This window comes from Melopsittacus undulatus, unplaced genomic scaffold (genome assembly GCF_012275295.1).
Source record: "Melopsittacus undulatus isolate bMelUnd1 unplaced genomic scaffold, bMelUnd1.mat.Z mat_scaffold_72_arrow_ctg1, whole genome shotgun sequence".
NCBI classification, from domain to species: Eukaryota; Metazoa; Chordata; class Aves; order Psittaciformes; family Psittaculidae; genus Melopsittacus; species Melopsittacus undulatus.
In genome coordinates this window covers 59,573-130,369 of record NW_022994546.1, presented here as the reverse complement: position 1 = coordinate 130,369, position 70,797 = coordinate 59,573, and the positions used below count along the sequence as shown (strand labels likewise).

General features: G+C 53.4%; 2 protein-coding genes across 2 annotated transcripts; one reads left to right on the top strand and one right to left on the bottom strand.

Moving 5' to 3' along the window:
- Positions 1-19,022: 19,022 nt before the first annotated feature.
- On the top strand, positions 19,023-19,946 carry LOC117438855 (olfactory receptor 14A16-like). The gene has a single exon (XM_034074242.1). The coding sequence runs from the start codon at positions 19,023-19,025 to the stop codon at positions 19,944-19,946; it is 924 nt and encodes a 307-aa protein (XP_033930133.1).
- A 27,351-nt stretch (positions 19,947-47,297) lies between these two features.
- Positions 47,298-48,221, bottom strand: LOC117438856 (olfactory receptor 14C36-like). Its single transcript, XM_034074243.1, has one exon. The coding sequence runs from the start codon at positions 48,219-48,221 to the stop codon at positions 47,298-47,300; it is 924 nt and encodes a 307-aa protein (XP_033930134.1).
- Between the last annotated feature and the right edge of the window lie 22,576 nt (positions 48,222-70,797).

Here is a 70,797-nt window from a genome sequence, read left to right as displayed (position 1 = left end):
AATTTAGGGGTTCAGGGGGATTTGGAGTTCAAGGAACATTTGGTGGCTCGGGGGGGGGGGTCCCCAAATCTTGCTGTAGGAGGCACATTATATAGGGGGAGCTCTCATGTGCCAAAAATGGGGGGTACCTGGTTCCCAGGGCACCCTGAGTCGCTCTTGAGTGAGCAACATTCCCCCAGGGTGGAGATGGGCTGAGGAAAAGAGTTTGGGGGCTCAGAGGGGGTTCAGGCATTGGGGGGATCCCCAAAGCTCCCCGGGGTGGTGCAGGGAATTGGGGAACACCCAATGTCCCAAAACTAGGGGTTACATTTGTGCCAGGGTACCCTGACTCTTCAGTGCCCCTGTTGGCCCATGGCAGTAAATGGGGGCACTTGGGGTTCAGAAGGGATCTGGAGGTTTTGAGGGATTTGCAGGTTCATGGGAATGTGCCCAAGCTCTGCAGGGGGCAGAGTAATTTGGGGGACCAATGGAGCCCTCAAACAGGGGCTACAGCCACCAGAGACCACCCCACAGATCATTGGGGAGGGGGGAACTGTAGCTATGGGGGAACCCTGCCATGTTCTGGGGCTGCAGCTGGGGGGTTCTCCCTAAATCTGACCTGTGAGGATGCTGGTGATGAGCTCATCCCTCTGCCCAGGGGAGGATGAAACTAAGGGGGTGTTCCTGGGATCTGGGGTGACCCTTGCACTTCCCAGGCTCTGAGAGGGAGGGAGAAGTTCTCCTGCCCTGACACCTTCTGAGCACCTCTGACCCCAGCAGCTCCTGCACACACAAGGCTCCTGCTTTGCCCCCAGCACCTCTGCAGGCAGAGCTGAGCTCCAAGCACATCAACAAGCCCAGGGCTGAGCTCCTCCTCAGCCATGCCCTGCTCCTACAGCTGCCATGGCACCAGCACATCTCCTGACAGCTTCTCCTCCCTTCACAGCAGCACCCACAATGTCTTTGCAGCCACACTCAAACAGGATGGCAAAGTCAAAGCACACGGCCCTGGATGTGCAGGGCAGCCACGGCAGATGCAGCTCCCGACCCTCAGAGGAGGGGTCTCCTGTGCACTGGTTCCTGCAGGGCTCTGGCTCCTTCAATAGCCCCCGCTCAGCTCAGCGTGGGGGCCCCATTTGTCACAATGGGCAAATCCACAGCAACCGCCAGGGCTTTGTGATGGCGGCAGCATCGTGCCCATGGCCACTGGGCACCCAGGGGTGCTGCGGGAGTCACTGCAAGGGGGGGGCACCAGGCTCTGCCCAGCCGGCTCGGGGAGGTCCCTCCCGGGCTGCTCTTCCTCAGTGCCTTTGGTGCAGAGGTGCAGCATGCGAGGGGTCACAGCTCAGCCTGGGCAATGGAACAGGCGTCACGGCACCTACGGCAAGTGCAGAGTGACCCACATTGGCACAGCAGAGAATCCTGGAATCCCAGACTGGGCTGGGCTGGAAGGGACCTTAAAGCTCATCCAGATCCAACCCCTGCCATGGGCAGGGACACCTTCCACTGGAGCAGCTTGATCCCATGGCCTGTGTCTCTGTGCACTCCCAGAGCATCCTGGGGATACCCCTAGAGAATCCCAGAGAATGCTGCAGCACCTCCAGAGCACCCCATGGACCCTGTCAGAGCTCATGCATCACAATGACCTTGGGGACATGGGGACCACAGGGGTGGCTGATTCTGGAACACTCCATGTTCAGGTGTGCGAGGTAACGGAACCCCACAGAACCCTCCATAGGAGGCACCAGGAGATGTCCATCAGACTCCCCATATGCCCCACCCCCTTGCATGGAACCCCCCCCATGGAACCTACCTCTCTATGACATCAGCCCAGCACCAAGGGACCTGCATCCAGCACCCGTATCCCTGGGGCTGTTGCACTTGGGGTGCAGAGGTGGTTGCAGCTCCTTGGTGTCACCCTTACTGGTGGTGGCACCTCCTTGGTGCCACAGAACCCCATGGAACCCTTCAGCGAAGGCACCAGGAGATGACAGCTGCCCCATGGAACACAAGCTACTGGTGCAGGAGGCAAGAGCAGCTCCTCTGGTGGTTCCCATCTTGGTGTCTCGCAGCCGGTGACGCCTGTGGACACAGGAGCGTGGAACGAGGTGGGTGGTGATGGAGATCCTGGGGTGCTTTAGGAGTTGCCCAGAACACCTCAATGACTTCCCCAGAGTGGCTGCTTTGCAGTGGGTGTGCAGTTGTGCTGCTGAGGCGGCAGCGGAGCTGCGGCTGCTGAGGGGAGATCCTGGGATCTGGGCTCATTGCTTGTGGGGAGAAGAAAGGGCTGTGGGGATGGGACAGGGGGGAAGGGCTTGAATGGGACAGAGAGGGGAGATGGAGAGGAGATCTTGGAAGTTGTTCCCTATGAGGGTGGTGGGACACTGGCACAGGGTGCCCAGAGGAGCTGTGGCTGCCCCATGGCTGGTGGTGTTTGAGGCCAGGTTGGCTGGGGCTTGGAGCAAGGTGCTCTCTCTGGGCACCCTGTGAGGGCTTGGGCATCCCTGTCCCCACGGGGCACACAAGAAGGGTTCTGTGCTGGACTCTGCTTTATTGATGTCCATAGAGTTTGTGTGTGTGTGTTCTGTGACAGCAGCGCTGCTGCCTGTGGAGCTGTGCCCCCCATGTCCCTCCTGTCCCCTCTCCACATGGACTCTCTGTGCCCAAGGCTACAACCCAGGGGCAGGTCCCTGAGGCTCCTCCTCTGCCGCTGGAGCTGAGCCAGAGCCCATGGCCTTTGCTCGGCCCCCCCATCCGTTGGGTGTTGGGGGCCCTCAGGAGCACTGGGATGGAGGGGTCGCTCCGTGGGGTTCAGTGTCCTTGAAAGAGGCAACCTGAACATTAAAGTTCTGTTTGTTCCATCAGGACCAGTTTGAATAGGTCACAGGAAGAGCCATGCTCAGCAAAACCCCATTCTGCTGTGAGAGGGTGGTGGGGGTGTACAGGCCCCAGTGACTGGTATGGTTTTAATTCCTCATTAGTTATTGGTTGCTTGGTTTCTGACATTGCTTAGGTGGAACTTCAACTTCTGCACCATGGAGTGCTTGCCACACTGCTGTTGCTGCAGTTCTTGGGGCAGCGTCTTCTGATTAAGACATCATCTATATAATGGTTCATTTTCACCTTCTGAGGACGTGAGACCTCCTGTGGGTTTGTGGTGTTCATGGGAGGCAGCTGAGTCCCCTTCCAGCCCCAGGCCTACAGTCCTAGGATGAGATGGCTCAACTGACCAGGCTGGATCCCTTCCTTCAGCAGGGGTAAAGGAGATCCCAGCCTGTCCTGGCCTGCCTGTCCTGTCTCATGATGGGACAAGAAACAGGCTGCCCACAGAAGTGGTTGTGTCACCATCCCTGGAGGTATATAAAAGACACGTTCTAAAGGACATGGTTAATGTGTTGACTTGCCAGTGTTGGGTTCATGGTGGACTCAATGTTCTTAAGGGTCTTTTCCAACCTAAATGGTTCCATGATTCTACAGACTCTTGTTTAGACCAAACTGTGTCTCCTCAGAGCAATGTCAGTGCAGGAAGGCAGTGTGTCTGCAGCTGAGGGAGGCAGCATCAGTGCTTGCTTCAGGCTGTTTGACTTTTGGGTTGTTTTTTCCTCCCCTGTCTCAGGACACTGATCCCCCTGGGATGGCATCTTTGCTGCCTCTCGTCACCCTGTCACTGGTGTTTGGGACCCTGGTTGGTGGGACCCACAGGGCATCTTATGAGAATTCTCTTCCCCATAACTACCAGATCAACCAGTCTTTCAAGTATTAATAGGTATTTTATTTACACATGTGCCTATATATATTTATATGTACACTGTGATGTGATGAGGTAGTGGACTTTCACTGGGAACTAGGGCTTTTCTTTAGGGTATCTTAGAGCTGTCTGTGAAGGAGAAGGGGTATTGCAGAACAGCAGAAATAAGGGCAGAATCCCAGCCCCTCCAGCATGTCTGTGAAACCCTCCCAATATCCCACACACCTTTAATCAGTGTCTCTTGCAGGACTGGTCCAGGCACATCTGCATCAATAGGCAAGAGCAGGACTGCAGCAGAAGTAGCATGAGTGGCTGGCAGGGTTTGACTAGGACTAGTAATTGGTAGTGTGGGTGCTAGTGCTTGGTTCAAGTGTTTGTTATGTGACCGTTTGAAGGGTGTGAGAACCCTGTGTAAAACCACATTTGGGGTTCCCCAGTGTGTCTGGCATACTCTGCTATCAGGGCAGTAGGATCTCCATGAAGGTTTCATACAGCTCTAGGATAATACTGTACAAGAATGGGGAAAAAAGAAACCAAATCAAAAAAAACCCAGCAAAAGAGAACAACAAAACCTAAACACCAAAATGTAAGACAATGAAGAAATAATCAAAGCTTTTATGTATTCTTTATAAAACAATCTGAACTCATTTGAGGATGTCTGTTAAGAAGGAGAAAAAGAATATAATAGCCCAATGGGCTCTATTGGGCAACAATGGGCAATAATGGGACTCTATGGGGCAATTATGGGGCAATAATGAGACAAAAATGAGGCTCTATGGGATAATAATGGGGCTCTATGGGGCAACAATGGGGTAATAATGTGTCTCTATGGGGCAATGATGGGGCACTGGCATCCCCCAAACTCCTCATGTCCTTGTCCTCCCTCTGCTGTGATGCTTTGGCCTAAATCATACTCAAAACCCTGACTCTGAACCCTATTCCTGATCTAAATCCCTGATCCTGACCCAAACTCTAAACCTGTCGTGGTTTAAACTAAATCTGCACAGTTCCCCCTTTGTTTCCCCTCCCCCCCTCACCTTCGCACTCCCGGAGGGATGGGAACGAGAGCCAGAGGAATACAACTGCCACGGATTGAGGTAAAATCAGTCCAGCAATCAAGGTACAACAGAAATAACTACCGGTACCAACAACAAATCAATGTTAGAGGAGACAAACAGGCACAGACAATACGATACCACCTGAGGCCAGCCCGGAAGAGAGAGAGCTCCCCCCTCCCCTCCCATCCAGCTTCCAGTCCCCTCCCCGAGCAGGACGTGCTGTGCTATGGAACCTCCCCGGCTAGCCCAGGCCAGGCCCTATCTCTGCCTCCTCCCTGGCAGAGCATGAGCTACTGCTGAACCCATGACATTATCCACCCCTTATTCCATACCATTCACGTCATGCTCAGATCCCACATTTTCAATATACCATCATATAGATATACATATATATATACATCTGCATACACCCAGACAGATAAAAAGATATCATTTCTTAATACATGGACCAATCCCTATAACGCAATTGAGTCCATTTGGTCCATGATGTTAGGTCTGTAATAGTCTTTTGTAGCAGGAGGGTCTGTGTGCAGTGCTGGATTGTTGCCTGCCGATGTTGATCATCCCTTTACTGCAGAACTCATCTGGTTCTATCAAAGTTCATTCTCTGTTGGGACGATGGTTAGAGGGAAGTCAGGGCCAGTCGCTGGTGACCTGAAGACATCTAGTTGATGGACTATAAAAATATTACACAGCAAGCAACAACGTATAATTAAGTTCATTGGCTTTTTTCCCCTAAAATCAAATCCCCTTGAGGTATACATTGGACTTCCCCATCTTCCTGCATTACCCACCAAGTATATCCGGGTCCTTGAGCAAAAGCAATCCCACGAGTGGGTTTGCCTTGGCCTGAAACAGGAGTAACCCAGACTGTCTTCCCTAGCAATTCCTCATGTGCACTACAGGAACCTTGTCCCCCTCTACAATATGTAAAAGTTCTGACTGGGCTGGGCCAGCCCTGTTGGCAGATCCTCTGGTGTTGACCAACCAGGTGGCCTTTGGTAAATGTGTATCCCAATGCTTGGAAGTTCCCCCACCCATTGCTCTCAGTGTAGTTTTTAACAGCCCATTGTACCGTTCAATTTTCCCAGAGGCTGGTGCATGGTAGGGATGTGATATACCCACTCAATGCCATGTTCTTTGGCCCAAGTGCCTATAAGGTTGTTCCGAAAATGAGTCCCATTGTCTGACTCAGTTCTCTCTGGGGTGCCATGTTGCCACAAAATCTGGTTCTCAAGGCCCAGGATAGTGTTCCAGGCAGTATCGTGGGGCACAGCATAAGTTTCCAGCCATCCTGTGGTTGTTTCCACCATGGTAAGCACATGACGCTTGCCTTGGCGAGTTGGGGGGAGTGTGATATAGTCAATTTGCCAGGCCTCCCCATGTTTATACTTCAGCCATCGTCCTCCATACCAAAGAGGTTTTAACCGTTTAGCTTGTTTAATTGCAGCACATGTCTCACACTCATGAATAACCTGGGCAATAGTGTCCATTGTGAAGTCCACCCCTCGATCACGAGCCCATTTGTACGTTACGTCTCTGCCCTGATGGCCTGAAGTGTCGTGGGCCCACCGGGCCAAAAATAATTCGCCTTTATGTTGCCAATCTAAGTCCATCTGAGCTACTTCAATCTTAGCAGCTTTATCCACTTGTTGGTTATTGTGGTGTTCCTCAGTGGCCCGACTCTTAGGTATGTGGGCATCTACATGGCGTACCCTCACCACCAGCTTCTGCACCCGGGCAGCGATATCTTGCCATAATGCAGCAGCCCAGATGGGTTTACCTCTGCATTGCCAGTTGCTCTGCTTCCATTGCTGCAACCACCCCCACAGGGCATTTGCCACCATCCATGAGTCAGTATAGAGATAGAGTACTGGCCACCTTTCTCGCTCAGCAATGTCCAGGGCCAGCTGGATGGCTTTCACCTTGGCAAACTGACTCCATTCACCCTCTCCTTCAGCAGTTTCAGCAACTTGTCGCTGAGGACTCCATACAGCTGCCTTCCATCTCCAATGCTTTCCCACAGTACTGCAGGACCCATCCGTGAACAAGGCATACTGCTTTTCACTTTCTGACAATTTATTATATGGTGGTGCCTCTTTGGCACGCATCACCTCCTTCTCTGGTGACATTCCAAAATCTTTGCCCTCTGGCCAGTCCATGATGACTTCCAGAATGCCTGGACGACTGGGATTTCCTATCCGAGCTCGTTGTGTAATTAGTGCAGCCCATTTACTCCAAGTAGCATCAGTTGCATGATGTGTGGAGGAGACCCTGCCTTTGAACATCCAGCCCAGCACTGGCAAGCGGGGTGACAAGAGGAGCTGTGCTTCAGTGCCAATCCCTTCCGAAGCAGCTCGAACCCCTTCATAAGCTGACAATATCTCTTTCTCCGTTGGGGTATAGCTGACCTCCGAGCCTTTGTATCCCCGACTCCAAAAACCAAGGGGTCAACCTCGAGTCTCCCCTGGTTGACGGGTGAAATCTTTTCGCATATTCCGCAGCTCAGTTGAGGTCCGAGATGGAGAAGTCACCTCTTCTTCTTCTTTGTCATGTGATGATGACCCCCGATCAGATACTAGACCAGGTGGTGAATACGTAGTTTCTTCATCCTGCCTCCTCCTTCTTGCCTCTCTTTTGGTTTTTCTCTTGTGTACTGGAGCAACCGATATTGGTACGAATTGGTCCTCTGGTTCAGCTGCAGTGATTATCACTGTAGTTTGAGCAGCAACTGTACTTGTTGCTGGGGTAGCTGCACTATCTGTTGCAGTTGAGGTTTGAATAGCTGCTGTACTTGTTGCTGGGGTAGCTGCACTGTCTGTCGCAGTTGAAGTTTGAATAGCTGCTGTACTTGTTGCTGGGGTAGCTGCACTGTCTGTCGCAGTCGAGGGTTGAATAGCCGCTGTACTCATTACTGGGGTAGCTGCACTGTCTGTCACAGCTGAAGTTTGGGTAGCAACTGTACTTGCTGCTGGGGATGGTGTAGCTGCTGTACTTGGAGTTGGAACAGCTGCGCTGACTTCTGTGTTGCCCTCAGATCCAGGGACATTTTTTTCCTTTTGAGAGTGCTGGATGTTGAACAAGGCCCTGTGGGCATCGGCCAAGCCCCAGCATGTTGCCGTAATTTGTCCATCTCTGGTATGGCCAGGACGACAACACACCTCATTTAGGTGTTTTACTAATTCTTCCGGATTTTGCACGTGTTCGGAAGCGAAATTCCAAAGTACTGGAGGGCCCACTGACCTAGATGCTTGCCCATACTATCCCACACACCCTGCCACTCATGGCTGTCCAGCCTCTGGGAAAATCTCTTGGTCCTCCTATGTCGTCGTTTAATCCCAATAAAGGACCAGACCTGAGTCTGCTTAACTCTTGAAATCAGATGAAATGATTGTGGGCAAAACAGACTCTGTATGCGTGCTACTATGGTGATCCCCATCACAATCAGCATACAAGTCTCAACAGTATGAAAAGGCCATTCAAAAACTTCAAAACTCTCAAATGATGCTGTAGACCGTCTGGAGGGGTCACTGGGAGGGTAGAAGAATGTCTCCTTCACAGGTTGACCCCCCAAGAAGGAGAAAAAAGATGTGAAATTGCTAAGCACTTCTATTATATACCTCCCAAAGTATAAAGTTGGTGACCACACCGGGAACATAAACCAGATCAGTTTCATGATGAATGCTTCTATTGTATTACAAGTCATTAACATAAAGAACAATGAGATAAGAAACTTAGCCCAAATCCCATGGTTGATAAACATGAACACAGCTAATATATACTGAAAGTAATTGGCAAAATCCTGAAACTGTGAGATCAAGAGAAACAACTGTGAGAGCCAATAAATCAGCATTGTGACGAGTGACTATAAATCCTGTCAGATCTGTTGTTATCTCAACCCCTCGTGCCCCACGTTGGGCGCCAAAAACAACTGTCATGGTTTAAAACCCCACCTCAGTCTCCCGCAGCACCACACACCCCTTTCCCCTCCCACCTCCCCACTCCCCCACTCCCGGAGGGATGGGGAGGAGAACTGGAGGAATATAACTCCCACGGGTTGAGATAAAAACCAATCCAGCAATTAAGGTATAACACAAATCACTACTGCTACCACTAATAAAAACAATGAGAGAGGAAATAAACAAGGAGAGAGAATACGATACCACCCACCAAAACGAGCCCAACCCGGAAGAGAGCTCAATCCCCCCTTCCAGCCAACTTCCAGTTACCTCCCTGAGCATGACGTGCTGTGGTATGGAATACCTCTTTGGCTAGCCCAGGCCAGGTACCCTATCTCTCCCTCCTCCCGGCTTCCCCTCCTCCCTGGCAGAGCATGAGCTCAGAATAGGCCTTGGACAAAACCAAACATTTGAGCAGTAACTCAAAACATACTTTGCTATCAGCAACCGTTCCCAGCCCGAAAGTCAAAACACAGACTGCACCAGCTACCAAGAAGGAGAAAAAATGGTTGCTACTGCTGAACCCATGACACCAGTAAAATCCCAAACCTTTTCTACAAGACACCCACTGCGTCTTGCAGGACCCAAACCACAAGATGCCCTCTGCTTCTTGTGGCTGTATACCAAACGGACGCTAGCAGCTGGGTATAGGCCTTTACCCACAAGATTTCCTATCTTGACTTACAGAAAGCTTCCAAACCTTACGTACGCTTACCAAACCACTTTACCCAAATGAGATGCCCCTTCCATGTTAGAGACAATACAAAATAAAAGAATACGAGAGAATGATGGTTTTGAATTAACTTCCAGTTGTGTGTGTGTGTATTGTGCTTTTTTAAAATCCAAGCCTCACTGCCGTACTTCATTTTACTTTAGGAGGTCGCATACCTACTCCAAGTCAAGATCAGGTCCTTTCTGCACTGGCTCCTACTCTGGATCATACAATTGTTCCCATTCACATTCCATCTGGTCATCACCACAGTCTCCAAGCAGCAGCAGAAGGAAGAGCCGTGACTATTTTTCCAGGACAAGGTCCCATGCTCATCATTAGTCAAGGTCAAGGTCACCCCCACAAAGAAGACACCATTGATGGGCAAGGACCTGCCCCAGCCCTCTCCCCCAGCCCTGCTTCTTGTTTCATTCATTAAGAGGTCTGGGTGTTCGCTTCACAGCACCTCTCTCTGCCTGCAGTCATTTGCATGGTGGGAAGTGGGTAGGGGGTTAATGCAGCCCCTGCCCACCCTGCAGGTGACTGAGCTGGGATGGGGATGGGCACCGAGAGGATGGGTAGTTGGGGCATTGCTCCAGGTGGCGTGAAGCCATGGGAGAAACCGCATTGGTTACTATCAATGCCTGGAGGACAGACACCTCTATCACTGCCCCAGTACCAGCATCACTGCAGCGAGCTGGATCCAGCCCTGCGAAGGAACCATGGCTGCCCCAGGCACCAGGCAGACACTGGCTGAGCATGGGCAACTCAGCTCACACCTGGCTGGTGAGTGGGAATTGCTGGCTGGGGCTCACACACCCATTTCCCAGAGCTGGCGCTGCAGTGGCTGCCCAGCTTGCTCCATCCTTTTATGGCCTCATCCAACGCTGCCTTGGCGTCACCCAGCAAAAGCCCCAGCCCACAGGTGAGCCCCGAGCCTGTGTCCCAACAGATCAAACTGACCCATAAAGAGCAAGGCAAGAGGCTGGGATGCAAAGTATAGAATGACAACAACAAATACTTTTTCATCTTGGCATTGCTGGAGTCTGAGGAATATACATGCCCAGCGTGTCAGCAGACAGACGTTTCTCCTGATGCTTTAGTTGCCAACAAGAGCCTACGCCAGGTAGTGTGATGACTTTTACATCAATTGGACAAAGAGCTCGTAAGGAGCTGAGAGAGAAGACAAGATTACTGTAATATTAATTTAGCCTTAAGCAAGGCTAAATTGAATAAGGCTAAATTTACTTTTCAAACACATTATCTCTGACAGCTCTTTAGAGACAATGTGGCAAATTCAGGTCACACTTGTGTTTAATGCCATCACCTCAGTTTCAAATTTGGTGTTAACGCTCAAGTATTATACATACAGATACCCTGAGTTAACAATCATTGACATCAGTGTTTAAAGTGGTGTGTTTATATAGCTGTGGTTGAATGCTGTTAAGATTGACAGCATTTCCAGGAATACACAAGTAATTTTACTCTGTGGAGGCTTTTGTTGGTGTATGTGCTGAAGTTTCAGGTTACCTTTAAAACATGTTCCTCTGCCTCTAGGCTGTGAACAACTTCAAAAATGGAGTTGGCTACACAAAAAGGCTCTGTAAGCAGATTGAGAAGCAGCAGCCGTTGCCACCACCTCCACCACCACTCAGGACTGTTATCCCTCCTGCTGCTTTGGTGACTGCCGCTGAACTGCCTCAATCTTCCCCTCTGCCAATCAGCAACTTGTTGGAAGAGAAGGTAAGTTTTATTTCCACATATGCAGTGAGTCCAGGATTTCAGTACAGCTTATTTTCCAGCTGTTTGCCTTTAGTCACAAGGGCTGTCAAGCTCCGGTATGAAGACAACTAGCACTACCAAGTCTTCTGGGCTCCCAGGGACAATCAGTACCCACAGGTGGTAAGTAATGACAGCTTTAGAATTTCTCTTAAAAAATGACCTTCAGATAAGCTGAATGGGCTTTTCTGATTCTCCCCTCTCCAAAAGGTCCTCCGAGGACAGACAGTACCATGCACTGCCCAGGTGCCAGAACAAGCTGTGAACTGTAAGTATGCTATGGAAATTCAATATATACCTACTTGTAACCTAGGCTGTAACGTATGACTTACACAACAGCTGATCGATAATCAGTGTGCACAGAGAGTTGTGGGGAATACAACTGGCAACTGATTTTTAAACGGCTTCATTTGAATTGGCTACAAGAAAGGGGATGCATGCTTGCAGTAAGATTATTTCAACTAAAACTCTGGTACATGATTAAAAAGAAGACTGAAAGAAGGATGCTTTTTGAGAAAAACCATAAGTACATCTAAAAATTAAGCTCAATTAAAGAATCAGATGGAAAGCTTTGCATTGCTGGCTGAGTAGGGCTGGGAAATGTGTTTTTCAGTAGAAATCAGCATCCAACATTCTTGGTTTAACAACAAGGTTGCTACTGATTGAGGCAGTTACTGGAAAAATCAGTGCTGTCATTTTATGACAATTCTGATTTTTTTCCACTTAGCCATCTCAAACAGCCAAGCTGCTTTCTCTCACTTAGCCATCTCAAACAGCCAAGCTGCTTTCTCTCACTTAGCCATCTCAAACAGCCAAGCTGCTTTCTCTCAGTTGGAGAGAGAAGAGCCTGTTTCTGTGTCATGTTAGTCCTTGGTTTTGGCATAGATTTGTTATAGATAGCTTTTCTGTATAGAAGCTTCTACAGAGATAACTTGCACTTGACAAGAATTTATAACAGAATAAGTAGCTTCTGTTTCTACAAGAAATTGTACTTTATCATTGCCCAACCTAACTGTAACCGGAGGCTCTGCTGGGGAGGGTTTTGAATCTTCCCCCGCTCCTCCTCAGTCTTCATCTAAAGTATGTCAGGGCAGGCCCTGACATTCCACTCAATCTCCGGTGTTTGACTCCGAGGCCATTCTCTCTTCCAGTGCTCCCTCTGTTTACAGATTGCACTCTGGTCATTCTCCAAGTGCATCCCATGCAGTCTGTTCACAACCTTTCCATGTAATCCTTCTTTCTGACCCTTTCCTCCCAGGCTGCTCCCCTCTTTCCTGCTTTCCTGGGGGAGAGCAACAGCCAACAATGTATTTTTTCTCCCTACTATTTCCCTTTCCCTTTCAACTTCTCTGTTACTGGATACTCTCCAGGCTGTTTCCACTGGTTTATTGAGTGACCGAGAGTCTGTCCCTCCCAGTTTCTGCAGCTAGCATTTAATACCTGGGTCTGATTGACCAATAAAAGTATAAGATAACTGTGCTGCACCTTTTTCAGGGTCCTTACCTGTATCCTGTTTCATTCCAAACAAAACCAACCGCTGGTATTTGGTTAATAGATCCTGCTCAGGTAGATGATTTGGATCTCATGGAGGGTCTGCAGAGGGAAAGTGGTTGTCTACTGACACTGCCCTGTGCCCCCTACATATGGATCTTTTCTGCCTCCTCCCTTGCTTTTGCCAGCACTGTACTTTATTTACCAAAGTATCCAGGACTACCTGTAAATCATTCCAGTCTGGATCTGGTGTTCTAATAATTGTCTCCATCACTTTAGTTACTTTTTCAGGATCTTCCCTAAAGGGCCCGGCTAACTCTTTCTAGGCTCATAAATCTGACACAGAAAAAGACACCTTGATAGTCACCTCCACCCCTGCTCCCTGGTGTAAGGAGCTTGTATACCTCGGAGAGCCCCTTTTGTTATTCACCTCATGATGGGGCTAGAGCTCTCTTCCCATCTGCATCCAAACCCACCCTACAAAATGCAACCCAATGGGGATTTCTTCAAAATCCTCCCTTTGGAGGCAGAGGTCCTGACCTCCATCCAAATACAATGTCCAGACAAGGAAACAAATCCTTACCCACTGCGCAGGGCATCCCCTGTGACTCATGTGGACAAGTTACCAAAAAGAAGCCTTTTGAAAGACATAAAATCAGGGTCTTACCAAGGCCCCGAGTTGGTCTGGGATCTGTGGTTCCTTTCTGGGAAATGCCCAACCCTAGCGTGAAGGTCCCAGAGACTCCCCGGATCAGCAGGAAGCATGGCACAGGGTCCATGTTCGGGCAGCAAATGATTGAACTATGTTATCTCTTCAGTTTGCAGCAGCATTATGTTGGCAGCTGAAAGAGAAGAAAACCCAAACCAAGCTTGGGAGGAAAAAATATAGAGAGAATGATGGTTTTGAATTAACTTCCATTTGTGTGTGTGTATGTGTTGTGTTTGTTTTAAGATCCAAGTCTCACTGCCGTACTTCATTTTACTTTAGGAGGTCGCATACCTACCTCACGTCAAGATCAGGTCCTTCCTGCACTGGCTCCTACTCTGGATCATACAATTCTTAATTCCAGTTTACCTTCTTTAAATGTTGCTTCTCTCCCTAATAAAAATGTTGGATAATTTAGCGTTCATAACAATTTCTGCATTCCCATTTGTTTTCTGAATTTGTACTTTGTTTCAGAAAGAATGCCCTTTTTTTTTTCTTGGTGCCAGCAGCTCCCACATCTGTAACAAATTCTTTCCCCTCTGATTTAATGCCAAATAAGTTGCTCCTGTATCCACTAAATTCCACTTTATTTCCTCTAGTCCCTAGTTTCAGTTTAACCAGTGGATCTGCTGGGGTAGATTCCCCACGTCCCCATCAGTCTAGTTCCAATTCTGCCACCAGATCCACCCCATGGCACTGCCCCCAGGGCAGTCTCACTTCCAAGTCCAAACTCCCCACAGCGCACACCGATCCGGTCCCACAGGAGAAGAACCCACTCCCCCACCTCTGCCCCACATCCCTTCACTTGTGCCTCCCCAGCACCCATCCCACACTCAAACACAGGAGCTGCCGATCTCCCCTCCTTTCCCCCTTTGGTTTTCCTTAACTTTAAACATCTTTCCCCAGTATCACAACCTGAACAACATCTCTCCAGGTCACCTTTCAGTTTTTCCCTATTCCTTTCCTAAGCCAAAATTAAGGGATCAGGTGGAGATATATTAATTTCTCATTCCTGCTGTCACTTGGGATGGTTTCTTAAAGTGAAAACCATATCTGCACACGTTACTTCATCCCATTTTCCTTGCCAGCTCAAAACCAGCATTAATTGTAACAATGGACCATAATTCAAAGTTCCATTTTTAGGCCATTTTTCCTGATCTTCCAAACTATACAAAGGTCGCCATTGGTTACAACATTTTATCAACATTTGCTCATTTACCGCCCCCAGGAAACCCTCTCAGTTCTTCCCAATGTGCCAAAATGCTCCCTAAAGGACTCTTTCTGCGCTCGCAGCCCAGAAAGCCAACTGTGTCCTGGCCTGCATCCAAAGGAGTGTGACCAGCAGGTCGAAGGAGCTGATCCTGCCCCTCTACTCTGCTCTCGTGAGAGCTCCCCTGCAGTATTGTGTTCAGTTCTGGTGTCCTCAACATAAAAAGGACATGGAACTGTTGGAACAAGTCCAGAGGAGGCCACGAGGATGATCAGGGGCTGGAGCAGCTCCCGTATGAAGACAGGCTGAGAAAGTTGGGGCTGTTCAGCCTGGAGAAGAGAAGGCTGCATGGAGACCTCATAGCTTCCAGTATCTGAAGGGGGCCTACAGGGATGCTGGTGAGGGACTCTTCATTAGGGACTGTAGTGACAGGACAAGGGGTAATGGGTTGAAACTTAAACAGCAGAGGTTTAGACTGGATCTAAGGAAGAAATTCTTTACTGTTAGGGTGCTGAGGCACTGGAATGGGTTGGCCAGGGAGGTTGTGAATCCTCCATCCCTGGCAGTGTTCAAGACCAGGTTGGATGAAGCCTTGGGTGACATGGTTTAGTGTGAGGTGTCCCTGCCCATGGCAGTGGGGTTGGAACTGGATGATCTTAAGGTCCTTTCCAACACTAACTATTCTATGATTCTATGATGCTATGATCACCTCCTTCAACCTGCTGGTCACTCTCCTTTTGATGCATCCCAGGATACATTTGGCTTTCTGGGCTGCAAGCACACACTGCAGCTGGCTCGTGTTCATTTTCTCATCTACCTTATCAGACCTGCTCATGCTCCCTCACTATCAGTGCCCCTTCCCATGAAAACTCTTGGAATTGTCCCCAAGTAAGTCCAAGTCTTCTCCTCTGGAGTCCAGAGTCTGTTCTGTGCTGCTGGCCTTCCTCATGCCCTTTGGCATCTGAGACCCCACTATTAATGCTCACAACATCCAAGTCTAACACTGATGGTCACATTCTGAGCAGCTTTTCCTTGGTGGCTAGGATCAGGTCCAGGGCATCATCACCCCTGTTGGCCCACCCTGCATCTGTGTTTATCCGGTTGTGCCAAGACCCTCCACACTGTTGCACCCTGTTGCTTTGCCTGGCCAGGGAACGCCAGGGCAATTACACTTCCATAGGAACCTGCTCATTAACCTGGAGGCTTCCTCAGGTGCTGACAAAAGACCTTTACTGTTTTCCCTCCCTGATGCAGTAGGTTGTAACTGTCAGCACAATGTCCCTCTTACTGACTCCTCTGATCCCCAGTGACAAAAGCCAACCCAACCTGTTCCCTGTCACATAGAGGACATCCAGAAATCCAAGCTTCCCCTTCATGCAGGGGCATCCACCCTCCTCATCATTCTTGTCTCCATGCTGCACCTCCTGGGGTTTCAGCCATCAAAGGGACATGAGATTATCTGTGCAATTCTCTCCTTGCAGAGCTAGATCTAAGGAGCAGCATTTTAAATGATGCCTCACAGAGTCCAGTGCCTTTGTTCGTGGGGCAGGAACAGACCAGCAGGTCCTGGTGAAAAACATTCTCTCAACACCTTGAATGCCACCCCTTTGGTCCCATGGACTGGGAAGGGTGTAACGTGCAAAGCCCCTAACCCCTGCCTTGATCTCCATCCAGTGCTGGTTGTACAGCTTTCCCATCCAGGGTCCTTTCTCAAAGCACAAAGTCTTGAGAGATCTTGCTGGTGGTAACTGAGGCAAAGAGGAGATAGGCTATCTGAGATCTACCTGCATGTACTCGTGCTTTGTTTAGTGGTGGTCCTGTGTTATCTTGTTTCTTCTTTAAATGTTCCTGAAGTAGCAGCAGCTCATCCTGGTGCTCTTGAATTCCTGTTTGAGCTTGATGAGGTTTGCTATGACCGATTGCTGTGCACTGAGGATGGTGTCTCCGAAGGCCAGATGTACCCAAGCACGAAGTTAGAATGCTTGGGCTGTTCACCAGTTGGATCATCAAGGGAGCAAGTAAAGACCCTGCAGTGATGGACTTCGTGTTCACTCAATGCCTGCAGCTAATGGGTGGCCAAAAGGACAGACTGATAGCATTCACTGATAGCTTCACTGATAGCAACTGATGCCTCATTCCTCTGAGTGCTACAAGAACATGTTCCAGCCTGCACATCTCGTCAACCTGTCTCTATTACCTGCATGTAACTTTGACCAGACCTGTAATGCCAAATGTCACCAGAGATTTGCATCTGGACACTTCAGTCCTGGCCCCCATCACTCTTAATGACCATGAAAGCTGAGACAAGGACCTCAAATATAGGTGACCTTCTGATGAAGACCTGACCAAAGACAGGAGGAATCGCATATCCTGTGGGTGTGTGGTGAGCCTGGGAGGGAGCTGAGTCCCCTTCCAGCCCCAGGGATGCAATCCCAGTAGGAGATGGCTCAACTGACCAGGCTGAATCCCTTCCTTCATCAGGCGTAAAGGACATCCCAGCCTGTCCTAGTCTGCCTGTCCTGTCTACTGACAGGACAAGAAACAGGCTGCCATCCCTGGAGGTATTTAAAAGACATGTTCTAAGGGCCATGGTTAATGTGTTGACTTGACAGTGTTGGGTTCATGGTGGACTCAATATTCCTAAGGGTCTTTTCCAAATGACTCTGTAACATTCTAAGGAAAGCTGATGCTCAGAACAAACTGTGTCTCCTCAGAGCAATGTCAGTGCAGGAAGGCAGTGTGTCTGCAGCTGAGGGAGGGAGCATCAGTGCTTGCTTCAGGCTGTTTGCCACAGACTTCCCTGGAGCCCAGGGAGCCCTGCAGGGAGCCCAGAGGGGCAGAGGCAGAGCCACCTTGGGCTGGGCCTCTGCTGCTGAGCTGGGACCCAGGGCAGACCTGTGAGCCTCAGAGAGCTTAAAGGCACTTGGCAGTGGAGGATGCTGAGAGCTCCCTGCAGGAGAAACCTTCCCAGCCCTGTGCATGGTAAGGCTGTGGGTGCAGGGCAATGCAGCTGCAGCTGCTGCAGGGATCTCCTCAAGCTGCTGCCTGGGACAGTCCATGGGATGTGTCAGGAGGACTCTCTTGGTTTCTGTGTGTAGATAAGGAGGAGGATGTGGTGCAGAGCAGGGCTTCCCTCTGCACCATGGCAGGGACAGGACAAGGCAGGTCCCTTGTGCCGGGTTGTGCTGGCTGCAGGCTGTGAACGTGGGTGTGCAGCCAGGGGTGCCCAGCGCTGTCCTTGCGAGCAGGGTCCCTGCAGCCCAGGGGCTGTGTGCAGGGGCAGGGACTCTGCTGCCTGCCAGGGTCAGCACTCAGCCTGACTGGGAGCTCCCACGGTGCTGAGGAGGAAGCTGAGGAGGGGAAGGAACAACTCCTGTCAGGGAAAGGAAAATGTTCTTGTGCATGGAGAGGGTGCTGTGTGGGTCAGGGCTGCTCAGAGCTCCACATCACTCTGAGCACATTTGCAGAGGGTCCTTCTGAAAGACACTGAGGCAGCATTTGCCTTAGTAGGAAGGATCCAGAGCTTTGATGTTTTCACTCTTGATGGGCAGGTTGGGCAGTGGGAGCTGGGAATTCACTTCTGTGCTTTGGAGAAGGCAGCGAGAGTCTTGTCAGGACTTGTGTGAGCTGCTCCTGAGCCCCTGCAGAGGCAGAGATGCCCCTGGGCAGAGCCCTGCTGCCGGGAGGGGTGTGCAGGGCAGAGCTGAGCACACAGCCCATGGGATGGGCTCTGGCAGCACTGAGAGGGAGCAGAGCTGGGCACAGAGCAGCAGCTCCTGGCAGGGACAGCTCCAGGCAGCAGAGCCATGGGCAGGGAGTGGGGGGAAAGTGCAGCCCAGGCCTGGGGAGGCTGCGTTCAGGCAGCTCTCTTGAGCAGGAGAACTGGGAACAAGAGTGATGGATTCTGCAGCTCTACAGACTATGCACTAATCCACGGGCTGCTGAGCCCTGTCATCTGTAGTTTCCTAATACTGACCATATGTTCAGTTACAATAATTAGGATTTCTACACCTAAAAGAGCACTTGTCAGATGAGAAACTTTGAGAAATTCTTGAAAAAGTCACGCTGAGGCTCTGCTCTGCAGCCACAATCTCCATAGCTGTGAGTGCAGACCCTGAACCTCTGTTACATCTGACATCCCTTGTGGGTATTGGAGCTGTCACAGAGCAGCTTCATGAAAACCCTGCAGTGGCACAGAGCTGATTCCTTGGAACCACAGTGCTTCCCTCAGCACACTCAGGCACCAGCACCGGGAATGGGAAAATGCATTTGAGGGAATGGTGAAAATCTCATGGGAAATGAACATGCTTAATCTTGAGAAGTCTCCTCTAACCCATCACTGCCTGTTTCTCCCATGACAGTGCCCATGCCCACAGGCAGCAGATGTCCAACGGCAGCTCCATCACCCACTTCCTCCTCCTGCCATTCGCACACACGCGGGAGCTGCAGCTCTGGCACTTCTGGCTCTTCCTGGGCATCTCCCTGGCTGCGCTCCTGGGCAACGGCCTCATCATCACCAGCACAGCCTGCGACCAGCACCTCCACACCCCCATGTACTTCTTCCTGCTCAACCTCTCCCTGCTGGACCTGGGCTGCATCCTCACCACTGTGCCCAAATCCATGGCCAATTTCCTCTGGGACACCAGGGCCATCTCCTACACAGGTTGTGCTGCACAGCTCTTTTTCTTACTCTTTTTTATCTTAGCAGAGTTTTATCTCCTCACTGTCATGTCCTATGACCGCTATGTGGCCATCTGCAAGCCCCTGCACTATGGGACCCTGCTGGGCAGCAGAGCTTGTGTCCACATGGCAGCAGCTGCCTGGGCCAGTGGGTTTCTCAGTGCCCTGCTGCACACAGCCAATACATTTTCACTACCCCTCTGCAGAGGCAATGCTGTGGAGCAGTTCTTCTGTGAAATCCCCCCGATCCTCAAGCTCTCCTGCTCACATTCCTACCTCAGGGAAGTTGGGCTCCTTGTGCTAAGCTGCTTTTTAGGATTTGGATGTTTTGTTTTCATTGTGGTGTCCTATGTGCAGATCTTCAGGGCTGTGCTGAGGATCCCCTCTGAGCAGGGACGCCACAAAGCTTTTTCCACGTGCCTCCCTCACCTGGCTGTGGTCTTTCTTCTTGTCAGTACTAGCCTCTTTGCCTACCTGAAGCCCCCCTCCATGTCCTCCCCATCCCTGGATCTGGTGCTGTCAGTGCTGTACTCGGTGGTGCCTCCAGCAGTGAACCCCCTCATCTACAGCCTGAGGAACCAGGAGCTCAAGGATGCTGTGAGGAAGCTGCTGACTGGATGTGTTTGATCAGCCATTCACTGCCTGCTTTACCATGGAAAGAGCTCCAAGTGTAGGTCATGACATGCCATGTCTGTCTGTCTGCTTTATGTATGTTTTCCTGTTTTAATTTGTGGTGATGTTGTCTTCATAAAAATGTCAGTTTTCATCTCCTCCTGCTTAAGAAGCTACTTGTGTTTTGTGACCCACAGACTTTGTGTCAGTGGGGTCTCTTACTGTATTTCAGTAAAATAAATGATCCTGCAGCAACTTCTCTGTGTTATTGTCCTCACATACAGGAATGAAGGGGAATGAAAGCAGCTTTGTGGCTGCTCCAGCTCTGGGATGGCTGCTCTGTGCCTGGAGCAGGAAGAGCTCTTGAGGAGCCCAAGGGTCGGAGCTGTTGTGCTGGTGTGAGGAGATGGGATGGCATAGGGGGGGCTGCAGAGCTCTCAGGTTGTCCTGGGCAGGAGAGCAGGGGACACAGGGGTCCCTGCAGGGGACTGCCCTGCAATGGCCCAGGCTGGGGCTGCCTGGCTGGGAGCAGCCCATGGGAAAGGTCTGGGTGGGCAGGAGCTGGACAGGAGGCAGCTGTGCCGTGGCAGCAAGGGAGGAGAGCAGCATCGTGGGCTGTATGAGCAGGAGCATGGCAGGAGAACAAGGGAAGGGATGCTCTGGGATACTGCAGCCAGGTTTCAGATCCCCAGTTCTCAAATGCTGTTGGCAACCAGCAGTGGGTTTAGCAACAGGCTCTCAGGACAGGCAGCCATTGGAGCACTGTGTCTGTGGAGGGAGATTGAGGGAGCTGGACTTGTCCAGGCCAGAGAAGGGAAGGCTGCTGGGGACCTGAGGTTTTGGGAACGGAAGGCTGTTGGGGACTGGCTGCCTGTACTGGCAAGGAGGACATGGAGAATACAGAGCCAGGCTCCTCTCTATGGTGCCTGGAGGGAGGACAAAAGGCAATGGGGGATAGTGACAGAGGAGAGGTTGAGCCAGGACAGGAAACCTTGTTCACATAGGCTCAGGCAAGTGCTGCATCCGGTCACCCAGAGAGGCTCTGCAGTCTCTGGCTCTCAGGTTTTCCAGCTCAGACTGTATCAAGCCTTGAACCACTTGTTCTGACCCTGTTCCTGATGGGTTGGACTCGAGACCTTGTGGGTTCCCTTTCCAATCTCTGTTCTCTTATGGTCCTACAATGATGTGCTTATGAAGAGTCACAAAGATGCTCTAAGAGCTGGAGCACACCTCCATTGATGACAGCTGAGAGAGCTGGAGGTGTTCAGCTTGTAAAAGGCTGCAGGGAGACATCTTAGCAAGCTGCCCATACCTAGACAGGCCTACAGAAAATCTGGAGAGGGGGTTTTAAAAGGATGTGCAGTGACAGGGCAAGGGGGAATCATTTTAAGCTGAAAAAGAAGGAGACTTAGTTTGGTTATTAGGTGGAAGTCCTTGCCTGTGATTCTACTGAGGCACTGGCACAGGGTGCCCAGAGAAGCTGTGGCTGCCCCATTCCTGGTAGAGTTCAAGGCCAGGTTGGATGTTAGTTAGTGTTGCTCTCAAGCACTGCTTTGTCCATCTCTTACGTTCACAAGGGATGTCAGATAAAATCCAACTTGATTGTGAAGGTCACTCCTAAGTATCATCACGATGCGGATGAGTCTGGGCTACACAAGAGAGGCTCAGCATGGCATTACAACCATTTTGTCTGTGTTGTGTATTTACTAGTATAACACTGCTGAGGGTTTCTTACAGGGGTATAAAATATTGTACGTCTGACTGAAAATTGGAAGAGTGTTGGAACAGGGAGAAGTTCTCAGCTCTTTACAGCTCAGAGCTGAGCCAGGAGAGCTGCAGTGTCCATCAGTCCTTTCCCATTTGCCCTGTGCTCAAACCTGCACTGCCTGTAAGATGCCTTCACACACAACTGGATCTGAAGAACCCCCACAAACACGTGTCCTGTGCTGAGAGCAGGGCAGCAGGGTTCAGAGGGCAGATCAAGGAGCTCTCATGGGGAGAAGCAAAGGACTGTGCCCAGCAGAGCATGTCCAGCAGCCACCTGCAGTGGAAGGCAGACACCAAGAGAGCTGCCTGAACGCAGCCTCCCCAGGCCTGGGCTGCACTTTCCCCCCACTCCCTGCCCATGGCTCTGCTGCCTGGAGCTGTCCCTGCCAGGAGCTGCTGCTCTGTGCCCAGCTCTGCTCCCTCTCAGTGCTGCCAGAGCCCATCCCATGGGCTGTGTGCTCAGCTCTGCCCTGCACACCCCTCCCGGCAGCAGGGCTCTGCCCAGGGGCATCTCTGCCTCTGCAGGAACCTCACACCTGGCACTCCATGGATCCAGCAATGGGGAATGGAGAAACATGGTCACCCCTGAGGAAGCCTTGAGAGCTTCTGGACTCTTCAGTTGGTTCCTGGTGGCAATGAGCAGAGTGCAGGGAGCTGAGGGAGGCTGGAGGGAAGTCAGCAAGAAGCAAGGTGATGGTTCAGGGCTTTAACAAACCCTTACAAGCAGGACAGAGCCCAGCAATGGAGAGCAGTTGATGTCTGTAGGTGCAGGAGGAGTAGGTGTTCCTGCAGTGTGGCTGCAGGCCCTGGACACACCAGAGGCTGTCTGAGAAGTTTCCTGATGGGAACATGCCTCAGTGTGGCACATGGGGAATGCCCAGAGCTGGGGGTGCCTGAACACTGCTCATCTGCCCCATGAGCCGACCTTCCTGTCTCCCTCTCCTGCACTGCCCAAACTCGCCTGGAATGCAGGATCCATCCCTGAGCCTGGAGGATGCAGGAACCTCCTGCAGTCAGGTGTCTGCTGCAGGGGAAGTGCAAAGCTCCTGTGAGACACTGGTGAGTGCGGGCAGAGAGTGGGGTGTGCGCAGCAGAGAGGGGGCTACAGGCAGGAAGCTGTCCCAGATGAGGTGCCCTGTCCCCACAGCATGGGATACCTTGCACCCAAGGACAACACCTTTCCTCTTGGCTCTTGCCAGCAAGTTCTCAATCCAGACCATTGGCTTTTCCCACTGCTCTCCCATGGTGCTCAGTTCTCTATCCTGATGGCATCCCCCATTCCTCTAGAAGCCTCCTTTAGATCAGCTTGATGAGCGATATTCATTCCACCTGATGAATTGACACTATAGTAGCAGTGTAACACTACTTGAGATGTGGCTTCAGAGATGATGGAGGTTTTCTTGCTAGCAGGAAGAGAAGGAAACCTCTACAGAGTGCAGCCTGGAAGGTTCAGACTCCAGGTTAGGAAAGAGAAATGTGTGTCAAAAGGTGGACTTGTGGTGCAAGAGGTGACCCAGAGGGAGTCTGGCTCAGCCCATGGCTTTGTGTTTCAAGGCACAGACAGCCATGGGTGCAGAGATGGGACTGAAGGGACAGAAATGCCAGGGGAGAGCTGGCTGGGAAAGCAAGATGGGTGTCAGCAGCCTGAAGGGACAGAGGTGCAGGCATGGGCCAGTGCAGGACAGCCTGCAGCAGAGATGAGGGAGGATTCTGGCAAGGCTGAAAGGCCCCAGAGAACAAAAGGTCTCTGTCCCCTGCCCTATGGCACTTGCCTCTTTCATCAAGGCCTGGGAGGAGAACTTTCATTCTCAGCATTTCAGGCTCTACTTCTCCAAGGGCTGTGCTCAGGGCTTGGCCTTTCTGCTTCATCAAACACACCAAGGGTGTTCTCACCATCAGACACCTGCACTTTGCCTTTGTCTGCTGTAATCACAGCCTCCAGGTACTTGCTTTAATGAGGCCCTGGGGAGGCTTTGTCAGGAGCAGCCTTCAGTGGGGCCCATTAATGCTGAAGGGACTTGGGGCTTTGTTTAAGTAAGCAGTCTTCCTCATGTGGGTAGGGGTCTTGAGGATGAAGTAAGCAGTCTTCGTCATGTGGGTAGGGGTCTTGAGGATGAAGTAAGCAGTCTTCCTCATGTGGGTAGGGGTCTTGAGGATGAAGTAAGCAGTCTTCCTCGCAGTCTGCTTTTCACCGTTGGCCCAGTTGGACGCCCCAGTAATCACACAACTGGCTAAAACCAGCCAGATCTGTAATTATTCTAATAACTAACACAGATTTGAAACAGTTGTGACCTTCCTGCAACATTGATAGCAGGACAGGAGCATCCCAAGGGAGCAGATGGTTGGGAGGCTCTGTCTCTGAACTGACTGATAAGTACAAGGATGGTGTGAAATAACTCCTTCATGCTTAGTGGAGTCACTAAATCTTGTTATCTCACCACAGACTTACAACACAAACATTGTTCTTTACAACTAAAGATACTTCAGAGGACCAGTGTGAAACAGTTCACTCACATTTAGTGGGGCCACTCAATTCCACAGGCTATCAACATAAACATTGTTCTCTTTCTACAACCTAAGTTAAGCTCAAAAGTACTTTAACTCTCTTATTTTATAGGCATCAGCTTTTCTTTTATCAAGCATGCAACCCCCCCCTCCCCTTTTCTTCTTTTTAACTTTACAGATTCTTCTCCTATATGACTCCGGTTTGCTCATCTTATGTCTTTATTGAGCTTTGGGTTTGTTACTATAAACTTGTATGGTTATATCCCCATAATCACATCTATGATTTGCGAAAGCCAATACATTGATGTGTTTATCACAGGGACTAAAGGGGGCCCATGGTCACATAGGGGGGCCCGTGGAGATATAGGGGGCACATGGGGATATAGGGGGCACATGGTCACATAGGGGGGCCCATGGGGATATAGGGGGGCCCATGGGGACATAGGGGGGCCTATGGGGACATAGGGAGGCCCATGGTCACATAGGGGGGCCCATGGTCACATAGGGGGGCCCACGGGCACACAGGGGTTAAACCCCTGTGTCATTGAAGATGCTCTGCATGGATTGGGAAAGGCAAAGGGCACAGGAAGGGGGGGGTTACTTGATTCCTGGTGAAATCCATTGGGTTTTAGCATTTGGTGCCCTATTTTCCACGGGAAATGGCATGGGTTTTGTTATGAAAGGTGATATCTCATTCCCTGCTCCCCTGTGTTCTGATGCGAGGAGGCAGGAAAGCAGGGAATGTCATCAGTTCTCAGTGATGGGGAGTTTGGTGGCTTTGGAATGGAAAATGATTGGGATGCCTGAAGGGAGCTGGTTTAGTTTCAGGTCCTTAGGACCTTAGTACAAAAGGGGTAAGGAAAACAATGCAAAAGCAGGACTTGGGAATGGGGAATATCCGGGACTCCTGCTGGCCAGGATGGGCACACTTAACACTAACTGGTAAGTAGAAGGATGGGATGTTGCTATGGCCGTAATATTAATGAAGCTGGGGAAAATAAAAGACCCTAAAGACCACCATCCCAATCTTGTATCCATGCGGGAAACTCCCTGGAAAACAATGTCGTATTCCCAGTGCCCATATGTGGATGCCATGTATAACAATACAGGGACACACATGAGGAGGAGCTATCCCCCCGTGTCTCCCTTTGCTGCCATGAGGAATACCTGCTGTCACCTTGGAACTGTTGGGAAGGTTGGTCCTGGAGTTTCCTCCGGATCAATTCCAAGGGAAACGGGAACAAGGCTCTCCCTGCTGCATGGATGGACTCCACCGCCCATAAAGTAGGTATGCTTTTATCCAGCACTGAGGTGCATGGGGATAGCTCCAAAGGGTTGGTTTCCCTTTACATTGCTTCTCTGAAGGTATACATATACATTAGGTTACTCAAGACACCTATACATATTTATTATCTACCCCCACTTCGTATTATAATGAGCTAGAAGGTCATTCTAGAGTCTTCCTCTTGTGAGTAGGGGTCTCAAGATGAAGTAAATGAGTCTTCCTCTTCTTCAACCTTTCACCTTTTAATCTTCACACATGGCCTTAGGGTTTGGTTGGTGCCCAGTCTGCTTCTTCCCTGCTTAGCAATAGAACCAAACATCTGCTTTTGTCCCTTATCAATAGAACCAAACATCTGCTTTTGTACTTTTTAGCTTCCTTTAGGCTGTAGGAAGAGAACAATCAATGTCTATGTTGGGAGTGTGTGGACTTCAGTGGCCCCACTAAACCCCATGGTTTCACTGCAGTCTCCTAAAGTAGCCTTAAAGGACAAGGGCTGTGTTGTAAATCTGCAATAACAGGACTTAGTTGTATGTTATATTTATATTTTTATATATTTATATAGATATCTATATTTCTATATGTTATATTTATTTAGTTCTAAGAAATATATATTTATGTTATATGTAATGTTTCGTTCTATTTATATTTATATATATTTATTTAGTTATAATAATATATATTTATATATGTTATATTTATTTAGTTCTATGTAGTTCACATGAATGGGTTCTTCCACCCCATCCTTCTGTTTACTTTAGAGACAGAGCCAGCTTGGGATGCTCCTTGCCTGCCCATCCTGCAGGAACTTGTGCAGGGAGGTCCCACTCTCCTCAGTCTTTGCTTGGTATCACAATTATTACAGATAGGGCTGGTTTGAGCTCATCTGGGGGATTGCTGGGTCCAGCTGGGCCAAAGGGGAAGAGCACACTGGGAGGAAGACTGCTTCCTTCATCCTCAAGACCCCTGCCCGCACTCACTGCAGAGCAGTGCGCAGGCACCGAGAGGAGGATATTTAGGGTAATAGTTACCATTATTAGTTATTAATAGTTATAACAATATAACAATATAATAATATTGTAATTGTTATAATTGTTAATAGTTATAATTATTCGTTATAATGTTCTCTGCCTATAAGGAATTATGGTTATGGATGGGACCAATGCAGTAGTGAACGTATAGAAACCTATAACAAATCCTAATCACTCACACCACTGGCTATGGTCATGCACCCAGCGCTGGTTGCTTTTGCTTTATTGACTTTGTCCCTCAATAAGACCTTGTTATCCTGTTTAGAGGAGGGAATTCCTATCTCACAGGTCCATGGTGGAAGTGAGTGAAAGCCCTGGCGAGCCTTAAAGCTGGGAATGGGGAGCTTTGGGTGAAACACTGAGTTCTCTGCCCTACTGAATGCTGTGTCAGGTAAAGAAATGAGGGATGGGTCAGTACAGAAATGAGGGATGGGTCAGTACAGAAATGAGGGATGGGTCAGTAAAGAAATGAGGGATGGGTCAGTACAGAAATGAGGGATGGGTCAGTACAGAAATGAGGGATGGATCAGTACAGAAATGAGGAATGGGTCAGTAAGGAAATGAGGGATGGGTCAGTAAGGAAATGAGGGATGGGTCAGTACAGAAATGAGGGATGGGTCAGTACAGAAATGAGGGATGGGTCAGTACAGAAATGAGGAATGGGTCAGTACAGAAATGAGGGATGGGTCAGTACAGAAATGGTCTCCAACTGGGCATGGAGCCATTGACCACAACTCTTTGTATGCACCCATACATCCACTTCTTTATCCACCAAGTGCTCCACCTATCAAATTGATGTCTCTCCAGCTTAGAGACAAGGATGTCGTGTGGGACAGTGTCAGACACTGCACAAGTCCAGGTAGATGCCATCAGCTGCTCTACCCCTGTCCATCAGTCCCATAGCCCCATCATAGAAGGCCACCAAAGTGGTGGGGCAGGATTTCCCCTTAGTGAAGCCCTGCTGGCTGTCACCAAGCACCTCGTTGTTTTCCATGTGTCCTAACAGAACCTTCCAGGAGAAGCTGCTCCAAGATGTTGCCAGGCACAGAGGTGAGACTGACTGCTCTGTAATTCCCTGGGTTATCCATTTTCCCTTCTGGAAAATAGGGGTTATATTTCCCTTTTTCCAGTCGTTGGGAACTTCACCTGACTGCCATCATCTTTTAGATATGATGGCCAGTGGCTCAGCAACTTCATTCACCAGCTCCTTCAGGACCTGTGGATGGATTTCATCAGGTCCCATGGACTTGTGCATGTTCAGGTTCTTAAGATGGTCTTGAACCACTTAAATGATCTCAACCATCTAAACCATCTAAACCATCTGAACCATGTAACCCTCTAAACTCTATAACCATCTAAACTATATAACCATATAAATCATCTAACCATCTAAACTATATAATCATCTATACCATAGAATCATATAGCCATCTAAACTGTATAATCATCTAAACCATATAACCATCTGGTACCCAGAAACCCACCCTGCCCCAGCCATTGCCATCCATCCCAGTAGCCCTAAGCCACTCTCAAACTACAGGGTACGCCAAAACCCAACCCACCCCAGCCATCTCCATCCCTTCCAACCCCCATGGTACCCCTAAACCACCCCAAAACCCACCTTGTACCCCAAAACCCAACCCACCCCGGGCATCTCCATCCCTCCCATCACTGCTGGTACCCCTAAATGCCCCCAAACCCCATCTTGATGGAGCCCCATACGGGTCCCCACACAGAGCATGTTGGGATGCAGGGATGCAGCTCGTGGCCCTGCAGCTCCAGTCCGGAACCCAGCCAGGTCACCATGGCAATGGGTCAGAACGGGGGCCCTTTGTGACGTCATTTGGGTCCCCCTGTTTCAGTGCCTGTGTCAGGGGAGCAGCAGTGCAGGAAGAGCAGGAGGAAGGAGCTGTTGCGTTGCTTCCGAGCTCAAGCCCTGTTGCGTTTGATCCAAGCTTTCCCCTTGGTTATCCCGATCCTTTTCCCGCATCCCGTGGGATGATGGAGACACCCCCAGGACCCCCCCGGCAGGCCTGGGAGAGCGATGAGGATTCCAGTGGGAGCACCTCCTCACTGGAGGCCTGTGAGGAGTCCCCGATTCTGCTACTGAAGCCCCGTGAGTGTTGGGCTGGGAGCAGGACGAGGGGTGATGGGATCAGGCTGGAACAGGGGAAGTTCCGCTGGGATGGAAGGAAGTTGTTCCCTATGGAAGGGCGGAGGCGCTGGCACAGGGGGGATGCTCCATCCACAGCTGGGTTGGACACAGCCTTGGTGACAGCCAATGGATGCTCTCTGGGGCCTTTCCAACCCATTCCATGATTCCTTGATTCCATGACCAGCAGCACTTTCCTTGGATGCTGCCCAAACCTCTCCTCTTCCTCCATCAGATACCAACTGGTTACCAGTGTACGAACTGGAGCAGGACAAGGTGGACCACATCGAGGCCTTTGACAACACTGCAGCCGTGGTGAGCAATGCTGATGGGTGCTGGTGGGTGTTGGTGGGTGCTGGTGGATGCTGATGGATGCTGATGGATGCTGATGGGTGCTGATGGGTGCTGATGGGTGCTGATGGATGCTGATGAGTGCTGGTGGGTGCTGATGGGTGCTGGTGGATACTGATGAGTGCTGGTGGGTGCTGCCTCCACCCTTAGCACCCCGGTACCCCTGTCCCCTCTCACCCTCCCTCTTTGTGCCTCCATCCCCACTGCTTTCCAGTCTGAGCAGGAAAAGGTTGAATTCCTTCGGAACGTTTGCCTCCTGCTCTACACCGCCAGGCGCCGCGGCTTGAAACAGGGCCTGGATACCTTCTGCAAGAACAATCAGCTCATCCAGACCATCCAGGTGAAGGGATGCTATGGGGATGCTATGGGGATGCTATGGGGCAAAGGCCTCCAGCCTCCAAGCCTGGTGGCCCCCCAGATCCCTTATGCCTATTGTGCCCTATAGGCAATACTCCAAGAGCAGCCTGTCACCGAGGTACACACGGATGTGTGGCATCTCGCCATGGAAGCCATCGTGGAACTGAGGTACCACAAGTGTGCATCCTTCCTGGATGGACCACACTGCTCCCATCCCCAGCATCCAACCGGAGCCTTCTTCCCTTTGCAGCTCAGTGCAGCCAGGGCTTGAGGACCTAGGGACAAGCCTTGCAGAGATCTGTTGCACAAGCATCTTCTTCCTGCCTCCAGAAGAGGAGTTCTCGGTGGTGGAGACCTTCTACTATGAACATGTAAGGTGCTCCAGGAGCCCGCAGCTCCCTTTGGAATACTGGGGCTGTGGGATGCCCGCAGTTGGTACCCGAAGGGCTCTGCTCTTGTCCCTGCAGACACTGGAAGACATGGATGGCATGTTCAAGAGCCTGGTCCTCAACTCTCCAGACCCCGAGGCCGGCGAGGAGTTGAAGAGCATCCTGCAGGTCTGCCCTATGTGGGATGCTCCTCATCCATAGGGACCGTGCCTTGGTCCTTGCGGCCAGAGCATCACCCGCAGCGAGGGGACCAAGCCCTCATCGCCTGCATCCCAGGGATGCTCCAACGGGAGCTGCAATGGGAGCAGGATGGGTCCAGCCCGTGCCGCAGCCCCGGGGCTCACCCGAGGCTTCTCCCCCTTGCCCAGCTCCTGCTGCGCTTCAGCTGCAACCCCAGCACCATTGTGAGGAACCGGGCCCTGGGCAGGATCAAGGCCCTGATCCGAGTCCTGCGGCTGCACCACCGCACGCTGAAGGTAAGGACGGGGCGGCAGCGACCCCTGCAGGGGGAGACAGGAGCTGCAGCGGATCCGGTGCTCGGCCTGGTCCTGCTCCTGGTCCTGTTCCTGCTCCTGGTCCTTTTCCTGCTTCTGGTCCTTTTCCTGCTTCTGGTCCTGATCCTGTTCCTGCTCCTGGTCCTGTTCCTGCTTCTGCTCCTGGTTCTGCTCCTGCTCCTGCTCTTCCTTCTCCTTTCTTCTTTCTTCCTTCATTCTTCACGTTCTTCTGGTCCTTCTCCTTCTTTCTCCTCCTCCTTCATCTTCATCTCCTCCTCCTCCTCCTCCTCTTTCCTTTCTCATTTTCCTTGTTTCTCCTTCACCTTCTCCTTTTCCTCCTTCCCTTCTCACCTTTCTCTTTTCTCCTTCATCTCCTTCCCCTCCTCTTCCTCCTCCTCCTCCTCCCCTGCTCATCCTTTGCTTTCCTCCCCTTCTGCTCCCCCCCAGAAGCTGTTCCTGGCCCGGGGGAGCCGCTTCAGCCGCCTGGAATCGGAGCAGCTCCTGGGCCAGCTCCTGGGCCAGTTCCTCCTGTTCCGCTTCAGCGAGGACGGGACCAGCACCACGGCCCTGGATGTGCTCTGGAACATCTACAAGTACCTGCTGCGTCAGAAAGGTACTGCAGGCAGTGAGCACATCCATGCTCCTGTGCCCCATCCATGCTCCTGTGCCCCATCCATGCTCCTGTGCCACATCCATGCTCCTGTGCCCCATCCGTGCTCCTGTGCCACATCCCTGCTCCTGTGCCACATCCATGCTCCTGTGCCCCATCCATGCTCCTGTGCCCCATCCATGCTCCTGTGCCACATCCGTGCTCCTGTGCCCCATTGACTTCACTGTGTCCCATTCGTGCTCCTGTGTCCCATCCATGCTCTTGTATCCCATTGATGCTCCTGTATCCCACTGATGCTTCTGTATCCCATTGACTTCACTGTGTCCCATCGATGCTCCTGTACCCCACTGACTCTCCTGTATCCCATTGACTGCCCCGTACCCCATTCACTCCCCGGTATCCCACTGATGCTCTTGTGTACCATTGACTCCCCTGTACCCCATTGATGCTCCTCTATCCCACTGTCTCCCCTGTACCCCACTGACTCCCCTGTATCCCATTGATGCTCCTCTATCCCATTGGTGCTCCTCTATCCCATTGATGCTCCTGTATCCCACTGACTCCCCCATATCCCCCTTCCTCTTCAGAACGGCGAAAGCAGAAGCAAGTGGAAGAGCTCGAATGGAATTTAACAACCAGCCCCCGAGAACTCACTATGGTAACGGAGCTCCCCCATGGCTGGACCCTATGGAGGGCTGCTTCCCCAAGCAGGAACCATGCATCTCCATGGCTTCCACCCTTCCTTCCATAGAAGTTTGCAGTCCTCCTGTTCCCACGGGAGCGGATGGAGATGGTCTGCATGGTCATCGAGGCCATGAAGGACTCGAGCATCTTCAACAGGAGGGTGGCAGAGAACATCCTGGAGCTGGTCCTGCGCGACCCTGACTTCTGGCTGTTGGAGGTGGGTGCCCCATGGCTGCGTTCCCATCCCATCCGCTCCTTCCTCCTCCATCCCAAACCCGAGGAGGGCTCCTGGGTACCCAAAGCAGCAGAGAGGGATGGGGAAGGCGCTCTCAGCCCCGTGCTCCTGCTTCCAGATACCCAGGGTGGTGAGGAGCATCCATGAATGCATGCGGAACAGCAGCATGGAAGAGATGTGGAGGATGGACGAGCTCATCACCCTCATGGTCGTCAAGCACCCCAGGGCATTGATGGTCTCCATGGTCCTCGACGTGCCCTTGAGAGACAGGTACCAGCCTGGAGGGCTTGGGCACCTGGGCCCTGCATCCCAATCCATGGCAATGGGGCTGGAATGGGGGGGGGGATCTTAAGGTGCTTGATGATGCTGAGGATCTGGTCCCTGCATCCCACCCCATGGCACTGGGGTTGGAACTGGATGATCTTAAGGCCCTTTATGATGCTTTGACATCCCTAAGGATTTGGTTCCTCCATCCCACCTCATGGTATTGGGGTTGGAATGGGGGGATCTTAAGGCCCTTTCCATGATGCTTTGACATCCCTAAGGAGCAGTTCCCTGCATCCCACCCCATGGCATTGGGGTTGGAACGGGATGATCTTGAGGCCCTTTATGATGCTGAGGATCTGGTCCCTCTATCCCAACCCATGGGATTGGAATGGGATGATCTTAACGCCCTTTCTGCTGCTTTGACATCCCTAAGGATCGCCTCCCTCCATCCCCCCTGTGTGGATCCCTCATGGAGCATCCCATGGGATTCCCACCCCACCCTGACTCCTCCACCTCCCTCCCAGCTCCGACCTGGTCATGTGGGACATGGTCCTGAGCTTCTCCGAGCCCATGGAAATCCTGCAGGAGCTGCTGGGAACGATCCAGGTACGTGGGACACCTCCATCCTCGCCTTGGTTGTGAGTCCCCCCCCCCATGGCTTCCTATGGATCCTGCAGGATTGGGGGTGGGGGGTCCCAGCACCTTTGCCTTTGCCTTAGCCCAGGGCCTCCGGTGCTGGGGGGGCCGAGGGCCCCCAGGGGGTGGTGACCGTGGCTGCACTGCTGGAAAAGCTCTTGAGGCTCTCGATGGAACGCAGATTGGTGAGGGGGGCACGAATGGGGGCAGGGCTGGGGGGCGGGGCCGTGGGAGGGTATGGGGCAGGGCATGGGTATGGGGCAGGGTATGGGTATGGGGCAGAGCCATGGGGCAGGGTATGGGGCAGGGTATGGGTAAGGGGCTGAGCATGGGTATGGGGCAGGGTATGGGTATGGGGCAGGGCATGGGTATGGGGCAGCTGTATGGGGCAGGGTATGGGTATGGGGCTGGGCATGGGTATGGGGCAGCTGTATGGGGCAGGGTATGGGTATGGGGCAGGGCATGGGTATGGGGCAGGGTATGGGTATGGAGCAGGGCATGGGTATGGGGCAGGGCCATGGGGCAGGGTATGGGGCAGGGTATGGGGCAGGGTATGGGTAAGGGGCTGAGCATGGGTATGGGGCAGGGTATGGTTATCAGGCAGGGTATGGGTATGGGGCAGGGCATGGGTATGGGGCAGCTGTATGGGGCAGGGTATGGGTATGGGGCTGGGCATGGGTATGGGGCAGGGCATGGGGCAGGGCACAGGTATGGGGCAGGGCATGGGCATGGGGCAGGGCATGGCTATGGGGCAGGGCTGTGGGGCAGGACATGGGTATGGGGCAGGGCATGGGTATGAGGCAGGGCACAGCCATGGGGCAGGGCATGGGTCATGGGGAGCCCTGTTCTCAATGGGTCATGGGGCACCCTCTTGCCTATGGGGCAGGACCTGGCCATGGGGGCCCCTCTTGGCTACCAGAGCCTTGGGTTCCGACTGCCCCCCAAGTAGCCCCCATCTCTTCCTGCAGGCAAGGAAACTGCAGCAGCTCCTGCCCCACATCATGGGCAGGCTCTGGGATGTCACAGAGCAGCTCCAGATAAAGGGCCTGCTCATCCTACAGAATGTGATGAGGCACCTCTGCTTGGAGGAAGTCATCCCCATTGCCGTGGGGCTGGTGCAGGACCTGCGGCCCTTCTTTGATGCAGTAAGGGCTGCATGGGGTCCCCCCACCCCTTGGATGGCTCCGGGGCATCACATCCCGTCGGGATCCATCCCCATATCCCACCTTTTCCCTTTTGCCTGCAGGGATGCGAGCAGCTCCGGGCGCTCTCCATCCGCCTGGTCTGCTTCCTCCTGGAGACGATGCTTGAATGTGACTGGAGGAGGATACGGAGCAAAACTTGGGATCTGCTGCTCCCCCTCTTCTTCCATCTGAATGACCAAAGCCACAGCGTGGTCAAGGTAAGGACCCCCCCCCCCCCCCATCCTGTATCCCACATTCCAGAGGGTGGGATCATTCCCAAGGGGCCATCTCCCATCCCATCCTTTGCAGGCTTCCTGGGACGCTCTCCTTCCTGTGGCAACGCTCCTGGGATGGGAAGATCTCCAGCACCTATTGGAGACCAAGCAGATGTGGAGGGTTGCGGAATGCTTGGTATGGACCCTGCATCCATCCCTATTCCCATTGGAACCTGTTGGACCGCTCTGCCCATCCCATATCGGGATGGGAATGGGGGGGCATTCCCATAGCATCCCCTTCCCTCTGCAGGTGAAGCGGAGCAGGAAGAGGATGCAGGCATGCCTGCACCACAGCCTGCGGTACCTGCAGGATGCTCAGGTCCCCCTGCGAGAGGCAGCCGTCAGGTTCATTGGTGAGCCCCATCCCGGTCCCCATCCCGCTGCATCCCTGATGGATCCCAGTGGATGCTGATGGATCCCAATGGATCCCTGTGCACAGGATTGGCTGCGCGGCCCCTAAGAGGGGAAAGCTCAGGGACGCTGGAGGAGATCTGCAGAGGTGAGGAGGGAGCAGGGGCTGGGGGGATGCTGGGGGCTATGGGAGGCTCATCCCGGTCTCTTTGGATCACAGCCCTGGAAGTGTTGCTGGAAGAGGCCGATCCCGAACTCCGTTCCCTGACGGCTCAGACCCTGCTCATCCTCCGGAGCGCACCGGAGCAGCGGAGCCTGGGATGCCGCCTGCGGGCGCTCTGCTGCTGGGAACGGCGCAGTTTTCCTTAGGGAAAAGGATGGCAGAGACAAACCTGGACCAAGGAGCTCCGGAGCCCGAAGGTTCCCATTCCCTACTCTCCATCTCCATCAGCATACAGGCAGCACGGACTCCAAACCTTATCCCGTTATCCCGCAAGGAAGATGCAAGGATTCCTTCCGGGCTTCCGTGGATCAGGAAAGGGGACACTGCTGCGGAAGGAAACGGTGTTCCCAAAGGAATTTGGTCCATTATCACTATACAAATCTGTGGGGTTCTTAAAGAGCCAAGGCTACATAGTAAGTGATTCCGATACCCTGAGTCTTGCTACTTGAAGATAAAAAGAGCCTTTGCAGGCCTAAACTAGCTCAGTTGTCTTGTTATTCCTCTGTAACTTCCCATGTTTTCGTGCAGAGGATGATCCCTGCCAAGGCTGTAGTTTCCCCCTGTATTTTTAGAGTAAGGTATTTAATCCCAATTATAACAAGTTATAAACATCAGCTCTGCAAGCAATGGTAACCTCTAGAGTAACCAATCAGAGCTCAGTATCCAAGGCTGTTACATAAGGGAGTAAGGGTACAAGAAGAGCACCGTATCTAATAAACTTTGGCAATCGTTTGATCACATTGATGGTCTCTGTGTTGTCCGGGACTCCAGCATCGACAAGCGGTGCCCGAACAGGGACCCTCACATCGGTGACCTCCACAGAGGGATTGAAGTCCCATCAGGAATGAGGGGTAGGAGCCGGCGCTGCGGAAGTTGGGATCTTCATCTCAATGATGAACAGGCAGTAATGGAGCTCCTCCAACAAGTTCTCTCTAAGAGAGGAGCAGAACACGACAGCGCCGCCTTACAGAGGCTGTTGCAATGGTCCCAAGCCTGTGGTCTTCTGCTCACTGTGCAGGCAGCGTTTGAAGTTTCCTCATGGGAACGTATAGGACTGATGCTGTGGGATTGTCATGGTTTAAACAAAGTCCCCCAACTCCTGGAGAGCTAGGAAGGAAAATCCAGAGAATGTAGCCCCCACGGATTGAGATAAGAACGGTTTAATAGCTAAGGTATAACACAAATCACCACTGCCATTACTACTACACATAATAATGATACAGCAAACAACAAGTGAAGAGGATACAACACCCACCAGCCACCGACCCATAACTCACCCCACCTGCCCGGCTGAGCACCGCGTGCTCCCTCCTCCATTTTCCTCTAGAGCTCCCCCCCTCTCTCTCTCCCAGTTGCATCCTGGGCATCACGTGCTATGGTATGGAATACCTCATTGGCTAGCCTGGGTCAGGCGTCTTGTCTCTCCTTCCTCCCAGCCTCCCCTCCTCCACCTGGAGCACGTGCTCAGATAAAGCCTCGAACACAAACACCCCCAAAACATACTTGTTATCAGCAACTGTTCCAGCCCAGAACTCAAACCACAGACTGCACCAGATACAAGAAGGAGATAAATGACTGCTATGGATGAACCCATGACAGGGATGAAACCAGTAACGGGTCCAAGGAGGCCCCTAAATGTGCTGGTTTGAGGTGGTCAGTGACAGAGGCGCTGGCCGAGGTGAAGCCCCAACGGAGGCAGTGGCTTCGGTTCTGATGGGCACCGCACCGAGTGAGGAGGTGTCCGGACGGGGGCTGATGATGCAGCAGCCATGGGGTTTTCACTGCCCCTTGTCCCAAAGTCCACAGCATCAAAGATCTCTGGAGGTCAGAAGGGGAAGGGGACATCGATGCCACCATCACCGCCGAGAAAGGGGATGGGCGATCGGACATCGGACAGTGATGATCCTGAGGGCATCCCATAGGAGAAGCAGGACAAGGTGGTTTTGGGGTGGTTTTTGGGGTATTTTTGTCCCGTTTTGGGCCCGTTTTGATGCTCTGCCCCTGCATCCCATAGGAGAAGCAGGACAAGGTGGTTTTGGGGTGGTTTTTGAGGTATTTTTGGCCTGTTTTGCCCCGTTTTGTGTCGGTTTTGATGCTCGGATGCTGCATCCCATAGGAGAAGCAGGACAAGGTGGTTTTGGGATGGTTTTTGGATATATTTGGCCTTTTTTGGGCTGTTTTTGGGTGGTTATGGGCCTGTTTTGATGCTCTGCCCCTGCATCCCATAGGAGAGGCAGGACAAGGTGGTTTTGGGGTGGTTTTGGGGAATTTTGGCCTGTTTTGGGTTGTTTTGAGCCGTTTCAGGGGTGATTTTGGGGTGTTTTGGTCTGTTTTGGGGGTGTTTTAAGCTGGTTTTGGGCTGTTTTGGGTTGGTTTGGGGATGTTGTGGGGCTGTTTTCAGTTGTTTGGGCCTGGTTTGGGGGGGTTGGCTGTTTTCAGGGCATTTTGTGGCTGTTTTGGTGTATTTTGGGTGATTTGGGGCTGTTTTGGGCTGCTTTGGGGCTATTTTGGGTGGTTTTGGGGCATCTTGTGCTGGTTTTGAGGTATTTTGTGCTGGTTTTGGCCTATCTTGGGCTGCTTTTGGCCTATTTTGGGCTGATTTGGGGCTATTTTGTTCTGGTTTGGGCTGGTTTAGGGGTATTTTTTTGGTTTTGGGCTGGTTTTGGGTATTATGGGCTGGTTTCGGCAGGTTTGGGGCTATTTTGGGCTGGTTTGGGCTGGTTTGGCCTATTTCGGGCTGGTTTTGGGGTGCTGACATACCACACAACCCAGCTCCTGGTGCTGAGCCCTGACCCCCCCAACCCCCGCATAGGCCACAGGGGCTGCCCCCCCCCATGAGGTACAGGACCTCCCCTACATGGGGACCCCCCTCATCTGTGGGTCTGGGACCCACATATAAGGGGCTGGGACACCCATATGTGGGGCTGGAACCCCCATATATGTGGCTGGGACCCCCATATAAGGGGCTTCGATCCCCATATATAGGGCTGGAACCCCCCCCCCCCCCATTGCCCTTTGCCCCCCCACAGCCCCCCCACAGCCTTGGACCTCCCTGAGAAGGTGTTGCAGCTCAAGGCCATGTTAAAGCAGCTCCACAGCGACCTCCAGAATGCACCAGTTTGGGGTGAATTGGGGCTGGTTTGGGTCCTCACTGGGTGCCCCCCACAGGAGAAGCAGCACAAGGGGGGTTTGGGGTGGTTTTGGGTTAATTTGAGGTGGTTTTGGGGCCATTTTGGGCTGGTTTTTGTCTCTGACCAAGATGGCGCCGAGCACAGAGGTGAAGGGCGGGGCGAGGATGCTCCTGGCAGGGAGAGAGGGAGCACAAGAAGTGAAGGGGGGGGGGGTGCAGGGGGGACAGTGATCCGAGGGCATCGGGAACAGTGTCCATGATGGACACACACCCCCGAGCAGAGGAGCACAAGAAGGGAATGGGGGGGGTGCAGGGGGGACACTGATCCGAGGGCATCGGGAACAGTGTCCATGATGGACACACACCCCCGAGCAGAGGAGCACAAGAAGGGAATGGGGGGGGGTGCAGGGGGGACACTGATCCGAGGGCATCGGGAACAGTGTCCATGATGGACACACACCCCCGAGCAGAGGAGCACAGGAATGGGGGGGGTGCAGGAGGGACAGTGATCCGAGGGCATCGGGATCAGTGTCCATGATGGACACACACCCCCGAGCAGAGGAGCACAAGAAGGGAATGGGGGGGGTGCAGGAGGGACAGTGATCCGAGGGCATCGGGAACAGTGTCCATGATGGACACACACCCCCGAGCAGAGGAGCACAGGAATGGGGGGGGTGCAGGGGGGACACTGATCCGAGGGCATCGGGAACAGTGTCCATGATGGACACACACCCCCGAGCGGAGGGAGGGGTGAGCCCAAAGGGGAGGAACAGCCCCGCCCACCGGAGAACCGGGTGGGGTTGGAACCCGAGCAGAGGGAGGGGCGAACCCAGAGAGGGAACAGCCAACACACAAAGCGGGCGGGGCCGGAGCCCAGCAAATAGGCACCGAAAACCGGAAGTAGCCTCAGTCGAGTTCCGGCTCTGAACCAGACACGGGTGGGACGAGCGGTTCACAACCGGTTCAAGGTTAGAGGAGGAGGAAACAGAGATAAAATCAGGAGCCAAAGGATTCCCACCCGAACTAAACAGGGACCACGAGGGGAAGAAATCCTCTGACAGAGTGGAAGGAAACACAAACTGCGTGTGCCGACCGGAGCTCAGCAGCCACATGAACGTTCCCGGTCCGGGTGGCACCTGGGGGACAGAGGTACTATTCACCAGTAAACCCCAAGGACATACAAGTGATTGTTAAGGCAATTGCAGATAAAGGGCTTCACTCTGCCATGAGTTTCTATCCACAGGACTGGATTATCGGGCGTCCCTGTAACCCGTATACCCCGGTGACAAGAGAGGACGATAAGCCAACAAGCATCCAGCCTGCACCTGAGAGTTCTGCACCGATTAGATCCAAACGACAGCCAACACAGTGCCTTTGTATACTGAATAAACTCATGTCGTTTGTAAAGAGCCGGTTAGAGAGAGTTAACATCATGTAAGTAGAACACCAGCAACTGCTTTAAAAACACAGCCAACAACTGCTTAAAAATGTTCTTGTTCAAAATTTCCTTTACTTATCCCCAGGTATATCCTGTTATTCCCAGTTATCCTCCTGTTACCTCTTGCTTACTGTGCCTTATGTTTTCTATCCAAGTTTCTGGTATACATCCTAAGTCTGTTGTAGAGCAGAGAATAGGAGTAGAATGCATTTAGTATATTTTTACGATATATATATTCTTTAAGATTGTTACATTTTAGCCAATTTAATTAAGCATAGGGAGGGGGGAAATGTAGGCAGATAGGGCCTGGCGGCCGGAAGATATCGTGCTGTACGGAAAGATAAGACCCCTCTCCAGGTAGCCAATAGCATTTAGGTGATGATACCAGTTTTACGATGCAAGCAGACGGAAATGACATCGTAAACCTAGGCTATATAACACCATGTTCTCTCTCAATAAACGCCATTTGCCATCCACCACATTGGTGTCTGTGAGCATTTGGACCGAGCAGCCCAAGGGGCCGTCGTGCTGTTCCTGAACCAGGTCGTCACACCTCACGAAGGCAACACAGGAGGGCACGGGAAGCGGGGCCTGACCCAGCAGGGGAAGTGCAGGCAGGGCTGGAGCCCACTTGGAATCCCTCTTGCAGGGAAGGATCAGCAGGAAGGAGGCACAAATACTGTTGCAGAAATGACATCAGGGCTGAAGAAGAGCTTTGAATCCAAGGAAAAACTTCTCTGACGTGTTCATGAGAAACTTTGATCCTCAAGGTTTGGTTTGCATTTCATGATGGTTTTCATGAGGGTGCATTTCATGAAGGAACTTGGAAAGTTACCAACATGTTTAAATACACCAACTCTACTTGCACTTAATTCTGTGCATGTGAAATACGAATTCACTTCTCTAAACAAGATAACAAGGTTTTATTAAGGGACAAAGTCAATAAAGCAAAAGCAAACAGCGCTGGGTGCGTGAACGTAACCAGAGGCGCAAATGATTAGTATTTGTTACAGGTTTATGTGCTTTCACAGTTCCATTAGTCACATGCGTATTCATAATGCCTGCATATAAGCAGGGAACATTATAATTAAGTCCAGTAATTTATTATCAGAAGTCTCCTCCTCTTGGCGTCTGCGCACTGCTCTTCAATCATTGTGGGCAGGGGTCTTGAGGATGAAGTAAGCAGTCTTCCTCATGTGAGTAGGGGTCTTCAAGATGAAGTAAGCAGTCTTCCTCACAGTGTACTTTTCACCTTTGGCACCCCAGTAATCACACAACTGGCTAAAACCAGCCAGATCTGTAATGATTCTAATAACTAACACAGATTTGAAACAGTTGTGACCTTCCTGCAACATTGATAGCAGGACAGGAGTATCCCAAGGGAGCAGATGGTTGGGAGGCTCTGTTTCTGAACTGACTGATAAGTACAAGGATGGTGTGAAATAACTCCTTCATGCTTAGTGGAGTCACTAAATCTTGTTATCTCACCACAGACTTACAACACAAACATTGTTCTTTAAAACTAAAGACACTTTAGAGGACCAGTGTGAAACAGTTCACTCACATTTAGTGGGGCCACTCAATTCCACAGGCTAACAACATAAACATTGTTCGCTTTCTACAACCTAAGTTAAGCTAAAAAGTACTTTAACTCTATATTTTACAGGCACTAGCTTTTCTTATATCAAGCATGCAAATCCCCCCCCCCCTTCTTCTTTTTAACTTTACAGATTCCTTTACTATACGACTTGGGTTTGCTCATCTTATGTCTTTATTGAGCTTTACTTTTATTACTATAAACTTGTATAGTTATATCCACATAACCATACCTATGATTTGCGAAAGCCAGTACATTTATGTGTTTATCACAATGCATTCAGACAATATTACTGACATATCAGTTATTTCACACCTGGCAGCAGTCTTGTTTGAGCTCAAGATCAAGTTCTTCAGCTGCTGCATTTTGATTTGACTGCAAAACTCAGTGTGTGAAAGTATAGTGTATTTTATGAATTGCTCCTCCACGTCCTCTGTGGATCCTTGGCCTTCACCTCCAGCCCAGGAGATGAACATCTGAGGCTGAGAGAGCTGTGCTGGGGCAGCCTGGAGAAGAGAAAGCTCCTGAAGGGGAGACCTGAGAGCAGCTGCCAAAGCCTAAAGGGGCTCCAAGAAAACTGGAGAGGGGCTTTGCACAAGGGCCTGTAGGGACAGGCCAAGGGGAATGGCTTTTAGCTGCCCGAGGGGAGACTGAGCTGAGCTCCTAGGTAGAAGCTGTTCCCTGTGAGGGTGCTGAGGCGCTGGCACAGGGTGCCCAGAGCAGCTGAGGCTGCCCCATCCCTGGCAGTGCTCAAGGCCAGGTTGGACACAGGGGCTTGGAGCAGCTGCTCCAGTGGAAGGGGTCCCTGCCCGTGGCAGGGGTTGGAGCTGGAGGAGCTTTAAGGTCCTTTCTAACCCAAACCAATCTGAGATTCTGTCATTCTGTGATTTTGATCAATGCCTTTAGCACTGGATGTAATTGTTAAATGATGGGCAAAATGAACCATAGATTCCTTCAAGTGCCACATATGTCAGTAAGGGTAAGACTGGAAAAGTACATTGTGTTTTGTTTGCCAGTGTCAGGAAACATGACCAAATTCAGGTTCCTCTGGATGCTGCAGCAACAGCCACTGCATCTTCAGGAAGTGCGCATGCATCTTGTTCTAGAGCTAACTAGTGCAGTTAGTTAGTAACTGCTGCTTGTGTCAAGGCTGTAGAATCATGCCTCAGGCCATGAACAGTGGCAGGAGTGGGCATATATGTAAGAGCACCAAGTTTTTACAGTCATGCCTCTAACTATTTTCTCTGTTTTTTAAATTTACTGAAAATTCACTTAGTCCCATTCTGGCCTAGTTTCAGTTGTCAGTAAAGTCACTCTTTGCAGTTGTCTTCCTGTTCTCTCAATAGCCTTTGATCTGTAAGCATCAGTACCAGCAGCTGTGGTTATCAGCTGCTGTTTGTGGTGACTTTGCTGTTGCAGACTCTAACCAGGAAAATCCTGAAAACCTCTTGATAGCCTTAATGCCATGAAGTGATGTGTCTTGTTCTTCAGATGGCACCATGTCTTGAATGCAGACATCTGCTGCCAGTGAATGCACCCACTTGCACTGGATGGGAGTCACCAATAGCTCCACAGGTGCATCCTCAAACCAACATCTGCATAAAGGTAACTGAGAATAAATCTAACAGAAGAGCAGTTTACCTGCTGGCAGCATGTTTCTGACAGATGACTTCTTTAAAAATAGTTTGATCCAGCTTGGGTTTCTTTAATTACATTGTGAGAGCGTTAAGGGTCAGAAGGATTCAAACCACCTTAAATAAAATAAATAATAATAATAAAGAAATTAAACCGATTCAGTAAACCCAAAGAAACTGCCTTTCTGCTCTTCCTTCTCCCTCTCTCTGTTCTTTCTCTCCAGGAAAAGATTCCTTGAATCCTGGAAGAACTCAGGTTTTAAGAGCCCCCTGAACATCCTCTTGTCTATCTGCCCTGCTCAAGGCAGGGTTAACCAGGTGAGATCATTCCAAGGCTCTTCCTTTCCTGCTGTCATACACCAAGGAGCTGGAAAGGCTCCATCCTATTAGACAGGGAGTCAAGAAAGACATTGCACAGTGTTGGCCCAACTGCTTGCACTGAGGCTGTCATTGGGAAATGGGGGCCAGGAGGAATTCTCCACTTGTCCCCTCCCCTCACTCTGTTCATTCAGAGTCCTCTCCCCCAGGCTGCTGCTTTGAGCTTCAGCCCATAAAGGCTTGCAAGTCTTTCTATGGTCTGATGGTCTCCTTGGACAACTCTTCAATCATGTTCACAGCCACCTCTTTCTACCCACCTGTGTCTCTAAACCCTTCCTCATGAGATTACCCTGTGCAGGAACAGGACCCCGTGAGCTGCTGCTTGCACCAGGCACGTGGTGCCCAAGTGTATTTTACTGTGTAGGACACTTTTCCTTGCTTCCCTCCATGCTGGAGCTGTGCACAGGAGCTGCAGCATCAGACACCAGATCCAATGGAGAATTCCGGTGTGAGGAGAAGTGGTGCAAGTCCCGGGTGGACGCTGAGAGCAATGTTGGGTGGGGAGGTGAGGAGCGAGGTGCTCAGTGCAGCGCTGGACCTTAAGGGCTGCTTTTCCTGCCTGTGCAGCCTCTGGAAGAGACACTCGGGATCAGTGGCAATGGAACAGGAATTTCTGAACGGAAAAGTGATAAAATAAACCCTTTCAAATCACTTTTATCAGATGCTCTTTGTAATCTCCCTGCACTCAGAAACCTCCAAATTCCCTGGAAGACAATCTGGAAGACTTGACAAAATGCACAGGGTGAGACATGGCTCGTCAGGGTTTAATGAGCCCCATGGTGTATTTGGGCTGAGCCCATGAACCTCAGGTGCTGAGAGGAGACTGAAGAAACCTCTCAAGAAGTCCAAGTCAGAAACAAAGCCCCAAGTCCCTTCAGCATTAATGGGCCCCACTGAAGGCTGCTCCTGACAAAGCCTCCCCAGGGCCTCATTAAAGCAAGTACCTGGAGGCTGTGATTACAGCAGACAAAGGCAAAGTGCAGGTGTCTGATGGTGAGAACACCCTTGGTGTGTTTGATGAAGCAGAAAGGCCAAGCCCTGAGCACAGCCCTTGGAGAAGTAGAGCCTGAAATGCTGAGAATGAAAGTTCTCCTCCCAGGCCTTGATGAAAGAGGCAAGTGCCATAGGGCAGGGGACAGAGACCTTTTGTTCTCTGGGGCCTTTCAGCCTTGCCAGAATCCTCCCTCATCTCTGCTGCAGGCTGTCCTGCACTGGCCCATGCCTGCACCTCTGTCCCTTCAGGCTGCTGACACCCATCTTGCTTTCCCAGCCAGCTCTCCCCTGGCATTTCTGTCCCTTCAGTCCCATCTCTGCACCCATGGCTGTCTGTGCCTTGAAACACAAAGCCATGGGCTGAGCCAGACTCCCTCTGGGTCACCTCTTGCACCACAAGTCCACCTTTTGACACACATTTCTCTTTCTTAACTTGGAGTCTGAACCTTCCAGGCTGCACTCTGTAGAGGTTTCCTTCTCTTCCTGCTAGCAAGAAAACCTCCATCATCTCTGAAGCCAAATTTCCAGTAGTTGCAGGCTGCTACTATAGTGTAAATCCATAAGGTGGAGTGAATATCCCTCATCAAGCTGATCTAAAGGAGGCTTCTAGAGGAATGGGGGATGCCATCAGGATAGAGAACTGAGCACCATGGGAGAGCAGTGGGAAAAGCCAATGGTCTGGATTGAGAACTTGCTGGCAAGAGCCAACAGGAAAGGTGTTGTCCTTGGGTGCAAGGTATCCCATGCTGTGGGGACAGGGCACCTCATCTGGGACAGCTTCCTGCCTGTAGCCCCCTCTCTGCTGCGCACACCCCACTCTCTGCCCGCACTCACCAGTGTCTCACAGGAGCTTTGCACTTCCCCTGCAGCAGACACCTGACTGCAGGAGGTTCCTGCATCCTCCAGGCTCAGGGATGGATCCTGCATTCCAGGCAAGTTTGGGCAGTGCAGGAGAGGGAGACAGGAAGGTCAGCTCATGGGGCAGATGAGCAGTGTTCAGGCACCCCCAGCTCTGGGCATTCCCCATGTGCCACACTGAGGCATGTTCCCATCAGGGAAACTTCTCAGACAGCCTCTGGTGTGTCCAGGGCCTGCAGCCACACTGCAGGAACACCTACTCCTCCTGCACCTACAGACATCAACTGCTCTCCATTGCTGGGCTCTGTCCTGCTTGTAAGGGTTTGTTAAAGCCCTGAACCATCACCTTGCTTCTTGCTGACTTCCCTCCAGCCTCCCTCAGCTCCCTGCACTCTGCTCATTGCCACCAGGAACCAACTGAAGAGTCCAGAAGCTCTCAAGGCTTCCTCAGGGGTGACCATGTTTCTCCATTCCCCATTGCTGGATCCATGGAGTGCCAGGTGTGAGGTTCCTGCAGAGGCAGAGATGCCCCTGGGCAGAGCCCTGCTGCCGGGAGGGGTGTGCAGGGCAGAGCTGAGCACACAGCCCATGCTGCCCTGCTGCCCTGCTCTCAGCACAGGACACGTGTTTGTGAGGGTTCTTCAGATCCATTTGTGTGTGAAGGCATCTTACAGGCAGTGCAGGTTTGAGCACAGGGCAAATGGGAAAGGACTGATGGACACTGCAGCTGTCCAGGGTCTGCACTAAGCCTCAAAGAGCTGAGAACTTCTCCCTGATTCAATATTCATCTGATTTTTGGTCATACAAAGAATGTTTTATACTCCCACAAAGAAACCACCACCTCATCAGTGTTATGCCAGTAAATAAGTAGCACAGTCAAAATAACTCTAAGGCCACGTTGATCTTCTCTTGCACAGCCCAGACTCATCTGAGTCATGAGTCCATGTAGAGAACTTTACAATAGGTTTGGATTTCATCTGACATCCCTTGTGAACGTCAGAGCTGGACAAAGCACTTCTTCAGAGCTAAGATGACTTCCATCCTGGCCTTGAACAGTGCAAGAGATGGGACAGCCACAGCTTCTCTGGGCACCCTGTGCCAGGTTCCCACCACCCACACAGGGAACAACTTCCTCCAAATGTGCAAGTTAAATCCCCCTTTTTTCAGCTTAAATCCATTCCCCCTTGCCCTGTCACTGCACACCCTTGGAAAAAGCCCTCTCCAGATTTCTTGTAGGCCCTGGTTAGGTATGGGCAGATTGGTAAAATGTGTCCCTGGAGCCTTCTCTTCTCCAGGCTGAACACCCACATCTCTCAGGCTGTCTTCATTGCAGACGTGCTCCAGCTCTCAGAGCATCTTTGTGACCCTTCGTTACCCCATCATTGTAGGATCATAAGAGAACAGAGGTTGGAAGCAACCCCAGGAGGTCTTCAGTCCAACCCATCAGGAGCAGGGTCAGAGCAAGTGGTTCAAGGCTTGATTCAGTGTGAGTTGGAAATCCCCAAGGCCAGAGACTGCACAGCCTCTCAGGGTGACCGGATGCAGCACTTGCCTGAGCCTATGGGAACAAGGTTTCCTTCTGTCCTGGCTCAACCTCTCCTCTCTCACTATCCCCCATTGCCTTTTGTCCTCCCACCAGGCACCATGGAGAGGAGCCTGACTCTGTATTCTCCATGTCCTCCTTGCTGGTAGAGGCAGCCAGACCACAACAGCCTTCCCAAGATCTCAGGTCCCCATCAGCCTTCCCTTCTGCAGGCTGGACAAGCCCAGCTCCCCCAGTTTCTCCCCACAGGCACCATGCTCCAGTCCCTGCCTGTACTGAGGGCCCGTTGCCAAACCCAGTCCTGATTGCCAATAGCATTCCTGAACTGGGGATCTGAAACCTGGCTGCAGTATCCCAGAGCATCCCTTCCCTTGTTCTCCTGCCGTGCTCCTGCTCATACAGCCCACGATGCTGCTGTCCTCCCTTGCTGCCAGGGCACAGCTGCCTCCTGTCCAGCTCCTGCCCACCCAGACCTTTCCCATGGGCTGCTCCCAGCCAGGCAGCCCCAGCCTGGGCCATTGCAGGGCAGTCCCCTGCAGGGACCCCTGTGTCCCCTGCTCTCCTGCCCAGGACACCCTGAGAGCTCTGCAGCCCCCCCCATGCCATCCCATCTCCTCACACCAGCACAACAGCTCCGACCCTTGGGCTCCTCAAGAGCTCTTCCTGCTCCAGGCACAGAGCAGCCATCCCAGAGCTGGAGCAGCCACAAAGCTGCTTTCATTCCCCTTCATTCCTGTATGTGAGGACAATAACACAGAGAAGTTGCTGCAGGATCATTTATTTTACTGAAATACAGTAAGAGACCCCACTGACACAAAGTCTGTGGGTCACAAAACACAAGTAGCTTCTTAAGCAGGAGGAGATGAAAACTGACATTTTTATGAAGACAACATCACCACAAATTAAAACAGGAAAACATACATAAAGGAGAAAGACAGACATGGCATGTCATGACCTACACTTGGAGCTCTTTCCAGGGTAAAGCAGGCAGTGTATGGCTGATCAAACACATCCAGTCAGCAGCTTCCTCACAGCATCCTTGAGCTCCTGGTTCCTCAGGCTGTAGATGAGGGGGTTCACTGCTGGAGGCACCACCGAGTACAGCACTGACAGCACCAGATCCAGGGATGGGGAGGACATGGAGGGGGGCTTCAGGTAAGCAAAGAGACCAGTGCTGACAAGCAGGGAGAGCACAGCCAGGTGAGGGAGGCACGTGGAAAAGGCTTTGTGGCGTCCCTGCTCAGAGGGGATCCTCAGCACAGCCCTGAAGATCTGCACATAGGAACCCACAATGAACACAAAACAGCCAAATCCTAAAAAGCAGCTTAGCACAAGGAGCCCAACTTCCCTGTGGTAGGAATGTGAGCAGGAGAGCTTGAGGATCGGGGGGATTTCACAGAAGAACTGCTCCACAGCATTGCCTCTGCAGAGGGGTAGTGAAAATGTATTGGCTGTGTGCAGCAGGGCATAGATAAACCCACTGGCCCAGGCAGCTGCTGCCATGTGGACACAAGCTCTGCTGCCCAGCAGGGTCCCATAGTGCAGGGGCTTGCAGATGGCCACATAGCGGTCATAGGACATGACAGTGAGGAGATAAAACTCAGCTGAAAAGAAGAAGGCAAAGAAAAAGAGCTGTGCAGCACAACCTGTGTAGGAGATGGCCCTGGTGTCCCAGAGGGAATTGGCCATGGATTTGGGCACAGTGGTGAGGATGCAGCCCAGGTCCAGCAGGGAGAGGTTGAGCAGGAAGAAGTACATGGGGGTGTGGAGGTGCTGGTCGCAGGCTGTGCTGGTGATGATGAGGCCGTTGCCCAGGAGCGCAGCCAGGGAGATGCCCAGGAAGAGCCAGAAGTGCCAGAGCTGCAGCTCCCGCGTGTGTGCGAATGGCAGGAGGAGGAAGTGGGTGATGGAGCTGCCGTTGGACATCTGCTGCCTCTGGGCATGGGCACTGTCATGGGAGAAACAGGCAGTGATGGGTTAGGACAGGAGGGATGTCAGATACAGAAGTGCAATTTACACACTCACGACTGTGAACACTTTCATGTTGCAGAGGAAAGGCTGAGAGCAACTTGGTCATGACTGTCTCTGAGGTTGGTTGGTTTGTTTGTTTTCCCAGTGTCACAGCTGACAAGTGACTTTTTCAGGGTTACAATTCCTATGTAGGTTTCTGAAGGCAACTGTGAAGAATCTCAGCATGGGACAGACAGAAGGGCTCAAGTGTCTGTGGGTTAGTGCCTACTCAAGGTTGCTGCAGTGTCCATCAGTCTGGTTCTCAGCTGCCCTGCACTTTGTAGAGAGAGTCAGCTCCTTGCCCAGCAGAGCATGTCCAGCAGCCACCTGCAGTGCAGACACCAAGAGAGCTGCCTGAACGCAGCCTCCCCAGGCCTGGGCTGCACTTTCCCCCCACTCCCTGCCCATGGCTCTGCTGCCTGGAGCTGTCCCTGCCAGGAGCTGCTGCTCTGTGCCCAGCTCTGCTCCCTCTCAGTGCTGCCAGAGCCCATCCCATGGGCTGTGTGCTCAGCTCTGCCCTGCACACCCCTCCCGGCAGCAGGGCTCTGCCCAGGGGCATCTCTGCCTCTGCAGGGGCTCAGGAGCAGCTCACACAAGTCCTGACAAGACTCTCGCTGCCTTCTCCAAAGCACAGAAGTGAATTCCCAGCTCCCACTGCCCAACCTGCCCATCAAGAGTGAAAACATCAAAGCTCAGGATCTTGCCTTCAAAGGTGAACGCTGCCTCAGTGTCTTTCAGAAGGACCCTCTGCAAACGTGCTCAGAGTGATGTGGAGCTCTGAGCAGCCCTGACCCACACAGCACCCTCTCCATGCACAAAAACACTTCCCCTTCCATGCCCGGTGCTCTTCCTTCCCCCACAACTCCTCTCCCAGCACCGTGTGGAGCTCCCAGTCAGGCTGAGTGCTGACCCTGGCAGGCAGCAGAGTCCCTGCCCCTGCACACAGCCCCTGGGCTGCAGGGACCCTGCTCACAAGGACAGCGCTGGGCACCCCTGGCTGCACACCCACATTCACAGCCTGCAGCCAGCACAACCCGGCACAAGGGACCTGCCTTGTCCTGTCCCTGCCATGGTGCAGAGGGAAGCCCTGCTCTGCACCACATCCTCCTCCTTATCTACACACAGAAACCAAGAGAGTCCTCCTGACACATCCCATGGACTGTCCCAGGCAGCAGCTTGAGGAGATCCCTGCAGCAGCTGCAGCTGCATTGCCCTGCACCCACAGCCTTACCATGCACAGGGCTCGAAGGTTTCTCCTGCAGGGAGCTCTCAGCATCCTCCACTGCCAAGTGCCTTTAAGCTCTCTGAGGCTCACAGGTCTCCCCTGGGTCCCAGCTCAGCAGCAGAGGCCCAGCCCAAGGTGGCTCTGCCTCTGCCCCTCTGGGCTCCCTGCAGGGCTCCCTGGGGCTCCAGGGGAACCTAATGGGAAACAGCCTGAAGCAAGCACTGATGCTCCCTCCCTCAGCTGCAGACACACTGCCTTCCTGCACTGTCATTGCTCTGAGGAGACACAGTTTGGTCTGAACAACAAGAGTCTGTAGAATCATGGAATCACTTAGGTTGGAAAAGACCCTTAAGAACATCGAGTCCAGCATGAACCCAACACTGTCAAGTCAACACATTAACCATGTCCTTTAGAACATGTCTTTTATATACCTCCAGGGATGGTGACACAACCACTTCAGTGTGCAGCCTGTTTCTTGTGCCATCATGAGACAGGACAGGCAGGCCAGGACAGGCTGGGATCTCCTTTACCCCTGCTGAAGGAAGGGATCCAGCCTGGTCAGTTGAGCCATCTCATCCTAGGACTGTAGGCCTGGGGCTGGAAGGGGACTCAGCTGCCTCCCATGAACACCACAAACCCACAGGAGGTCTCACTTCCTCAGAAGGGGAAAATGTACCATTATATAGATGATGTCTTAATCAGAGGAGATTGCCCCCAAGAACTGCAGCAACAGCAGTGTGGCAAGCACTCCATGGTGCAGAAGTTGAAGTTCCACCTAAGCAATGTCAGAAACCAAGCAGAAACCAGTCAAATCAGGGGGTACTTGGATAGCAGCAGTGCAGTGATTGCTACAGACACCTTCAGAGAAACAGAACTAGGGCAGATGCCCCACTCTGGGAAGGAATTACAACAGGTTATGGTCCTCCAGCATACAAGAGGAAACATGGCCCTGGATTCTCTATCATTGCTCTCCCACTGTACTCACTGTTATGAAAGAGAAAAACATGGGAATGGAATCCAGAGCATGAGGAAGCAGGAAATACCTAATACAGGAATTAAAACCATACCAGTCACTGGGGCCTGTACATCCCCAACACCCTCTCATAGCAGAATGGGGGTTTGCTGCACATGGCTCTTCCTGTGACCTATTGAAATTGGCCCTGATGGAACAAAACCAACTTTAGTGTTCAAGTCACCTCTGAACCAAGGAATTCAGACTCTTGTCTTTAGTCCCAGCGTTACAACAGCCTTTCAAACCCTCAGCAGGTTTAGAAGCACCTCCCTTCACCCAGAGAACACCAACAGAAAACCCCTGGTTCACCAGTGCCTCAGCAGAAAGGGTCACAGAATCATGGAATCAACCAGGTTGGAACAGACCTTTAAGCTCATCCAGTCCAACCCTTACCCCAGCACTGCTGAGGCCACCACTAACCCATGGCACTGAGGGTATGTGAACACTTCTGGGGTGGTGACTCCATCACTGCCCTGGGCAGCCTGTTCCAATGCCTGAGCACCCTCTGGGGCAGGAATTGTTCCTCAGCTCCATCTAAACCTGCCCTGGTGCAGCTTGAGGCTGTTTCCTCCTGTCCCATCCCTTGTTCCTTGGGAGCAGAGCCCAGCCCCTCCTGGCTCCATCCTCCTCTCAGGCACTTGGAGGAGCCATCAGGTCCCCCCTGAGCCTTCTCTTCTCCATCTGAACCCCCCAGCTCCCTCAGCCGTTCCCCATCTCTCTTGTGCTCCAGGCCCTGCACCAGCTCCATTGCCCTTCTCTGGCCCTGCTCCAGCACCTCAAGGTCTCTCTTGCAGTGAGGGCCCCAGAACTGAACACAGGATTCGAGGTGCAGCCTCCCCAGTGCCCAGTGCAGGGGCACAATCCCTGCCCTGGCCCTGCTGCCACACTGGTGCTGATCCAGCCCACGATGCTGGAGCCTTAATCCCAATGCTCATCCCATTGGCCCCAGCCCATGGATGCAGCCTGTCCAGATCCCTCTGCAGAGCTTCCTACCCTCCACCACATCAATGCTCCCACCCGAGCTGGTGTCATCTGCACATTTACACATCCCAGTATGGAGCAGTACAGACCAGTTTGCACCAGTACAGACCAACATAGGCCACTATGGCCCTAGATACTGCTGGGGTTTCTATATCCCAGTGCTCCCAGTCCCTACTGCAGGTGCTCTTACTCATTCCCCACCTGACCTCCTTGTTGGTGGTCTTATGGGGGAAACACCCCAAATTAGGCTCCCCCTGACTCTGGAGATTCCCCCCAGTTCCCTGATATGGGGGGGGTGTTGCAGTCCCTCAAGGGGTGTGGTTTGGGGGCAACCAGCAGGAATTTGGGTCTGGTGGCTTTGGGAGGGAGCAGCTTTTTGGGGGCATCCCCATTTGGGGTGGGGGTGTTTGGTGGGTCCCCTCCAGGATTGTGGGTCCCTGGGTTCATTTGGGAGTGACCAGGGTGGTGGGGGGGTTTGGGTCACTTTTGGGCTGCCCCAGACCCCCATTTGGGGGTCCTCCCTGCTCTTGTGGTGCTTCAGGGAGATTTGGGGTTACCCCAGGATTTTGGGGGCACCACTATTGCTTTGGGTGCCTCCAAGGCCCTTTGCTGTGGCAGGGTGGGTCTGGGGTGCCCCTTTATTGGGGTGCTGCTTTTGGGGGATCAACCCCCTCTGGCAACCTGAATTCACTACTGAATCCAAAGTAATGTTGGTGTCCCCCCCAGTGGATTCGGGCCTACAAAGCATCATGAGGGACCCTCAGGGCAGGTGCTGGGGAGACCCCATTTTTCAGAACACCCCTTTTCTACTGGGTCTGTGCCACTGTGCTGAGCTGGGGCAGCTTTGGAGCTGTGGGCTTTGGGTTTGTGGAAATTCTGGGGGGTCCTGGGAGGATTTGGGGGCTTCAGACTGGTCCCCAAAGCTCCTACAGGTTGCTCAGCTATTTGGGGGACTCCCCATATATAAAAAATGGGGGGTTCCAACTATTGCAGGACAGCCGAATCTCATTGGATGCCCCAGGGACCCACATTGCAATAAATGGGAAGAATTTGGGGGTTCAGGGGGATTTGGAGTTCAAGGAACATTTGGAGGCTCTGGGGGGGTCCCCAAATCTCACTGTAGGAGGCAGATTACTCCCATGTGCCGAAAATGGGGGGTACCTGGTTCCCAGGGCACCCTGAATAGCTCTTGGGTGAGCAACGTTCCCCCAGGGTGGAGATGGCTTGAAAATAAGAGTTTGGGGGTTTGGAGGGGATTTGGATGTTGGGTGGGATCCCCATAGCTCCCCAGGGGGGTGCAGGGATTTGGGGAACACCCAATGTCCCAAAACTAGGGGTTACATTTGTGCCAGGGTACCCTGACTCTTCAGTGCCCCAGTTGGCCCATGGCAGTAAATGGGGGCACTTGGGGTTCAGAAGGGAACTGGAGGTTTTGAGAGATTGGCAGGTTCATGGGAATGTGCCCAAGCTCTGCAGGGGACAGAGTAATTTGGGGGACCAATGGAGCCCTCAAACAGGGGCTACAGCCACCAGAGACCACCCCACAGATCACTGGGGAGGGGGGAACCGCAGATATGGGGGGACCCTACCAGGTTTTGGGGCTGCAGCTGGGGGGTTCTCCCTAAATCTGACCTGTGAGGATGTTGGTGATGAGCTCATCCCTCTGCCCAGGGGGGGATGAAACTAAGGGGGTGTTCCTGGGATCTGGGGTGACCCTTGCACTTCCCAGGCTCTGAGAGGGAGGGAGAAGTTCTCCTGCCCTGACACCTTCTGAGCACCTCTGACCCCAGCAGCTCCTGCACACACAAGGCTCCTGCTTTGCCCCCAGCACCTCTGCAGGCAGAGCTGAGCTCCAAGCACATCAACAAGCCCAGGGCTGAGCTCCTCCTCAGCCATGCCCTGCTCCTACAGCTGCCATGGCACCAGCACATCTCCTGACAGCTTCTCCTCCCTTCACAGCAGCACCCACAATGTCTTTGCAGCCACACTCAAACAGGATGGCAAAGTCAAAGCACACGGCCCTGGATGTGCAGGGCAGCCACGGCAGATGCAGCTCCCGACCCTCAGAGGAGGGGTCTCCTGTGCACTGGTTCCTGCAGGGCTCTGGCTCCTTCAATAGCCCCCGCTCAGCTCAGCGTGGGGGCCCCATTTGTCACAATGGGCAAATCCACAGCGACCGCCAGGGCTTTGTGATGGCGGCAGCATCGTGCCCATGGCCACTGGGCACCCAGGGGTGCTGCGGGAGTCACTGCAAGGGGGGGGCACCAGGCTCTGCCCAGCCGGCTCGGGGAGGTCCCTCCCGGGCTGCTCTTCCTCAGTGCCTTTGGTGCGGAGGTGCAGCATGCGAGGGGTCACAGCTCAGCCTGGGCAATGGAACAGGCGTCACGGCACCTACGGCAAGTGCAGAGTGACCCACATTGGCACAGCAGAGAATCCTGGAATCCCAGACTGGGTTGGGCTGGAAGGGACCTTAAAGCTCATCCAGATCCAACCCCTGCCATGGGCAGGGACACCTTCCACTGGAGCAGCTGCTCCAAGCCCCTGTGTCCAACCTGGCCTTGAGCACTGCCAGGGATGGGGCAGCCTCAGCTGCTCTGGGCACCCTGTGCCAGCACCTCAGCACCCTCACAGGGAACAGCTTCTGCCTCAGAGCTCAGCTCAGTCTCCTCATGGCAGGTTAAAGCCATTCCCCTTGGCCTGTCCGTACAGGCCCTTGTCCCCTCTCCAGTTTTCTTGTAGTCCCCTTCAGGTATTGAAAGGGACCTTAAAGCTCATCCAGATCCAACCCCTGCCATGGGCAGGGACACCTTCCACTAGAGCAGCTTGATCCCATGGCCTGTGTCTCTGTGCACTCCCAGAGCATCCTGGGGATACCCCTAGAGAATCCCAGAGAATGCTGCAGCACCTCCAGAGCACCCCATGGACCCAGTCAGAGCTCATGCATCACAATGACCTTGGGGACATGGGGACCACAGGGGTGGCTGATTCTGGAACACTCCATGTTCAGGTGTGCGAGGCCATGGAACCCCACAGAACCCCTCAGCAGTGGCAGCAGCATCTCAGAAACAGACCAAACAATGTAAATATTTGTTACCCTGAGGAGTTTCACTGAATCGGGATATTAAGGAAGTAACAGAGTGGAAAGTTACTGCTGAGCACTTAGTAGATTATCAAAGGGATGCCAGACACAAAATAAAGGTGTTCAGATTTCACCAGAACTGGAGTCTGTCTTTGATACCCCACAGCACAGGGTGCCCACAGAAGCTGTGTCTGCCCCATGGCTGCTGTGTTCAAGGCCAGGTTGCACACAGGGCCACGGGATCAAGCTGCTCTAGTGGAAGGTGTCCCTGCCCATGGCAGGGGTTGGAGCTGCATGAGCTCTAAGGTCCCTCCCAGCCCAAAGCGGGTGGCAGCCCATGATGCTGGCACTGCCATGGGCTCCCTGGCAGGTGAGTGCTGGGCCTGGCTCTTGGCCTGGCTTCTTGGGCACTGCAGTGGGTGCTGCATGTGAGGAGGGATGTGGGAAGAGGCTCTGTGCTGGCTGAGGTGCTATGGTCCTGCTGGGACCTGGGCTTCCCCCCCAGGAACCCTGTGTGCAGGGACTGGGGCTTTGTCACTGCTGTCATTGCAAGCAGGGCATCCCCTATCCAAGGAGCTTGTGTTGTTCTCTGCTCCCTTCCCACTTCTGCCTAGGACACCTCATATCTGCAGCCCAGCAGCACTGCCTGTAGCACCCCCAAAGTGAACCTCACCCCACCATCACCATGGGCCATGCCAAATGAAACTGGGGACCCAAAATCCTGGAATGGTCCCACCAACAACCGGAGATGCCCAAAAAAACTGCTCCCTGCTACCCAAAGACAGCAGCCCCAAAACACTCCTTATTGCCCCCAAACCACACACCATGGGGCACACCCAACCCCCACCCACTCCGGTATCAGGGAACTGCAGGGGGAGGTAACCCCAGAGTGGGGGGTGCCTAAGTTGGGGGGTCCCACAAAGAAAGCCCCAGCCAGGATGTCGTGTGGGGGATGAGCTGGAGCATCTGCAGCAGGGTCTGGGAGCACTGGGATATTGAAACCCCAGCAGTATCTGGGCCTATATTGTCTGTACTGGTGCAAACTGGTCCATGCTGCTCCATACTGGGATGTGTAAATCTGTGGACAGCAACAAGTTGGGTGGGAGCATTGATCTGCTGGTTTCTACTTGGTTACTGACATTGCTCGGGTGGAACTTTGACATCATGTAGTGCTTCCCACACTGCTAGTGCTGCTTCCCCTGCCTCTGGGGGGAATCTCCTCTGATTCAGACATCATCTATAGAATGGTACATTTTCACCTTCTGAGGAAGTCAGACTGCTGATAGGAGTTCAGCAAGTGCAGCACGAACACCTGGGGGTGAAGGCTGGTAAAGGTTTGCTGTAGACCTTCCTAAGTAAAAGCAGATTTTTCCTTCTCCTCCTCTTGCAGAGGAACCATATCAAGAACATCTCCTTTCACCTCATGCTGCCATCCAGATCTGTGCAGCTGCTTGCAAAGTCTCTGCAAGTCTGCAATGTTTGGTGCAGCAGCTCTCAAGGACCTGTGTTAGCATTGAAACACCTGCAGTCAATTGTTAACCACCTTCTTCAACCAGGTTCATGACTCACCAAACTGGTGAGTTCCATGGGGAGTGAGTTCTGGAAATGAGGTTTTGCTTTCCCAAATGAGCTGTGACCTGAGAGATTCCCTTTTGTGCTGCTGCAGACAGTGGGGATTGTGGGACATTGGTGATCTATGAATCCCACCTCCTGTGGGTTTGTGGTGACCACAGGACAGAGCTGAGTCCCCTTCCAGCCCCAGGGCTTCAATCCCAGGATTCAGCTAACCTGGCTGAGTCCCTTCCTGCAGCAGGGGTAAAGGAGATCCCAGCATGTCCTGGCCTGCCTGCCCTGTCTGATGATGGGACAAGAAACAGGCTGTGCACAGAAGTGGTTTTGTCACCATCCATGGAGCTATATAAAAGATCTCTTAGGTATATAAAAAGACCTTTCATATATATGGAGGCATATAAAATGCCCCTTAGACATATAACAAGACCTTTTGTATATGGGAAGGTATATAACAGACATCTTAGGCATATAAAAAGACCTTTTACACACATCTACATCTACAAAAGTAGGGATCTGAAACCTGGCTGCAGTATCCCAGAGCATCCCTTCCCTTGTTCTCCTGCCGTGCTCCTGCTCATACAGCCCACGATGCTGCTGTCCTCCCTTGCTGCCAGGGCACAGCTGCCTCCTGTCCAGCTCCTGCCCACACAGACCTTTCCCATGGGCTGCTCCCAGCCAGGCAGCCCCAGCCTGGGCCATTGCAGGGCAGTCCCCTGCAGGGACCCCTGTGTCCCCTGCTCTCCTGCCCAGGACACCCTGAGAGCTCTGCAGCCCCCCCCAGGACATCCCATCTCCTCACACCAGCACAACAGCTCCGACCCTTGGGCTCCTCAAGAGCTCTTCCTGCTGCAGGCACAGAGCAGCCATCCCAGAGCTGGAGCAGCCACAAAGCTGCTTTCATTCCCCTTCATTCCTGCCATGGGAGGACATAGCACAGACAAGAACTTGCTGCAGGATCATTTCTTTTACTCAAACACAGTGACAGACCCATTGACACCAAGTCTGTGGGTCAGACAAGGTGTGTGGATACTGAAGTAGCAGGGATGAAAACTGACATGTCTTTGAAGACAGCAACATCACAAGGGGAAAAAGCCTAACTGTGCCCCCAGCTGCCCCAGTGCTGCTGAAATCCATGCCCAGCTCTGAGCACATGGGGCAGCAGTTTGCTCAGATGAACATCTCCAGCATGGCCACCTGCATGGGCACATCCCTGGGCACTAACATCATCCCGGGCAGCAACATCCACCCCAGCTCCTCTGCTGCCCCCCCACAACCAATGCCTTCAAGTGACTGAGGAGCTGCTCACCCCCAACTACACTATCCCACAGACCAACAATGCCAACCTGAGCCTGGAAGGATCCAACACCATCGGGATGGAGCCCCAGGGGCGATGTGGGCTTGTGGAGATGGACGTGGAAGCGTCCCAGCCTGGCAGAGCAGAGAAGTGGGGGATGAAGTGGGGGATGAAGGGCAGGGGCAGCACCTTGCCAAAGCCACCCAGCAAGCGCAGGGCTCTTGCAGCCAGCCCAGGGATGCCAGGGGAGGAGTAGAGCAAAGCAGGGGTGAGGTGGGGATGGGGGCAGCAGGAGGAGGGGAGGCATTGAGGCCTGAGGGGTGTTCTAGTAGAGTTTATGAGTGTTCTTTCTTGTTTCCATCCAAAAAGAGCTCTCCAGAACCGCTCTGTGCCTGTGTGGGATGGGGAGGGAGTGCAGGGAGCACAGGGAAATGGCACCCAAGAGGTGCAAAAGCCAAGGCAAGGTGACAGCCAGGGGACCTGGGGACCTGCAATGCACCAGGGGAGGCACCTGATGAACCCAGGTTTGACTCCAATGGGGTTTGTATGATTGCGGTGGCTGTTGGTGCCCTGCCACGTGTCACAGGCAGCGGGTACTGCACTGCAGGGAGCAGGGCTGGAGCTGCTGGAGCCTGGGGATGGAAAAGAAGCCTGGAAAGGGGAGAGTGAGCAGCCCTGGAACAGCAGAGCTGAGAAGCGGCTGCAGAAGGGCTCTGCTGTGGGGCTGCAAGCCAAGGCTGGGGCAGGGGAAAGGAGAGACTGCAGAGCCTCAGCCCTTGGGCTGCTCTCAGAGGAGGTGGCTGCTGCCCTTGATCCTGGCTGTTCTCTAGGCCTGAGCTGCCCTCAGCGCTCTCCAGTGGCCTCTGCCGAGCCCAGCAGCAGACACAGGATGTTCTGCACCAATGTCTGCCCCTGATCCTGGGGCTGCCTCAGTGCTGAGAGCTCCTCTGCAGCCAAATGCAGATGGTGTTTTACAGTCCGACAGTCACAGCCTGGTTTGGGGTGGGACCTTAAATCCCCATAGGGATTCACAGCATCCCACAACCAGAGCATCCCACAGCTCTTCAAATCACCCCATAGGGATTCAGAGGATCCCAAGCCGATCAGGCCCCCCCATCACCCAATGGCCTCCCCCATGGAATCCCTCATGGACACCCCCATCCCCTCGTGCCCCCAATGGAACCTGCCTCTCTATGACATCAGCCCCAGCACCAAGCTGCATCCAGCACCCGTATCCCTGGGGCAGTTGTGCTCTGGGCGCAGTGGAGGCAGCAGCTCCTTGGTTGCAGCTCCTTGGTGTCACCCTTAACGGTGATGGCAGCGCCAGCTTGGCTCCATGTCCTCATTCTTGTGTCCTTGCCCTGGCTGGTGCATGGCTCCTGGCACAGCTGTGGGTCAGTGGCACCAGCCTGCGGGGCTCCTGGTATTCCACAGGGAGATGCTGCTGCTGAACTCAGCTTCTGTCCGCATTAAGAAGAGACCTAAGCCAGGTCTGGAACATGACTGTTCATCATTTCCAGAGTCACCACCAGTGGGGTGGTGGGACTGGAAGAACCCCACTTCCTCGCCAGCACCCTATGCGGTGGCACAGCACAGCTATGGGGCACCTCACAGGGTCCTTTGTCCCTGCAGTATCCTATGGGGCAGGATGATGCTCATCTATGGGCACCCCACAGGTTCCTTTTCCCTGCAGCATCCTATGGGGTGAGATGTTGCCCATCTATGGGCACCCCACAGGTTCCTTTTCCCTGCAGCATCCTATGGGGTGAGATGATGCTCATCTATGGGACACCCCTTGTCCCTGCAGCACCCAATGGGGTGCTCCTCTGTGCTCATCTATGGGACACCCCATTGGGTAACTGGTTCAAATGTAAACAAGGATGTTCAGTTTGGATATAAGGAAAAAGTTCTTTACTGTGAGGGTGGTGAGGCCCTGGAGTTGCCCAGAGGCTGTGGGTGCTCCATCCCTGGCAGGGTTCAAGGCCAGGCTGGATGGAGTCTTGGCTGACATGGTCTAGTGAGTGGTGTCTCTGCCCGTGGCAAGGGGCTTGGAAGTCCATGATCTTAAGGTCATTTTCCAACCCTAACTATTCTATGGGTCTATGATTCTAGAATACAGAGCCAGGCTCCTCTCCATGGTGCCTGGTGGGAGGACAAAAGGCAATGGGGGATAGTGAGAGAGGAGAGGTTCAGCTAGAACAGAAGGAAACCTTGTTCCCATAGGCTCAGGCAAGTGCTGCATCCGGTCACCCCGAGAGGCTGTGCAGTCTCTGGCCTTGGGGATTTCCAACTCAGACTGAATCAAGCCTTGAACCAAGTGCTCTGATCCTGTCCCTGATGGGTTGGACTTGAGACCTCCTGGGGTCCCTTCCAACCACTGCTCTCTTATGATCCTAAAATGATGGGTTTATGAAGGGCCACAAAGATGCTCTAAGGGCTGGAGCAGGTCTCTGATGAAGACAGCCTGAGAGAGCTGGGGGTGTTCAGCCTGGAGAAAGGAAGACTCCAGGGAGACCTTACTAAGCTGATACCTAAACAGGCCCTGCAAGAAATCTGGAGAGGGGCTTTTTGCAAGGGTCTGTAGGGATGGGAGAAGGGGAATGGCTTAAACCTGACAGAGGGGAGACAGAGATGAGACATCAGGAGGAAGCTCTTTGTGAGGGTGCTGAGGCACTGGCACAGGGTGCCCAGAGAAGCTGTAGCTGCCCTAGGCCTGACAGTGTTGAAGGGCAGGTTGGACACAGGGGCTTGGAGCAGCTGCTCCAGTGGAAGGGGTCCCTGCCCATGGCAGGGGTTGGAGCTGGATGTGCTTTAAGGTCTCTTTCAAAACAACCCAGTACAGGATTCCAGGATTCAGGAATCAATAGCATGCTGAGGACAGGATGTTCTCGAATTGAGGTTTGAAAGGGGCCTCTCAGGCTTTCCCAGAGCACACAGAGCATTTCCCAGTCTGGAATACCAGAAACATTGTATTGAGGCCATGCAGCCAACTGGAGGCAGAGTAGCCCTGCTGGGCTGCAGCTAAGGGCTGTCCTAGGCAGAAGTGGGAAGGGAGCAGAGAACAACACAACCTCCTTGGATAGGGGATGCCCTGCTTGCAGTGACAGCAGTGACAAAGCCCCAGTCCCTGCACACAGGGTTCCTGGGTGGGAAGCCCAGGTCCCAGCAGGACCATGGCACCTCAGCCAGCACAGAGCCTCTTCCCACATCCCTCCTGGCTTGCGGCACCAAATGCAACAGCCAATAACAGAGGGTAAGATCCAGGCCCAGCACTCCCCTGACAGTGAGCCCAGTGCACTGCGGGACAGCACCATGGGCAGCACCACATTTGCTGCATCTCTGCAGAATAGAACCCACACTGTCTGCACCCACACTGAATGTAACCCCCCAAACACCCTCCGAGCAAAAATCTACCTTCACGGATGAGTTGCCAACAGACGCAGGGTGCAGCCCAGGGCTGAGATGAGTCTGTCTGACACCAGCCTGAGGTCAGCAGAGCAGCAGGGAGCGAGCGTGCGGCCTGCAGGAGAAAGGAGACGTTAGTGCACAGCTGCTGAGGGGCAGCTCCTGCCACCCGGCAGCACTGGGGACTTGAGGATGTGTCCTGGTTTGAGCAGTAGCAGTCATTTGTCTCCTTCTTGGTAGCTGGTGCAGTCTGTGTTTTGACTTTCGGGCTGGGAACGGTTGCTGATAGCAAGTATGTTTTGAGTTACTGCTCAAAGGTTTGGTTTGTCCAAGGCCTTTTCTGAGCTCATGCTCCACCAGGGAGGAGGGGAGGCCGGGAGGAAGCAGAGACAGGACACCTGAGCCAGGCTAGCCAAAGAGGTATTCCACACCATAGCACGTCATACCCAGGAGGTAACCGGGAGAAAACTGGAAGGGCTGGAGCTCTGGGGGATGGATCCTGTCCCCCCCGCCCCCGCTCTGGGTATTCCCATTGGGAATCCCTCTGTGTCGTGTCCCGTCCCCCCCCAAGTGTATTCCCATTGGGAATCCCTCTGTGTCTCCCCCCGCTATGGGTATTCACATTGGAAATCCCTCAATGTACCCCCCCGCTGTGGGTATTCCCATTGGGAATACCTCTATGTCCCCTCCCCGCTGTGGGTATTCCTACAGGGAATCCCTCTGTGTCCCACCCCCGCTCTGGGTATTCCCATTGGGAATCCCTCTGTGTCGAACCCCCCTCCCCCCCATGTGTATTCCCATTGGGAATCCCTCTGTGTGTCCCTACCGCGGTGGGTATTCCCATTGGGAATCCCTCTATGTGTCCCACCCCCAAGTGTATTCCCATTGGGAAACCCTCTGCGTCCCCCCCCTGCTCTGGGTATTCCCATTGGGAATCCCTCTGTGTCGTCCCTCCCCCCCCCCATGTGTATTCCCATTGGGAATCCCTCTGTGTCATCCCCCACCCCCATGTGTATTCCCATTGGGAATCAGTGCGTGTCTCCCCCCCGCTCTGTGTATTCCTATTGGGAATCCCTCTGTGTTCCCCCCCCGCTGTGGGTATTCCCATTGGGAATCCCTCTGTGTCCCCCCCTGCTCTGGGAATTCCCATTGGGAATCCCTCTGTGCCCCCCACCCCTCTGCGTATTCCCATTGGGAATCCCTTTGTGTCACCCCCGCTCTGGGTTTTCCCATTGGGAATCCCTCTGTGTCCCCCTTCGTTGTGGGTATTCCCGTTGGGAATCCCTCTGTGTCCCCCCCCGCTGTGGGTATTCCTATTAGGAATCCCACTGTGTGTCCTGTCCCTCCTCCCGCGCCTGGTATTCCCAGTGGGAACCCCTCAGTGTCCCCCCCCCGCTCTTGTTCTTCCCATTGGTAATCCCTCTGCGTCCCCACCTGCTGTGCGTATTCCCTTTGGGAATCCTTCTGTGTTCCCCCCCCGCTCTGAATATTCCCGTTGGGAATACCCCTGTGTCCCCCCCCGCTCTGAGCATTCTGATTGGGAAAACCCTCTGTGTGTCCCCCCCCGCTATGGGTATTCCCATTGGGAATCCCTCTGTTTCCCTCCCCCCCCCCCCCCCCCCCGGGTATTCCCATTGGGAATCCCTCTGTGTCCCCCCCCTCACTCTGTGCATTCTCATTGGGAAAACCCTCTGTGTCACCCCCCCACTCTGGGTATTCCCATTAAGAATCCCTCTGTGTCCCCCCCCCGCTCTTGTATTCCCATTGCGAATCCCCCTCTGTCCGCCCTCCCGCTGTGGGTATTCCCATTGGGAATTCCTCTGTGTCCCCCCCCCGCTCTGGGAATTCCTATTAGGAAACCCTCTGTGTACCCCCCCGCTCTGGGAATTCCCATTGGGAATCCCTCTGCGTCGGCCCCCCCCCCCCGCCATTTCTATTCCCATTGGGAATCCCTCTGTGTGTCCCTCCCGCTCTGGGTATTCCCATTGGGAATCCCTCAGTGTCCCCCCCCCCCGGCTCTGGCTATTCCCGTTGGGAATGCCTCTGTGTGTCCCCCCCGCTCTGTGTATTCCCATTGGGAATCCCTCTGTGTCCCCCCCCCGCTCTTGTATACCCATTGCGAATCCCCCTCTGTCCGCCCCCCCGCTGTGGGTATTCCCATGGGGAATCCCTCTGAGTTTGTGTATTCCAATTTGAAATCCCTCTGTGTCCGCCCCCCCCCCGCTCTCGGTATTCCCATTGGGAATCCCTCTGTGTTTCCGCAGGCTCTGGCAATTCCCATAGGGAATCCGTCTGGTTCCCCCCCCCCGGTGTGGGTATTCCCATTGGGAATCCCTCTCTGTCCCCTCCCCCGCTCTGCTTATTCCCATTGGGAATCCCTCTGTATCGACCCCCCCCCCCCCCCCCATTTGTATTCCCATTCGGAATCCCTCTGTGTGTCCCTCCCGCTCTCGGTATTTCCATTGGGAATCCCTCTGTGTCGCCATTCTCTGTTGGTATTCCCATTGGGAATCCCTCTGTGTCCCCCCGGCTGTGGGTATTCCCATTGGAAATCTCTCTGTTTCCCCCCCCCGGCCTTCGTATTCCCATTGGGAATCCCTCAGTGTGTAACCCCCTGCTCTGGATATTCTCATTGTGAATCCCTCTGTGTCCCCCCCACCGCTCTTGGTATTCCCATTGGGAATCCCTCTGTGTCCCCTCCCGCTGTGGGTATTCCCATTGGGAATCCCTCTCTGTTCCCACCGCACTCTGGGTATTCCCATGGGGAATCCGTCTATGTCCCACCCCCGCGGTTATTCCCATTGGGAATCCCTCTGTTTCCCCCCCCCCGGCTCTGGGTATTCCCTTTGGGAATCCCTCTAGGTACCCCCCCGCGCGCTCTGTATTCCCATTTGGAATCCCTCTGTGTCCCTCCTCCGCTCTGGGTATTCCTATTGGGAATCCCTCTGTGTCTCCCCCCCGCTCTGGGTATTTCCATTGGGAATCCCACTGTGTGTCCTGTCCCCCCCCCGCTCTGCGTATTCACATTGGGAACCCCTCAGTGTCCCCCCCCCCGCTCTGGCTATTCCCATTGGGAATCCCTCTGTATATCCCTCCCGCTGTAGGTATTCCCATTAGGAATCACTCTGTGTTCCCCACCCCGCTGTGGGTAGTCCCATTGGGAATCCCTCTGTGTCGTCCCCCCCTCTGTGGGTATTCCCATTGGGAATCCATCTGTGTCTTCCACCCCGCTCTGGGTATTCCCATTGGGAATCCCTCTATTTCCCCCCCCGCTGTCGGTATTCCCATTGGGAATCGCTCTATGTCTCCCCCCGCTGTGGATATTCCCATTGGGAAGCCCTCTATGTCCCCCCCCGCTGTGGGTATTCCCATTGGGAATCCCTCTGTGTCTCCCCCCGCGCTGTGGGTATTCCCATTGGGAATTTCTCTGTGTCCCCCCCCCCGCTCTGGGTATTCCCATTGGAAATACCTCTGTGTCGTCCCCCAGCCCCTCTGGGTATTCCCATTATGAATCCCTCTGTGTCCCCCCCACCCGTGGGTATTCCCATTGGGAATCCGACTTTGTCCCCCCCCCCGCTGTGGGTATTCCCATTGGAAATCCCTCTGTGTCGATCCCCCTCCCCCATGTGCATTGCCATTGGGAATCCCTCTGTGTTCCCCCCCGCTCTGGGTATTCTGGTTGGGAATCCGTCTGTGTCCCCCCCCCGCTCTGTGCATTCTCATTGCGAAAACCCTCTGTGTACCCCCCCCGCTCTAGGTATTCCAATTGGGACTCCCTCAGTGTCCCCCCCCAGCTGTGGGTATTCCCATTGGCAATCCCTCTGTGTCCCGTCCCCCCCCGCTCTGGGTATTTTCGCTGGGAATCCCTCTCTGTGTCCCCCCCCCCCGCTGATGGTATTCTTATTGGGAATCCCTCAGATTCCCTCCCCGGTGTGGGTATAACCATTGGGAACCCCTCTGTGTCGTCCCCCCCGCTGTGGGTATTCACATTGGGAATCCCTCTGTGTCCCCCCCCGGTCTGGGTATTCCTATTGGGAATCCCTCCGTGTCCCCCCCCCCTCTGGGTATTCCCATTGGGAATCCCCAAATGTCCCCCCCCCCGCCCTGGGAATTCCTATTGGGAATCCTTCTGTGTGTCCCCCCCCCCCCCCCCCCGCTGTGTGTATTTCCGTTGGGAATCCTTCTGTGACCCCCCCCCCGCTCTGTGTATTCCCATTGGGAATACCTCTGTGTCCACCCCCCCGCGCTGTGGGTATTCCCATTGGGAAACCCTCAGTTTCCCCCACCCCCGGTGTGGGAATACCCATTTGGAATCCCTCTGTGTCGTCCCTCCCCCCCCCCATGTATATTCCCATTGGGAATCCCTCTGTGTCGTCCCTCCCCCCCCATGAATATTCCCATTGGGTATCCCTCTATGTCCCCCCCGGCTATGGGTATTCCCATTGGGAATCCCTCTGTTTCCCCCCCCCCGCTGTGGGTATTCCCATTGGGAATCCCTCAGTTTCTCCCCCCCGGTGTGCGTATTCCCATTGGGAATCCCTCTGTGTCGGCCCCCCCGCTGTGGGTATTCCCATTGGGAATCCCTCTATGTCCCCCCCCGCTGTGGTTATTCCCATTGGGAATCCCTCTGTGTGTCGTCCCCCCCCCCCGCTGTGTGTATTCCCATAGAGAATCCCTCTGTGTCCCCATTCGCAGTGGGTATTCCTATTGGGAATCCCTCTTTGTCCCCCCCCCCCGCTCTGGGTATTCCCATTGGGAATACCTCTGTCTGTCCCTCCCGCTATGGGTATTCCCATTGGGAATACCTCTGTGTCCACCCCCCCCCCGCTCTGGGAATTCCCATTGGGAATCCCTCTGTGTCCCCCCCCCTCTCTGGGTATTCCCATTGGGAATCCCTCTGTGTTCCACCCACCCCCCCCCTCTGGGTATTCCCTTTGGGAATCCCTCTGTGTCTTCCCCCCCCTCCCATGTGTATTCTCATTGGGAATTAGTCTGTGTCCCCCCCCCGCTGTGGGTATTCCCATTGAGAATCCCTCTGTGTCCCCCCCGCACTCTGGGTATTCCCATTCGGAATCCCTCTGTGTCCCCCCCCCGCTAAGGGTGTTCCCATTGGGAATCATTCTGTGTGTCCCTCCCGCTGTGGGTATTTCCTTTGGGAATCCCTCTCCCCCTTCTCTGTGGGAATTCCCATTGGGAATCCCTCTGTATCTTCCCCCCCCCCTCCCATGTGTATTCCCATTGGGAATCAGTCTGTGTCCCCCCCCCGCTGTGGGTATTCCCATTGGGAATCCCTCTGTGTCCCCCCCCCGCTCTGGGTATTCCCATTGGGAATCGTTCTGTGTCCCCCCCGCCGCTCTGGGTATTCACATTGGGAATCCCTCTTTCTCCGTCCCTCCCCCGCTCTGGGTATTCCCATTGGGAATTCCTCTGTGTCCCCCTTCGCTGTGAGTATTCCCATTGGGAATCCCTCAGCGTCCCCCCCCGCTGTGGGTATTCTCATTGGGAATCCCTCTGTTTCCCCCCCCCGGTCTGGGTATTCCCATTGGGAATCCCTCTGTGTCACCCCCCCCGAGCGTATTCACATTGGGAATACCTCTGTGTACCCCCCCTGCTCTGGGTATTCTTATTGAGAATCCCTCAGTTTCTCCCATCGGTCTGGGTATTCCCATTGGGAATCCCTCTGTGTCGTCTTCCCCCCCCCCCCCCATGTGTATTCCCATTGGAAATCCCCCTGTGTCCTCTCCATCCCCCCATGTGTATTCCCATTGGGAATCAATTTGTGTCCCCACAACGCTGTGGGTATTCGCATTGGGAATCTCTCTGTGTCGTCCCCCCCCCCTCCAAGTTTATTCCCATTGGGAATCCGTCTGTGTCCCCCCCGCTGTCGGTATTACCATTGGGAATCCCTCTGTGTGTCCCCCCCCACTCTGGGTTTTCCCATTGGGAATACCTCTGAGTCCCCCCCACCCCCCGCTGAGCGTATTCCCATTGGGAATCCATCTGTGTGTCCCCCCCCGCTCTGGGTATTCCCATTGGGATTCCCTCAGTGTCCCCCCCCCCCCCACTCCGGGTATTATCATTTGGAATCCCTCAGTGTCGTCCACCACCCGCTCTGGGCATTCCCATTGGGAATCACTCAGTGTCCCCCCCTGCTGTGCGTATTCCCATTGTGAATCCCTCTATTTCCCCCCCCGCTGTGGGTATTCCCCTTTCGGAATGCCTCTGTGTTCCCCCCCGGTCTGGGTATTCCCATTGGGAATCCCTTAGATTCCCCCCCCCCCCCGCTGTGGTTATTCACATTAATAATCGCTCTGTGTCCTCCCCCCCGCTGTGGGTATTCCCATTGGGAATCCCTCTGTGCCCCTCCCCCCCCGCTCTCTGTATTCCCATTGGGAATCCCTCTGTGTCCCCCCCCCGCTCTTGGTATTCCCCTTGGGAATCCCTCTTTGTCCCCGGCCCGCTCTGGGTATTCCCATTGGGAATCCCTCTGTGTCCCCCCGCCTCTCTGTGTATTCCCATTCGGAATCCCTCTGTGTCTCCCCCCCGATCTGGTATTCCCGTTGGGAATACCTCTGAGTCGTGTGTGTCCCCCCCCCCCCCCCCCGGGTATTCCTATTGGAAATACCTCTGTGTCGACCGCCCCCCCGCACTCTGGGGATTCCCATTATGAATCCCTCTGTGTCCTCCTCCGCTGTGGGTATTCCCATTGGGAATCCCTCTGTGTCCCCCCCCCGCTCTGGGTATTCCCACTGGGAGTCCCTAAGTGTCCCCCCCCCCCCTCTGGGTAGTCCCATTGGGAATCCCTCTGTGTCGAACCCCCCCCCCCCCATGTGTATTCTCATAGGGAATCCGTCTGTGTCCCCCCCCCCGCTGTGGGTATTCCCATTGTGAATTCGTCTGTGTTCCCCCCCCATGCTGTGGGCATTCCCATTGGGAATCCCTCTATGTCCCCCCACTCTGTGGGTATTCCCTTTAAGAATCCCTCCGTGTCCCCCCCGCTGTGGGTATTCCCTTTGGGAATCACTCTGTGTGTCGTCCCCCCCCCCAAGTGTATTCCCATTGGAAATCCCTCTCTGTCCCCCCCCCCCGCCCTCCGCTGAGTGTATTCCCATTGGAAATCCCTCTCTGTCCCCCCCCCCCCCCCCCTCCGCTGAGTGTATTCCCTTTGGATATACCTCTGTGTCACCCCCGGTCTGGGTATTCCCATTGCGAATCCCTTTGTATCCCCCCCCCCTCTCTGCGTATTCCCATTGGGAATCCCTCTGTGTCCTCTCCCGCTCTGGGTATTCACATTGGGAATCCCTCTGTGTCCCCCCTTGCTCTTGGTATTCCCATTGGGAATCCCTCTGTGTCCCCCTCCGCTGTGGGTATTCCCATTGGGAATGCCTCTGTGTACACCCCCGGTCTGGGTATTCCCATTGGGAATCCCTCTGTGTCCCCCCCCCCCGCTCTGGTTATTCCCATTGGGAATCCCTCAGTGTCCCTCCCGGTCTGGGTATTCCCATTGGGAATACCTCTGCGTCCCCCCCCCTCTATGGGTATTCGCATGGGGAATCCCTCTGTGTCGTCGTCCCTCCCCCCCCCCAACTGTATTCCATTGCGAATCCCTCTGTGTCTCCCTCCGCTATGGGTATTCCCATAGGGAATCCCTCTGTGTCGTCGTCCCCCGCTATGGGTATTGCCATTGGGAATCCCTCTGTGTGTCCCTCCCGCTCTGGGTATTCCCATTGGTAATCCCTCTGTGTCACACCCCCGCTTTGGGTATTCCCATTGGGAATCCATCTGTGTGTCCCCCCCCCGCTCTGGGTATTCCCATTGGGAATCATTCTGTGTGTCCCTCCCGCTGTGGGTATTCTCTTTTGGAATCCCTCTGTGTCTCCCTTCTCTGTGGGCATTACCATTGGGAATCCCTCTGTATCGACCCCCCCCCCCCCCCCCCCCCATTTGTATTCCCATTCGGAATCCCTCTGTGTGTCCCTCCCGCTCTCGGTATTTCCATTGGGAATCCCTCTGTGTCGCCATTCTCTGTTGGTATTCCCATTGGGAATCCCTCTGTGTCCCCCCGGCTGTGGGTATTCCCATTGGAAATCTCTCTGTTTCCCCCCCCCGGCCTTCGTATTCCCATTGGGAATCCCTCAGTGTGTAACCCCCTGCTCTGGATATTCTCATTGTGAATCCCTCTGTGTCCCCCCCACCGCTCTTGGTATTCCCATTGGGAATCCCTCTGTGTCCCCTCCCGCTGTGGGTATTCCCATTGGGAATCCCTCTCTGTTCCCACCGCACTCTGGGTATTCCCATGGGGAATCCGTCTATGTCCCACCCCCGCGGTTATTCCCATTGGGAATCCCTCTGTTTCCCCCCCCCCGGCTCTGGGTATTCCCTTTGGGAATCCCTCTAGGTACCCCCCCGCGCTCTCTGTATTCCCATTTGGAATCCCTCTGTGTCCCTCCTCCGCTCTGGGTATTCCTATTGGGAATCCCTCTGTGTCTCCCCCCCGCTCTGGGTATTTCCATTGGGAATCCCACTGTGTGTCCTGTCCCCCCCCCGCTCTGCGTATTCACATTGGGAACCCCTCAGTGTCCCCCCCCCGCTCTGGCTATTCCCATTGGGAATCCCTCTGTATATCCCTCCCGCTGTAGGTATTCCCATTAGGAATCACTCTGTGTTCCCCACCCCGCTGTGGGTAGTCCCATTGGGAATCCCTCTGTGTCGTCCCCCCCTCTGTGGGTATTCCCATTGGGAATCCATCTGTGTCTTCCACCCCGCTCTGGGTATTCCCATTGGGAATCCCTCTATTTCCCCCCCCGCTGTCGGTATTCCCATTGGGAATCGCTCTATGTCTCCCCCCGCTGTGGATATTCCCATTGGGAAGCCCTCTATGTCCCCCCCCGCTGTGGGTATTCCCATTGGGAATCCCTCTGTGTCTCCCCCCGCGCTGTGGGTATTCCCATTGGGAATTTCTCTGTGTCCCCCCCCCCCGCTCTGGGTATTCCCATTGGAAATACCTCTGTGTCGTCCCCCAGCCCCTCTGGGTATTCCCATTATGAATCCCTCTGTGTCCCCCCCACCCGTGGGTATTCCCATTGGGAATCCGACTTTGTCCCCCCCCCCGCTGTGGGTATTCCCATTGGAAATCCCTCTGTGTCGATCCCCCTCCCCCATGTGCATTGCCATTGGGAATCCCTCTGTGTTCCCCCCCGCTCTGGGTATTCTGGTTGGGAATCCGTCTGTGTCCCCCCCCCGCTCTGTGCATTCTCATTGCGAAAACCCTCTGTGTACCCCCCCCGCTCTAGGTATTCCAATTGGGACTCCCTCAGTGTCCCCCCCCAGCTGTGGGTATTCCCATTGGCAATCCCTCTGTGTCCCGTCCCCCCCCGCTCTGGGTATTTTCGCTGGGAATCCCTCTCTGTGTCCCCCCCCCCCCGCTGATGGTATTCTTATTGGGAATCCCTCAGATTCCCTCCCCGGTGTGGGTATAACCATTGGGAACCCCTCTGTGTCGTCCCCCCCGCTGTGGGTATTCACATTGGGAATCCCTCTGTGTCCCCCCCCGGTCTGGGTATTCCTATTGGGAATCCCTCCGTGTCCCCCCCCACTCTGGGTATTCCCATTGGGAATCCCTCAATGTCCCCCCCCCCGCTCTGGGAATTCCTATTGGGAATCCTTCTGTGTGTCCCCCCCCCCCCCCCCCGCTGTGTGTATTTCCGTTGGGAATCCTTCTGTGACCCCCCCCCGCTCTGTGTATTCCCATTGGGAATACCTCTGTGTCCACCCCCCCGCGCTGTGGGTATTCCCATTGGGAAACCCTCAGTTTCCCCCACCCCCGGTGTGGGAATACCCATTTGGAATCCCTCTGTGTCGTCCCTCCCCCCCCCCATGTATATTCCCATTGGGAATCCCTCTGTGTCGTCCCTCCCCCCCCAT

What these genes read in the sequence shown, in the direction of transcription:
- LOC117438856 (XM_034074243.1), bottom strand. Translation starts at nt 48,221, where the DNA reads ATGTCCAACGGCAGCTCCATCACCCACTTCCTCCTCCTGCCATTCGCA.
- LOC117438855 (XM_034074242.1), top strand. Translation starts at nt 19,023, where the DNA reads ATGTCCAACGGCAGCTCCATCACCCACTTCCTCCTCCTGCCATTCGCA.